Below are 72,089 nucleotides of genomic sequence, written 5' to 3' on the forward strand. Positions count from 1 at the left end.
CACCCCGTCAAAAATCCCTTTAACGAAATGTTAACTCTGGTCCCAGTGCTTGGCTTGACTTCTACGTAACAGCAATATTCTACAGCGGAAGCAATTAATACCTGAGAATAAAACACGCAAAACGGATCAACAACAATGTTGAGTGAATCTACAGGTTTTAGGTAAACAATACAGTATGTTTAAGAAATACATTTCGAAAACGGTTATTAGTGGAAGACTACCAAGGTTCAATGTTAAAAGTTAGACAACTCCGTGTCCCATTTCAAAAGTTTGTTGACACTACCATGTCAAGTTTCAATCATTTGTAGACAATACCATGTCAAGTTTCAAATATTCGTAGACAATACCATGTCAAGTTTTATCTCATTTGTTCGTAAACCACAGTTTTAAATAACGTTGTATAGTATCTGAAAAAAACAGTTATCAGAAATATAGTTTAGTTTCCTTGACCACGAGATTTTACAAGTACAACTCCAAGTTGCGAAACGTTTGCATAATCTATGAGCACCTGAATACTAGCAATGACCCAAGTATAGAATCCACTATACCTGCCTTTACCTCATAAAAATGTTATACACTTGTACGAATGTATTATGTTCAAAATAAATGCACCACCGTTTTTATAGCGGGTGAGGTTGTCAACCTAACGGATCCGTCCATCTAAATTGTGCCTACACCGATGGTATTTAAAGTATTCAAGCTAGAGGCTTTGTGTACAAACTCAATATGCATATATAGTACTCGTGTCAATACAAAAGCATTTGTAAAAATTGTAAGTAACAATAGCGTGTATTCTCATCCCTGAAAACATGTAAAAAGCGGGACTGTAGACTCACCTTTGAATAAAGCTCAGATTGAAAAGTGGACAATTTACTTGTACGGTTTATAGCCGACTAATGCAACCTAAGTATATGTATTTAGATTGGTCAATAAATATGTATTAAACAAGTGTGGTTTCATAGTATAAGTTGTCTTATTGCTCGAATCAACGCGTTTCAAAGTAGAAGTCAACATACAGTCAACTAATTCATGCAAGTCAAACAAAGTCAACCGAAGTCAAACCAGAAGTCAAACCTGGTCAAAGTAGTCAACTAAAGTCAACATCAGTAGGTTCATGTCAAATGTTGGTCAACATGTCAAACCTAAGTCAAACAACACATTTTAGATCATAATTTCACAATTTCAGTTTATCGTTGTGCACAAAGTTCATGTACATGTAGCAAACTTAGCATATTATCTCATGGTACAAAATTCAAGTAAACATGGCAAACTCTAGATCATAATTATACTCAAAATAGATTCCAAAAAGTCCGGCCAGGGTCTCATACGATAATTAAAAGTCAGGAATCAGAAGGGGTACATTTGGGGTTCACCAAGTCAGTTTCTGACCGCGCACTGTTTTGGTTTTAGCTATAACCGGAGTTAGGAACATGCAATCGATACAATACCAGTGGCCATAGTTCACAAACAAGTTAAACTAACACATATCTAAGATCGAGAAATTTTGGTTTAGCCAATTTGTACAGTTTATTCATGAAAGTTGAAGTGTTGAACATTCAGTTTTTCAGCTCAAATCAGAATTTACATAAAGTATGGCCCTATTGTGCCCAATACATAAGGTTTCATAGATTGACATAAACTAACAATAAGTCACATATCATGTTAAAATTCATATTCCAGAAGCTTACATGCTCATTCAATAAACACAATCAACAGAGTATAAAACAGAGAGCAATTTACAGATTCGATTCTAGTTTCGCTAGTCACATTCGCACGCGATTACCCGAAGATCTAGATACAATTAGCCTATGATATCTACATGAAAGATGAAGTAATTTTTGTGTACATTTCAAATATGCAAAGCTTTAAATCCATAAGTTAACACATTTTATCATACAAGTCTGTTTTCATGCAAGTGCTGTATAAATCCACTTTTTCACTAAATCAAGCATATCTCAAGTTATACATAAGCAAACAACATTATATCCTAGTGTAACCTGAGTGTTTTTAAATTATCTATCCAATGGTATTAATTTCACAATCCAATTCGTGGTCTATCAAACCCATAATTTCCGATCAATCACAAAAACACAACGTTAATTTCAATTGGTCATAACTTGATCATCCGGAAATGAAATCAAGTGATTCCAAAGCCTAAAGTTAATAGTTTTTCGAAAGTTAATCATCTAAACATGTTATAAGATCAGATCAAAAGTCAACTCTTATCAGATCCTAGAGAATAAAATTCATTTTTCATGTAAACAACATCAATTGATCAAATTAAAGACACCAATCAACAATAACGCGTATACACTTGAGCAATTGACAACATAAACTATGAAACATCAATAAAATCAGATTTTTAATAATTTGGGTTTGAGAGATTTTACCACTAATCAAGCAATTACTTGTATCTACGCGTAGAGGAGAACGAGAGCAACACGAATCCGCAAGTAATTTAACGATCAAGCAATTGTGTGATGTTTAATTTGGGATTGAAGATGGTGATGATATGATGAAGATGGGGCTGAATGAGAGGAAAAAAAAGAATGGGACATGTTATTTTGTTATTTAGGATTTAAGAGAATATAGTTAGTGTCCTAAACAACCAAAAGTCAACAAACATGTGCCTAAACTAATAGTCAACATGCATTGGCTACTCATGGGATCAAGGATGATGAGGTATGAGGTCATGGCTATGTGGCCTCGGGCTCGGGTCTCGGGCTCGTTTTGTGTAAAAGCTCGTTCGCGCGTGGTTCATTTCGAGTGTCGTTAACCGTACCGAATCTCCGGAACATTAACTAGTCGTTGAAACAAAATCACCGTGTTTAATTCATTAAGTAAATAATAAATTAAATTTCTTTCGTAAGTTCAATAATTATTAACAATAATTATTCTATCGTTTTTCTGAGTTCTGTTAACTTAAAAAGTTTTCTAGGCGATTAACTTTAATCGTGTCGTTTCTAGTTTAATTTGTCAACCGAATTAAGTTCACTAATTAATATAACATATTAATTCAAGTAATCCACTAAGGATCAAGTACGCATTTAATTACTTTAAATACTTAAAAGTTTCACGTAGCCACTGTTAACTATTCTGGAAAAAAAATTTGGCGTATGAAAATTGTATGATTTAACTAACGATCGTCAAGTATTTAACGGAAGTTTTAACGAAAAAACTCTGGTTGTTACAGGATCTAACTTAAGAACACTAGATCTAGACTTTCTATTCTAGGATCTTTAAGATCTAACTAAGATCTAAGTTCTACAATTTAAGATCTTGTTTATTTAGTTTACTTTCAAGTTTGTAGCTTAATATTACTTTTATAATCATGTATGTGTCGGATCTAAGGTCTTGATGTAACTTTGGTTCATCAAACTACATACAACTCTTAAGTAAGTTGTGCTACATATCTTTGACTTATACTAGTGTTATGATGGTCAAACCTTGGTTAAGATGATGCAAACCCATCAACGAGTTGTACACTTGAAGTTATACGCATCAAGGATGAGAACCGTGATGAGCATCAAGCACCAAGAACCCACTGGAACACCTTTACTTACTGTTTCTGGAACTGATCAGACTACCTGGGCTACTGAAAAGTTTATTTTCAGTTAGTTTGGTTCGAGTAGATAATTTTCCATTTAGACCTCATCTTAATTCGAGTTACGGTTTAGGATCTATGGCCTCCCGAAAGTCACTACACCCTATTAATGTTGTGCTGAAATTTCTGACCTGCTCGCACTTAAACCGTCACCACAGTCAAACAAAGACGATTTTGGTTCTAGAAATTGGTCAGCCTCTAGGGACTCGTATACGGAGCCATGGCCACTGGTCTCACCTCATTTCAGTTTGTATAGAGGTCGTGGCGACTGAACGAAGTCAGCCTTTGTTTCAAACTCTAGTCTTGACTTAAAACTTACTTTACAATTTTTGTTTAATGATGAATGATGATGATACTTAAGACCTAATTTACATACTTTTAAACCTTTGGGAATGATTTACTGACTTAGTAACTTTTGACTTAGGTTGAGGACCTTTCGGACCAACCACTTGCTTACTATTCCCGCGTATCGACTTTTACTACTTTCCACTGTGAGTTATAGCATCCCTTTTTACTTTAACTATTTTGGGACTTAGAATACATGCGCATTTTACATTTTACATACTAGGCATGAGTACTTAAACTTATTATATGTGTGGGTTATACAACGGCATAAACTTTCCCCTTAGATCGGTAACGTTTAGTCATTGGTCTTTGAACCGGTGAACGCGAATCTTATATATGGATCCATAGGGTTTGACATCCCCACTCGGGCTAGTAGCGCTAGCATTTAACGGGTGTTTAATACTTCATAAACATACGCACTCGCCAAGTGTACTTTTAGGGGGTTATAAACGTTAAGTTAGTTACCAAGTGCCCACGGTTGAACATATACTTTTCATACTGTTTTGAAACGCTGTTGAATCACTGAAATCTCGTGGCCTACCTTACATTACTGTTATACTTAAACTATAGCTCACCAACCTTTGTGTTGATGTTTTTAAGCATGTTTTTCTCAGGTGCTTAAGGTTTGCTTGCTTCCGCTGTACTAGTCATGCTTTGTAGACACCCGCTGCGCTTATTAGAGATATCACCGCATGAAACATTTATTTTGCATTCAAACTATATTACTTTTGAAACGATGTATTTGTAACGACCTATGGGTCACGTACTATTATTGTTTGATATTCGTAGAAGCACACTTTTGGTTGTTAAACATTTGACGTTGGTTAAAACGTCACTTCATTTTATGACTGCAAACTTATTTTGAAACCGCATATAGTGTTTAACCTTGTAATGATCCTGTTGTTGATGGTCCGTACATGTTGACTTAGTACAGGGCGTCACAGCAAAGGTCATCTTCGAATTTAGCTACATTTTCTGTCCCGTCTATGTGGACAAAGGTGGTCCCCATCAAGATCAACATTTTCATTTAGAGGCTTAACCTTAATAGGCTTCATACTCTACAAAAATTGAAAGCTAGAGGTATTTTTTTGGAAAGGGAATGATGCGCTCTTTGTGTTGTCTCGAAGGAAACACGTGATCATCTCTTCATTCGTTATGATAAAAGCTATTGGAATTTGGCTTGGAATTTCTTTTCTCATTTTTGATTCGGTTAATGAACTTTGGGTTTTGATCGATTGTTTCCCTACCAATGGAAACAAGCTCTTCATCTAAAAAATTGTCGCTTTCTAGACTCTATGAAACATTTTGCGGCTTAGGACGGCATTATCTTCAAGGACCATAACGTTCGGAAGTTCCTATGTTTTCGATTACTTAGTACTGTAAGAGGATAGAACCTCGTGAATATTACTGTATTATTGAGGAGCATTTATAGAGTACATAGTGAAACATAATGGTAAAACTCTAATGGACAGGGCCCACAATGCAATCGGGTCAGGCCAATATTAATAGTCTAACACTCCCCCGCAGTCCGAACGGCGAAATCGCGAAATTTCGGACTGAAAGAAAACGCTAAATAAATAAAACATAAAAAATAACTTTTATTCGGCGACATAGTTGCATATTGCTTGATGACTTCACCTTTTCCATAGTGTTTGTTTTTATTTTTATGTCGTGGCTTGCTGTGCCTAAGGATCAAGTACCACTTTGGTATAACACATTTGCCGACGATAACAATATTCTTTAACGCCACAAACAATAATTTTAACCATATGCTCTTTTTTGGGGGTTCGGAACATACCAAGCTAGGCGACTCATCGCCACGCCGATTAAAACCATTAGGTTTTTAGGTTACATCCATGGAAGGCGAGATATGATTCATGATTGCCTACGGTTTTTGAAATACACATGATACTACGTTGGGACTTAATCACTTTACTCAATAAATAAAAAAATGATATTAACCCTTATATACTAAAACTCATGGCCAAATGTGTAGTTTTAGTTTTGAGTTTGCGTTCACACTACAATCGGTCCCTCAACTTCGGCTCAATTTACACAACAATCCCTCAGGTTTACACTTTCTCAGGGGTAGAAAGTATAAACATATAAATTTATTAAAATGAAATAAAGTAATTCCCCCGAATTTATAACGGGCCCTATCTTCTCGCTCGGTGCGAGTTAAAATTTTCCGAGTCCACCGTTCAACTCAAAAAAGTCTCATGAACCCAACGGGACTAACTATACGCGAAACAGACACTTTTTAAAAAACACTTAACACAACGACAGCCCGTATCTTTCTGTTCGCCTCAAGTTAAATTTTTCCGACAGCACCGTTGTACTCGAAAAAATTTTATGAACAAAACGAAACTAACTACGCTCGAGACAGACACTTTTTAAAAAATGCTTAAGACAACGACATCTAAAACGGCGCTTAAGACATGAGCCGTTTTCCCCTCTGTAAATAAACAACGCTACGTTAAATATGAATACACAGGCCGAAAGCCCGCCGCATAGCGCGGGCCGGATCCGGACTAGTTAGAACACAAAAGGGTGCTGACATTAAAACTTAGAAATCAATTGCAAAAATCTTAATTTTTTTTTTGGCAAAAATAATGCGTACAATATAAACAAAACCCTTTCTTCGAAAAAAAGAAAAGGTTAACAATGTTAGCCTATAGATTTATTATAGTCCATATGTTTTAGCTATTGGGTTCAATGCGTACAATGAGATGGCATAAATAGCCGAATAACCTAGCAAGTACAAGTGGGCTGAGCCCAATAGCTAAAACATATGGACTATAATAAATCTATAGGCTAACAAACAAGAATACAAAAAAAGCGACAAAGCTCGGTAACAGTAATTGTTAGGCATCAATTTAGTAGATGTAATTTGTAAATGAGATAGGGAGTATATATACTAGTATCACCTAGCCTAAGTTCAAGGCAAAGTGGCTAAGCCTCATAACACCCACACCATTTCACCTTGAAACACACACAAACACTCTCATCGTGACAAATATGACAAAGATGTCTCCGCAACAACGCACAATCTACACCAAATCACAATATTGAAAGGGTTATACTTAAGAATCCAAAATTGATTACTTATAATCCTGTTAGGGTAGAATTGAAGCTTAATCAAGTCAAAACGAAATTTGGTACTTCACCTAGTTAAGACGAAGACAAGGCTGGATTTGAGATCCACTTATGAAACGGTATCGATTTAATCCGTTTATAAGAAAAAGCACAAATATAAGATAAACAAAAGAAAGTTGAGATGAAGAATAAGACAAAATAAATATTATTCAAACTTGTTGTCGGTCGTCAGCAACTTGTTAGATAAAACTACGACGGCGGCAACTTTTACAAGAAAAGAAGGAAATAGATAGGTTATTTTGGTGTTTTAGGTTTGACGGGGCGGTACGTGGAGGTAGGATCGGACCCTCTCCGATACCATGTAAGAGGATAGAACCCCGTGAATATTATGTAAGATCGTATAGCCCAAACACAATGTCCTGTAATATAAGCCCAAGAGTCCATCCTTTTCTAAAACCAATTGGTATTAGAGGGACTTCCCCTTAGACTTATATACATACATTTGTTTTTGTCTCCCTCCTATGTGGGATAGGTTTGCACCCCAACAATCCTCCCCTCAAACCGAAGACCACATCACCGAGCCTCCCCTTCAACGATACTCCCGCCATCTTATATCACCGGTCTCTTTTCTTTCACTTTTCTTTCACTACCGGGACACGCCTCTTATACCGCAGATCTCTTTTTTTCACTTTTCTTTCACCATCGGGACACGCCGCACTTCCACGCCTTGGGAAGGAAGACTTTCGATATAAGTCACCATGGCTCCATTATCGTTGGCAAACTGAGGGGTGTGCCATGTCGCACCGAAGACCAGATCGGGCTATAGCCTAGCTCTGATGCCATTTGTAAGATCGCATAGCCCAAACACAATGTCCTGCAATATAAGCCCAAGAGTCCATCCTTTTCTAAAACCAATTGGTATTAGAGGGACTTCCCCTTAGACTTATATACATACATTTGTTTTTGTCTCCCTCCTATGTGGGATAGGTTTGCACCCCAACAATCCTCCCCTCAAACCGAAGACCACATCACCGAGCCTCCCCTTCAACGATACTCCCGCCATCTTATATCACCGGTCTCTTTTTCTTTCACTACCGGGACACGCCTCTTATACCGCCGATCTCTTTCTTTCACTTTTCTTTCACCATCGGGACACGCCGCACTTCCACGCCTTGGGAAGGAAGACTTTCGATATAAGGCACCATGGCTCCATTATCGTTGGCAAACTTGAGGGGTGTGCCATGTCGCACCGTGTGCTTAGGGGTGCGCCACCACTGCGTTGTTCACCACATCGGGCTATAGCCTAGCTCTGATACCATTTGTAAGATCGTATAGCCCAAACACAATGTCCTGCAATATAAGCCCAAGAGTCCATCCTTTTCTAAAACCAATTGGTATTAGAGGGACTTCCCCTTAGACTTATATACATACATTTGTTTTTGTCTCCCTCCTATGTGGGATAGGTTTGCACCCCAACATATTACTCTATTATTGAGGAGTATTTATAGAGTACATAGTGAAACCTAATGGTAAAACTCTAATGGACCGAGCCCACAATGCAATCGGGTCAGGCCAATATTAATAGTCTAACATGTACTTTATGCTTTTAATTGGCTACTTTCGAGTACCACTAGTCATCTCTTATTTGGACTCTGTGGCCCCCTTTGTACTATTTGTAATCTTTCCCTAGCTCCTACGTTTTTAAATAAAATTTTGGCGTTTCAAAAAAAAAAAATCATTTTTGTTTAAAAATGGAATACTTTGTTTGCTAATACTTGAACATTTCAACATGTATTTGGTACAGATTCAATCTTCTCTTGCTGGCTTCCCTGATGTCGTCAATGGATATTGAAGGTACATTATGCTAAGACGAAAATATATTCACTGTATGATGCATATGGTTTCCGCACATGGTACAATTATTTCAAACACGCTTATTGTTAAATAAATTTATTACTTCCAACATAGGTATCAGAAGCAACGTCTTGCTACCTGAATTGGACAAATAAAGATACCATGTACATTAACGTTTAAAAATTCGTGCAATCATAATTTCCTATACTTGCTTGAAAAGCTTTTACAAGCACAATTATGCCCACAAGAAATAACTTCTCAGAAGCCATAAATGTAAATGGATTTTTTGAATAATGTTAAGAATAATGAATCTGCACGTTTGCCAGAGGTCACTAATCATATTAATTCCATCGACTCTTTGATTGACGCTAGAATAGCTTCGGATCAGGATGTGCAGAACAGAAATGTGTTGTTTCTTGAAGCTGAGAACTTGTCGTCTTTGGATTCTTTAGATGCGATGCAAAAAGCTAAAATACAGTGGGATGTGGAGGGGGACGAAAATTCTAGTTTCTTTCATTCATCTCTCAAACTCAAGCGTCAACAGCAAGCAATTCATGGGATTTTGGTTGATGGAGTATGGGTTACAGACCCTTCTTTGATCAAAATTCTATGACTTTTACAAAGTGAAATTTCAAAAAGTTGAAACTGGTGCTTCGTTTAATGAAATCAGCCCGAGTTACGTATTGTCAAATGAAGAGAGCTTACCGCTGGAACGCAACATAGATGATGTGGAGATTAAGAATGCTGTTTGGGCGTGTGGAAGCTCAAAGGCTCCGGGACCGGATGATTTTTCTTTTGCATTTATTAAGCATTTTTGGGATATTCTTCATGTGGATATTTGTAGGGATGTTAAATATTTTTTCAAAACATTTAATCTACCTGCAGGTGCGAGTTCAGCTTTTTTCTCTTTAATTCCGAAGGTGCCTAACCCGGTTCGTATAACAGACTTCCGGCCTATCTCGTTATTTGGTGTACTTTACAAGATTATTTCGAAAGTTCTAACGAACCGGTTATCCAATGTGATTGATAGACTCATTAGCCCGATTCAGTCTGCTTTCATTACGGGTCGCCAGATTTTGGATGGTCCATTAATGTTAAGTGAGATTATATCGTGGATTAAGAGGAGTAAACGGAAGATGCTTTTGTTTAAAGTTGATTTTGAAAAGGCTTACGACTCGCTTAATTGGGACTATTTACTATTCATGCTTAAGTCAATGGGATTTGGTCACGTGTGGTGTGGATGGATTTTGGGATGTCTGAAATCGGCTAGAACTTCAGTTTTAGTTAACGGTAGTCCTACACGTGAGTTCGAGATACAAAAGGGGTTTACGGTAGGGAGATCCACTTAGTCCTTTCTTATTTATTATCGTTATGGAGGGGCTCAATCTAGCAATGCAGAGTGCGGTGGAGTCTCAACTGATCCGCGGAATTATGGTGGGGAATAACAACTTACGGTTGTCACACTTGATATATGCGGATGATGTAGTGATTTTTTCCGAGTGGAGCCGAGAGGATCTTCAGTATATCCTTTGCGTCCTTAAAGTATTTTTTCTGGTGTCCGGGTTGAAAATTAACATCTCGAAATCTCATCTATTTGGTATCGGTGTGGATGATAATCAAGTAACATCCTTCGCAGCTGGAACTGGGTGTCAGGTGGGGTTATTTCCGACTAAGTATCTCGGTGTTCCGATTGGCACGAATATGAATCATGTTGGTAATTGGTCCAGGTTGATTGATAAATTTTCTTCGAGGTTGTCATCATGGAAGGCGAACTTAATTTCATGTGGAGGTAGATTGACTTTATTGAAGTCGGTTATGGGAAGTCTTGGAATTTATTTGATGTCAATCTATAAATGCCCGGGATATGTTCTTAATGTCAAATATATTGAATGTTTGATAGTAGTGGGTGAGTCAAACACCACATGTGAAAATAAGAATGTTTGGTGGTACTGTTCTTTTGGTAGGCAATATATCATTTCATACGTATGAATGTGATGGCAGACTCCTTCACCAATCTCATTCTATTACTATAAATAGATGTTCCAGATAGCTCATTAATCATCCCATATTCATTCTTCAATCTTGTATTCTAATAGATAAATAGAGAGTTGTGAGTATTAATCTCCTAATTACAAGAGATATAAAGTTTGATACTTATCCTTGTAATTAGAGAGAATTGTAATTCCTATTATTCTTATTAGTGAAACTTTTTCTTTCCTTGCCAGTGATTTTTACCCTATTGGGGTTTTTCACGTTAAATCTCGGTGTCCTATTATTGTCGTTATTTCAATTATTACTAGCGGTTTGCTATAATTCGGTGTCACCTTTTCTTAACAAGTGGTATCAAGAGCTAAGGTTCTAATATCTAGTGTGTATTAATCTACTTATCGTATGCTCTGTGGTTGCCACGGGAGTGGATCGTCCACATCAGAAAATAAGTAAGATTAATTTCACTCGATAAAAGTTCCCGGGTACTATTTCTCAGAAAAATAGTATTGTCGAAAAGAAGATTGTGATTATAGCAATGTCTACGAAATTCGAAATTGAAAAGTTCAACGGGAGTAACTTCTCGTTATGGAAACTAAAGATGAAAGCTATCCTGAGAAAGGATAAGTGTTTGGCGGCCATCAGTGGACATTCAGCCGAAGTCACTGATGAAAAATGGGAAGAGATGGACGGCCAGGCTATCGCAAATCTTCATCTGGCACTAGCAGATGGCGTTTTGTCTAGCATAGAAGAAAAGAAGACGGCGAAAGAGATTTGGGATCACCTCATAAAATTGTACGAGACCAAATCACTCCACAACAAGATATTCCTTAAGAGAAAACTTTATGCGCTACGCATGAATGAATCTACTTCAGTTAAGGAGCACATTAATTCTTTGAATACTCTATTTTCTCAACTCGCTTCATTAAGTTGCAATATAGAGCCAAAAGAACGTGCTGAACTTTTACTTCATAGTCTACCTGATTCGTATGATCAACTCATTATTAACTTAACCAATAATGTTCTCTCGGAGTATCTAGTCTATGATGAAGTTGCGGCTGCTATTCTAGAAGAAGAAAATCGACGCAATAACAAGGAGGACAAACAGGCCGGTTCACCACAAGTGGAGGCCTTATTGGTGTCAGGAGGGAGATCAACAGAACGTGGCCCAAGTGGGAGTCACAATCATGGTAAACCGAAGTCTAAAAAGAAGAAGACCTATACATGCTACAATTGTGGCAAGAAAGGTCACCTGAAGAAGGATTGTAGGAGTTTAAATAACTCAAATCCTCAAGGAAATATTGCAAGCACTTCAGATGATGGGACTGCTTTGGTTAGTGAGGCAGTGGTAGCAAATGAAGGCAGAAAGACATTTTTTGATGTCTGGTTATTTGACTCAGGAGCTACTTTTCACATGACCTCTAGAAGAGAATGGTTCAAACAATATGAACGTATCTCAGGAGGATCCGTATACAGTTGCAATGATCATGAACTAAAGATCATTGGAATTGGAGATATCATTCTGAAGATGCACGATGGTACAGTTCGTACTATTCAAGGTGTACGACACGTGGAGGGTTTGAAGAAGAACTTATTGTCTTTAGGACAATTGGATGATCTTGGTAGTAAGATGGTGATACATGAGAAGATCATGATAATCAAGAAAGGCGCGGTTGTACTTATGAAAGGAGAAAAGGTGGGTGCTAATTTATATATTCTGAAAGGCGAGACGGTACAGGAATCGGAAGCATCTGTTGTGACAACCCAGAAATTTTCAACCAAATTTAAACTTTATCTTTATATTATTCCAACACGATAAGCAAAGTTTGTTAAGTTAAATCTCAAGAATTTTAAATTGTGTTCATGCATTCATTATAACCTCGACCAAATTCCAACGATTCACGAACCGTTATATATAAATAAATATGTATATATATGTATATATATTATAACTTGAGAATATTAATAAAGTATTAAACGTATAATACTTTACATGAACGTATTTGTTTCAATATGTTTATCGATGGAATTAGAAGATAATATCAAATGATTAATTTATCAGATACATTGTGATATGATTACGGGTCTATTTTATGAGGTCCACTGTGATTTAAGAAATCTATTCTTTTTTACAACATTCGGAAAATGGTAAAGTGATTTATAAGTAAGAACGTGAAGTGTAACTAACTTAAATATTGGATATCGACAAGTAAGTAACTCGACATTTTTCATTAAGATGATTTCATACGTTTATTTAACCTTTGAACTTTATCCCATGCTTCACCAACAGACTGTAATTTAAAAACTCGAAACCTATTATGAATATATATGATTCTACTTTTCTAAAACGTTTTATGATATAACGATTTCCATTATTTTAACCTTTAAACAAAATGATTCTTAAAAATATATTTGGTTTTGGAAAACAAAATTATTATATTTATTTGATTTAGTTTCAAACGTACAAAAAAGTTTTCAGTTTAAAAAGAACTTTATTATTAAAACGTATATAACTTTTAAAAATATCTATAACCACTTTTGAAAACTCATTACTTAACCAGTATGATAAAGATAACGATATTTATATTTTATTTTATTAAATATATATAATGATTTAAATTAATATTATATATATTTATACGCGTATTATACGTACATAGTTTTATACTTTTACTATACTTAAACTTTACCTTTACTTTATTTTTTACTTTACTTTGACTTTAATAATTCACTTTAATAATTCATACTTTAATATTTACTTTAATAATTCATACTTTAATAATTCACTTTAATAATTCATACTTTAATAATTCACTTTAATAATTCATACTTTAATAATTCACTTTAATAATTCAAAAATCTATTATAAATAGAATTCAATATGTTTCATTATTTCATAGAAACTTGAAAATATTTTTCTCTAAACTCTCTCAATCGATTTACATATATATATTTACTCCGTATTATTTCAAGATATTATTAGTATACATAAAATATTACGTCGGAGTGCGGTCCGGGTGATTTCGAAATTGTTTTTCGAGTGGGATTGGATTAAGGAAATTATGGGTTATAGCTATGGAGGTGATTGGGTATGGTTCATGGGTATGCTCATGAGGTCAATATAGTGTTTATCATCTCCGTTGCGTCTACGTACCTTTCCTGCAATATTGAATCTCAATATTGATACGTGAGTACTCATAATTTAACTTTTACATACTAATAGTGTATCCCTGACTAGTGCTCGAGTATATAGGATTATGCATGTTTGTACTTTTGATATTGCCTTTAGTTAGATTATGTTGAATCCTGAATTAGTTATATATGCGACTGAGATAAGGTATAAGATATGCATGTCGTTGGAAAGCTAGCGAAAAATTAAGAACTTTTTATTTAGATATCGAATGATTTCGATGAACGGATTTGAAGTTATAGTCCATCGAATTTTTGTATTATTATTAAAAATGATTATTATTATCGTCGTTATTATCGTCGTTCTAGTTTTATCTTATTATTATTATTATTATTATTATCTTTATCAATAAAAGGATTTATCATTAAAAATTGTTTTTTTTTATTATTATTACTATCGTTATTATCATTAAAGTTATAATTAGTATTATTATTATTATTATTATCTAATTATTATTATTATTATCTAATTATTATTATTATTATTATTATTATTATTATTATTATTATTATTATTATTATTATTATTATCATTATTATTATTATCATTATTAATATATATATCATTATTTAAAAATAGTTATTGTTATTATTATTATTATTATTATTATATTATCATTATCGTTAATAATGTCATAGTAATTATCATTATTAGTATTATTGTAATTAAAACTAATATTAGTAACACCTAATTATTTTGATTACTATTATTATCATTATTATGAGCACGATATAAAAGACGATTAAAAGCTATTAAACGAAACGATTAGGAAATAATGAGTAAGAGTATCATGATGAACTTAAAATATTATAAGATATTGATTTAGATAAAATTATCGTTCTTATTATTTTTATCATTACTATTATTATTAAAAGTATCGTTAGTATCAAAACTATCATTTTAACAAAAATTATCATTTTAATAGAAATGTTATTGTTACTATAAAATATCATTTTTATTATCATTTTAAATAGAATTATTATTTTAAAGATAATATTAAAAATTATCGTAAATATTAAAGTTATCATAATTAGAATTATCGTTTTATCATAATATCACCTTAGTAATTATAAATATTGATATTTTTATAATAATAATTATTATTACAAAATAATATAACTTTTACTTACTAACATTATAGATATTATTTTATCAAATAAATATGTAATACAAACATATTTTACTACGTGTAATAAATTACTTTAATAATACCTATCATATTATCTTTATGATATTAAATGAACCCTATAAATTTTATTACTTAATATATATAAAAGTATATTTTATTATATAAATTTTAATATAAAATTTTATTTATTAATAAATGAATTATATTATTTACTCTAATAAATCTTTTAAAAATATTTAAAAATATAAAACGACGATATTTAAAATATATTATAATCATGTATAAATTTTGGAAATCATTTTGAGTTAAATTGACTTTTGTTGACTTTTGCATATTAGTCTCGAGCATTAGGATTGTGGTACACTATGACCTGACCTAATTGTTAGACAAATATTGACCAACATATAATTATATATAATTAATTTAGGTTCGTGAATCCGAGGCCAACCTTGCACTAGTTCAATGACGTTATATGTATTTTCACTACGAAATACAGTATGGTGAGTTTCATTTGATCCTTTTTACTCATTACATTTTTGGGCTGAGAATACATGCAAATGCTTTAATAATTGTTTTGCAATAATTATATGCGTGAGTTTCATTTGCTCCCTTTTTAAATGTTTTTGTAATATATATTTTTGGGACTGAGAATGCATGCGCTGTTTTTTTATAACTGTTTTACGAAATAGACACAAGTAATTGAAACTACATTATATGGTTGAATTATCGAAATCGAATATGCCCCTTTTTATTAAGTCTGGTAATCTAAGAATTAGGGAACAGACACCCTAATTGATGCGAACTCTAAAGATAGATCTATTGGGCCCAACAAGCCCCATCCAAAGTACCGGATGCTTTAGTACTTCGAAATTTATATCATGTCCGAAGGAGGATCCCGGAATGATGGGGATATTCTTATATGCATATTGTGAATGTCGGTTACCAGGTGTTCAATCCATATGAATGATTTTTGTCTCTATGCATGGGACGTATATTTATGAGAACTGGAAATGAAATTCTTGTGGTCTATTAAAATGATGAAAATGAATGATTATGATAAACTAATGAACTCACCAACCTTTTGGTTGACACTTTAAAGCATGTTTATTCTCAGGTATTAAAGAAATCTTCCGCTGTGCATTTGCTCATTTTAAATATATTAATTGGAGTCTTTCATGGCATATTTCGAAGAACGTTGTATTCAAGTCATTGAGTTCATTAAAGATAATTATTATTAAGTCAATTTATAGTTGAATAGTGGATATTATGAAATGGTATACATGAATGTCAATTTTTGATGTAAAGAAAGTTTGTCTTTTAAAAACAAATGCAATGTTTGTAAAATGTATCATATAGAGGTCAAATACCTCGCGATGTAATCAACTATTGTGAATCGTTTATAATGTATATGAACGGGTCCTTTCAGTTGGTATCAGAGCGGTGGTCTTAGCGAACCAGGTCTGCATTAGTGTGTCTAACTGATAAGTCGTTAGGATGCATTAGTGAGTCTGGACTTCGACCGTGTCTGCATGTCAAAAGTTTTGCTTATCATTTCTAGTCGGAAATCATCTACTTATCATCCATAGGAAATTACCTGCTTATCATTATTAGTCTAGACACGTCTTGCTACATTAATTGCATGAGTAGTGTATAGACAAAATTCATATCTTAGCGTATCTGCTAAATCATATCTTATCGTATCTGTTACTTTAAACTTTGCCTGACATATCCCGCAAATTCCTCCGTAATCTATGAAATCTTTTGATCTCTATATATAGATATCCTAGGTAAATAGAATACCACCCGATAGCCGAAAAATCATTTTATATCGAAAAATCCTTTATCCAATCGTACGAAATGGAATTTGTCATCAGTTCAAGTCACTCGGATTCCGAAATAGAATCTCACTCAAGCTCCGAAAGCAGTGTGATCGGAATGGATCAACCAATCAGTCATCACCTATTCTGGATGAATTGGGGATGGGTTCGTAGCCTCCTCAATCATTGGAAACAAGAAGAAGGCGATCCTTTCCATCCACCACATTGCCCTCTTGGCGAAGAACCTGAAGCACTTACCGGCGAACCTGTTCGAGACACCATTTTCTCTCTCATTTCCAGGGTATCTCGTCACGATTATATACTACATCAAATTCTAGATTTTATTTATCCGCTCGTTCTGACCGACAATCATCCTGGAATAATAGAAGAAGTCAACGAACTTCACGCTCGGGTAGTGGCTTTGGAGAATATGGTTCAGAGATTACAAACACCAGCAGCAGCATCAGCAACATAACCAGTACCACCATCATCAACGCCAACAGTACCATTACCACCTCCAACCACAACCGCATTGTAAACCTCAACTTAACAATCTGTCCCACGAGTATCAACGTCATACGTACCATAGATACCAAGGAGTACCAACAACAATAACTGACGAAGTATTAATTCATAACTTCATTGGAGAAACATTCCGCGGCGATTATATAATCTCTAAAGTCTTAGAGATTATCTAATCTAGCCCTAACCATAAATCAGTTAAGCGAACCAAAATGATAGAAGGAAGAGTAGAAACCCTGACAAAAATGGCGTGTGATTAACAAGTTAAACTTGTTTTACCAATAGCATCAACAGTACCGTCAGCATCACCAGCATCGTCAGTACAGTCAACATCAGAATCAACAACACCTATAACATCACAAACTCCGTCAGTTCAAGAATCACTGTTTACATCATTACGAATCAATAACGTGTATATTGTATCAACAAGTTATGAAGAATTAACTCATTCCCTCTGAAGAAATTATATATATATTTTATATATATATATATATATTTTGAAATAAAAAAATAAATCTTTCCGTGTTAAAGCTATTGTGTGTGAATCTTAACTACTCGGTTAATTCATATTACAAATATGCAATAATGTACGTCCCTCACCCGCGACTTAACCATCGTTAACTACAATCTCTGTCTCAATTCAACAAATTCCAATTCCTAATAAATCAAGTATATATTTGATTTTACACTTCATCATTGATGTAACCAAAACTTTTCAGATAACATCATTCGTACTTTGCGAAGTTCACAAGAATTTAACAAAAACCAGCATCACATCTCAACAAATAACGAAGTATTGATTCATAATTTCAATATTATTGAAGAAATACTTATGTAACCTCTAAAGCCTTAAAGGAATTATTCAATTCTAGTTCCAACCGTAAATCGAATGAGTTTAATTTAGTATTAACTCATTAAAATCTATGTTACATCTGAGAAGAATATATACATATATATTTTCATAAAGACTGTAATAAAATTCTTATGTACAAAATATTAATTGTGAAATTTTTTTTAACGGGTAGGTAATACTCGAGAGATATATATAAATTCACAATTAATATGTTACATTCTTCGAATCAGATTAAGCAAATTATCAATTATACTTCCTACTTTCACAATAATATACATTCTTTCATAGAAATCAAAACAACCATACTCATTCAAACCCAATTACATATTCTGATTTTAAAATCTCAGAATTCAATTTGAGATATAACCGGTACCATCACTTTTAGATTCCTACATCTTTCAAAGCTATACTTTGACTTCAAAAGTGTGTTAGAACATCAAATGTATACAAACGATTACAATATGTGTTCAAACCCTTCGAAAATCTCTGAAGACACTTCAAATAATGAGCAATCGAGATGATGATCCAACCACATATTACCCACAGTTATGTACTTAAAAAGCTCTCGAAACCAAAGTCATAATTCAACACATATCTGTGTCAGATCTTTTGGCATTTATTAGCAAAAATAACCTTGCAATTCCTTTGCAAAGTAGCAAATTATATCACAGCTCCAGCAAGACAACTTCGATTTTTTCATTCGGAGTAGCCTTATCATAATTTTGATATATGTGATTACCTTTTTGTTACCGGAGAACCTTTCATATTCCACCACATTAGCAATAAACTTACCAACAACTTCACTGATCTTGGGCATTCCGAAGAATCATTATATTTATCGAAACCTCATCATTTACTCATCTGCCTCTTGTAACGAGAATTGCCATATGAATCATTGGGAATTAGAAATAAGTATTTTGAAATCTCACAGCATGTTGACGCCAACAGTTATACATAACGTCTATTTCCAAGGCTTACATACTTCGAATGTGAAGTTTCTGAAAAACACTCTGAACCGCGAACTAGTTCTCGAAATGCTGATGAAGTAACAAAAACTGTAAATGACCTTAGCAGTAAAAATTTTGATGATAAATATTAGTGTATTAGCAAAGCTCAGAAATAGAGAAGTTTTGGAACTGGAAAACGGATTGAGCAAAGTATGAAGGAGGCTGTGGACAAATCACAAAGACTGAACTTGCCTTCAAAGAATCCAAATGATTCAGTGTCTGTTGAAGTCATTAACGAATACCTTTCTCCTGACACTAAACCCTTACAGACAACATACTTCATCATCCTCTGATATAAGAAATTCTAAGATATCATCGTATCTTTCATTATAAATATCCTCCATATTTCTGAAGATATTTCCATAACTATTCTTATCTGGAATCATTTATCTCTTTGCGCTATCTGTATTACATCAAAAAGGAAACTGTTTAGTTCCTATACTCTGTAAACCTTTGAGTTTAAAATATGAATATTTTTGAAGTAGTGTTGGAAACTGAAGCATGAGTTAGTATAATATAATGACACTTGATCAACGTGATTATATTATAGTAATTCATGCTGAGTTTCTAAATGGAACGTGATGATTCACATATCATAACATCATCATTTGCCATGTTATACGACTCTTGTATTCTATTTAACCTCTAAAATATCAAGAAAATATTTCTTGATGATTCGGCTTTTTCTGAGGTATTCTGGTAATTTGACAAGTCAAGATCGTGCCATTACAATTTTCTTCCTAGAACATTAACAATGTTCATTCCAAAATTCACATCTGCAAATTCTGGACCATTACAAGCGGTGCTTAATCGCAAGAAGAAGAAACGAAAGGACAAAACTCCGAAATAGAAATTGGGGTATAAATTGCAGCAAATAAAAGAGAGCATTAACTGTGGATGACAATGATTATAGAAGATAGAAACAGAGACTTTGAAATATAAGGGAAGATATAAAGCCCAACGACAAACCAAAAGTTATAAACCATATATATCGATGCATATAGCAATATAAAGACACGGGAGAACTAGAAACACTATAAACCCAAGAGTATAGTAGAAGTAAATAGATTCTTCCGGCGGTAGATGAAAAAGAAGAATGACCGATATGAAAGTTAGAAGTATATCGAGAATCAGAACTGGATGGAGCATATTGATGAATACTTTAAAATATGAGTTGAGGGGGAAAGAATAGAATGTGATGAAACATGACTAGGAACTTAGAAAGCAACAGATTTAACTCACACAATGACGGAATAAGTGAAACAAACCCTCTAGTGAATAGGTTAAGCTTTTTGGGATTAATTTAGTCATACCACAACTAAATCAATTGTGATTAGATCAACACTTAGAGCTATTATTCACCACCTGGGTGATTTGGGTTGAGAGAGAATCGGAGGAGCTCACCAGATCTGAGTGTGTGTAACAAATGAGAGGCTTAACCTAAAATGAAGAACATAAGACTTTATATACCCCTGCTATTGACTCACCCGCACGATTCATCCATCACACATATGAATTGGCTTCATCAGCTGTACGGGTGATCACTCACTCGTGTCTTCTCATTTAGGTTGTAATTGTGACTTAGCTCAGCATCAACCGTGCGTATGAGCCTGTCAGCTGTACGAGTGAGGCTTCACTCGGACGTCTGACTAAGTCTAACATAGTCAAACATCCAAATCTCGTTCCTGCAGTTCCTGTAACCACATACAAACACGGATAGGATAATAACGAACGATCATGGTGGCCTGTAAACTGTTGTACCTGCAATGGACGTGGGTAGATGTCTAGGGACTTGCATAAAATGCATCAACAGAAGGTATGAGTTGTAAGAAAACGAAGGAGGTGAATTTATAAGAAAATTTCTGACAGAACAATTAAAATGGACGATCGCATTTAAAGCGGATCCTAATTCCCTTTGTTACCGGAGAATCAAATCTTATTACAAAGATTTTCTTCAAATCCCTTGAAATCTGGAAATCAATCATATCTACATCAAATGATAAGATGAATCTACACTTACTCATTTCACTCTTCTATGTTAGCTTCATTCGTACTCTTCATATAAATGGATTGTTTATCCAAATTATTCGCTGATGATAAAACTCTAATTTTCAGCCTGTATGCATCATGAAAACATACTTATTATCATTCACGACCTTTCCACTCAAATTTCGGGACGAAATTTCTTTAACGGGTAGGTACTGTGACAACCCGGAAATTTTCAACCAAATTTAAACTTTATCTTTATATTATTCCAACACGATAAGCAAAGTTTGTTAAGTTAAATCTCAAGAATTTTAAATTGTGTTCATGCATTCATTATAACCTCGACCAAATTCCAACGATTCACGAACCGTTATATATAAATAAATATGTATATATATGTATATATATTATAACTTGAGAATATTAATAAAGTATTAAACGTATAATACTTTACATGAACGTATTTGTTTCAATATGTTTATCGATGGAATTAGAAGATAATATCAAATGATTAATTTATCAGATATATTGTGATATGATTACGGGTCTATTTTATGAGGTCCACTGTGATTTAAGAAATCTATTCTTTTTTACAACATTCGGAAAATGGTAAAGTGATTTATAAGTAAGAACGTGAAGTGTAACTAACTTAGATGTTGGATATCGACAAGTAAGTAACTCGACATTTTTCATTAAGATGATTTCATACGTTTATTTAACCTTTGAACTTTATCTCATGCTTCACCAACAGACTGTAATTTAAAAACTTGAAACCTATTATGAATATATATGATTCTACTTTTCTAAAACGTTTTATGATATAACGATTTCCATTATTTTAACCTTTAAACAAAATGATTCTTAAAAATATATTTGGTTTTGGAAAACAAAATTATTATATTTATTTGATTTAGTTTCAAACGTACAAAAACGTTTTCAGTTTAAAAAGAACTTTATTATTAAAACGTATATAACTTTTATAAATATCTAGAACCACTTTTGACAACTCATTACTTAACCAGTATGATAAAGATAACGATATTTATATTTTATTTTATTAAATATATATAACGATTTAAGTTAATATTATATATATTTATATGCGTATTATACGTACATAGTTTTATACTTTTACTATACTTAAACTTTACATTTACTTTATTTTTTACTTTACTTTGACTTTAATAATCCACTTTAATAATTCATACTTTAATAATTCACTTTAATAATTCATACTTTAATAATTCACTTTAATAATTCATACTTTAATAATTCACTTTAATAATTCATACTTTAATAATTCACTTTAATAATTCATACTTTAATAATTCACTTTAATAATTCATACTTTAATAATTCACTTTAATAATTCAAAAATCTATTATAAATAGAATTCAATAGGTTTCATTATTTCATAGAAACTTGAAAATATTTTTCACTAAACTCTCTCAATCGATTTACATATATATATTTACTCCGTATTATTTCAAGATATTATTAGTATACATAAAATATTACGTCGGAGTGCGGTCCGGATGATTTCGAAATTGTTTTTCGAGTGGGATTGGATTAAGGAAATTATGGGTTATAGCTATGGAGGTGATTGGGTATGGTTCATGAGTATGCTCATGAGGTCAATATAGTGTTTATCATCTCCGTTGCGTCTACGTACCTTTCCTGCAATATTGAATCTCAATATTGATACGTGAGTACTCATAATTTAACTTTTACATACTAATAGTGTATCCCTGACTAGTGCTCGAGTATATAGGATTATGCATGTTTGTACTTTTGATATTGCCTTTAGTTAGATTATGTTGAATCCTGAATTAGTTATATATGCGACTGAGATAAGGTATAAGATATGCATGTCGTTGGAAAGCTAGCGAAAAATTAAGAACTTTTTATTTAGATATCGAATGATTTCGATGAACGGATTTGAAGTTATAGTCCATCGAATTTTTATATTATTATTAAAAATGATTATTATTATCGTCGTTATTATCGTCGTTCTAGTTTTATCTTATTATTATTATTATTATTATTATTATTATTATTATTATTATTATCTTTATCAATAAAAGGATTTATCATTAAAAATTGTTTTTTTTATTATTATTACTATCGTTATTATCATTAAAGTTATAATTAGTATTATTATTATTATTATTATCTAATTATTATTATTATTATCTAATTATTATTATTATTATTTGTCATAACCCGTCCTTAACCATAAGAACGTGTTAGATAACGTATGATTTCATTGCGAGGTATTGACCTCTATATGCGACATTTTTAAAAGAACAACTGCATATATTTTACATTACAAACCATAATTCTTATTTTGATACAAGCTTTAGACAAAATAAAGATGATTATCGTTTAGCGATAATCTTAGACTTACAAACTTTACATGTGATGATAACAATACGATTTCTAGCATATTTTACATTACAAATCCTCCGATATGCAGTTTTATTTTTGACACAAATATGCATACTCAAGATCTTGTTTAAATTCAACATGTTGCAGCGGAAGCTTCTAATTATCACCTGAGAATAGACATGTTTAAAACGTCAACATAAAGTTGGTGAGATATAGGTTTAATGCCGGCAGCGATATAAATATAGACCACAAGATTTCATATATAAACATTTTAATAAAAATATTCTAAGTGGTTGAGCACTTGGTAACCATACTTAACATTTAATCACGTCGCATATTCCCTTTATTATGAAATCTTACTACACCGTACCAAGTGTAGTCACAAAACGAAGTACTGTGCAACCGTTGAATACTGGTCGTCCAGTCCGGTTGGGGTTGTCAGGCCCGATAGATCTATCAACAGGATTCTCGTTTACAATACCGCTGTAAATAACAGTTACCAAGCTACAGGGAAGTATGCCAGTGGTACAACTCAACGTAGAATATATTTTTCAGTTACTTGTGTCCATAACGTAAAACATAAAATACATGTATTCTCATCCCGAAATACTTAGAGTTTAAAAGTGGGACTATATACTCACTTTCGTCTTGAAGATATGTAATTTCGACTTGGTCTCCGATTGATATCACGAACCTATCCATATATAGTTTATCAATATATTTCTATTTTAAACAATCGTCACATATATATACTTTTTATACTTTTAATAGTTTTAATAATTTCTTAGTCCGTAGTTAGCAGTCCGATGTTAGTAATTCAATTTTAATGGTTCATTTTTAGGTGTTTAATAAACCCCCAATGAAATAAATAAAAACCCCCATCGTATATGTATTGGTCGAGATTAATCTTGACCCATGGTACCGGTGTTGTCAAATGACGTGTTGCGTACATAAAGTACCGGTGTTGTCAAATGACGTGTTGCGTACAATCATGGGATCTTATGATTAATCTTCTCGTATTGTTTACGGGTGATCCTGAACCATATAAAATTAAATTATGAGTACATATATATAAAATATCATGTTATTTTAAAAAGATGTGATTTATTTAATTTTCTCCAATTATTTTCGTAGCCAAACTAGTCTTAGATATCCGATCTCGTTTTGGTCATAGTTTCTTCGTTACAACTCCGTTTTCGTTGATTCAACTTGCCACTTCCTTGGATCGAGTCCCTCTTTAAGACTATGAACTGTAAATACCTTAGTTTGTATTCGAAATTACAGGTCATAGGTCAAACTTTAGTGAAACTTATGAAGTTAATCATTTTCCATCATGTAAACAACCTTAAATGATTATTTTTCTAAAAAATACTTATACTTTGAGTTAAATTATGAAATTTTTATGTGTTATCGTATTCATAGTAAAAATCATTTTTCCAGAAAATAAACCTCCAATTCAATGTTTAAGATGGTTTTTAATTATCCAACCCAAAACAGCCCCCGGTTGCACTCCGACGTCGTAAAAACAGTTTTTAAGGTGTTCTTTGAAAAACCAAGTTATACCTTGTTAAATTAGCATATTTTTAAGTTATATTACAGGTCTTGAAGTATTTTAAAAGTTAAGTTATAAGGATCTATTTAGTTTGCAAACAAGTTTGAAAACATTCAAACTATGTTCTTGTTGTTAAAATTTTATACCACAAAATAAGATAGCTATATATATATGAATCGAATAAGGTTATGAACATAGTTACTACCTCAAGTTCCTTGGACAAGGTTGCTGTAAAAGAGGAGTAAAAAGCTAGAACCAAAAGGGTGATGGAATTGAATGAAAGATTGGAAGTAAGTTTGTGTTCTTGGAAGGATTTCTTGAAGTGTTTTTGTAAGGTTTTCTTATGAGGTTTAAGTGTTGTTTTTGAAGCTAAATGATGGGGAAAATGCTTAGAGATGATCAAGTATGAAGTTAAGAGTATTTTGAGAGAGAAATGGAAGTGTAAGTATGAGAAAATGGGGTGAAGAAATGGTGTGCATGCATAAAAACGTTTTTAGGTTATAAAGGAAAAAAAAATACCTAACTTTGTTTTCTTGCTAAATAATTCATGCTACTTGACAAATGGTTGGTTCCACATGTTTCTTAATCATTTAAGGCTGCTAAGGAGCAGATTTTTATTGGTATATACCAATAGTAAATACATCTAGAAGCTGCGTATGATACGGGTACATATACCCTAGGTATACGTATAGAAATCTTTGAGAAAACGGAACGAGGATTCAAATATAGCTATCTTTTGTAAATATACTTATATTGTTTTATGTATTTAAGTCTTTAAAAGTGATTAAATACATTACTTATACGATATATGTATAAACATTATAGGTCATAAGTATTTAAGTCAAATAACGTTACGTATGGTTATCGTTTTGAAAACTTAAGTTAGTAGTTTCAAAATATACTTATAACTTATTGTTATTAATACAAAATGAGATATTAAAACATTCTTAGATCATGTTAAATATGTATATATACATATATATACACAAACGTATAATTATCATATATTGTATAGTTCGTGATATCATCGGTCAAACTAGACGGTCAAACGTTGTGTAAAACTCTTTTCGAAAACATAAGTCTCAACAATTTGGATTGCTTATCATGTTGGTAAGGTTTAATTTATATAAATATTAATCTTATAAGTATAGAACGATCGAAAAAGTGCGGGTCATTACAGTACCTACCCGTTAAATAAATTTCGTCCCGAAATTTTAAAATTGTACCTATTTTGCGTCATCGGAAAACAAGTGTGGATATTTTTGTTTCATTTGATCCTCTCGTTCCCAAGTAAACTCGGGACCCCTTCGAGCATTCCAACGAACCTTAACGATCGGTATGTTGCTCTGCTTGAGCCGTTTAACTTCACGATCCATGATTTCGATTGGTTCTTCGATGAATTGTAGTTTCTCGTCGACATGGATTTCTTCAAGAGGAATGGTGAGATCTTCCTTTGCAAGACACTTCTTAAGGTTTGAGACGTGAAATGTATTATGTACTCCGGCGAGTTGTTGTGGTAACTCGAGTCGATAAGCTACCGGTCCAATGCGTTCGATAATCTTGAACGGGCCTACATATCTTGGGTTCAGTTTACCCCTTTTTCCGAAGCGTATTACACCTTTCCACGGTGACACCTTTAACATAACCATGTCACCGATCTGAAACTCTAATGGTTTCCTTCGAACATCGGCGTAGCTCTTTTGGCGACTACGGGCTGTTTTCAATCTCTCCTTGATTTGTACTATCTTCTCAGTCGTTTCGTGTATGATCTCGGGACCAGTTAATTGTCGATCTCCTACTTCATTCCAGCAAATAGGAGATCTACACTTCCTTCCGTACAATGCTTCGAATGGCGCAGCTTTAATGCTCGCATGATAACTATTATTATACGAGAATTCTGCTAATGGTAGATATTTATCCCATCCGTTTCCAAAATCGATCACACATGCCCTGAGCATGTCTTCAAGAGTTTGAATCGTTCTTTCACTCTGCCCGTCGGTTTGCGGATGATACGCGGTACTCATATCCAAACGAGTTCCTAGGGCCTCCTGTAGTGATTGCCAGAACTTTGATGTAAATCTACTATCACGATCGGATATAATGGAAATAGGTATTCCATGCCTTGAAACAACTTCCTTTATATACAATCGTAATAGTTTCTCCATTCTATCCGTTTCCTTTATAGGCAAGAAATGTGCAGACTTGGTGAGACGATCAACAATCACCCAAATGGTGTCGTATCCCCAGGCAGTCTTTGGTAACTTCGTGATGAAATCCATGGTAATACCATCCCATTTCCATTCTGGGATTTCTGGTTGTTGAAGTAACCCTGACGGCTTCTGGTGTTCTGCTTTGACCTTGGAACAAGTTAAACACTCCCCAACATATGTTGCAACGTCTGTCTTTAAGTTAGGCCACCAATAATGCGTCTTAAGATCTTGATACATCTTTCCGACTCCAGGATGTATTGAGTATCTTGTCTTATGTGCCTCGTTCAATATCAACTTCCTTAATCCACCCAACTTCGGTACCCAAATACGGTTTGCAAAATATCGAATTCCATCTTCCCGTATAACGAGTTGCTTCTCATACTTCTTCATTATTTCATTTCCTATATTTTCTTTAGTAAGTGCTTCTCGTTGAACTTCTTTGATTTGTGAGTTGAGATTCATGCGAATTTTTATGTTCATCGCTCGTACTCGAATTGGTTCTCGTTCCTTTCTGCTTAGAGCGTCGGCCACCACGTTCGCTTTCCCGGGATGATAACGAATTTCACAATCATAGTCATTTATTAACTCAACCCACCTACGTTGCCTCATGTTCAGCTGTTTTTGATCGAAAATATGTTGAAGGCTTTTATGATCAGTAAACACAGTGCATTTAACCCCATACAAGTAGTGTCTCCATATCTTCAATGCAAACACGACTGCTCCCAGTTCTAGATCATGCGTCGTATAATTCCGCTCGTGAATCTTTAATTGTCGGGATGCGTATGCAATAACTTTCTTCCGTTGCATAAGAACGCAACCAAAACCTTGTCGCGAAGCGTCACAATATATTTCAAAATCATCGTTCCCTTTTGGTAACGATAAAATAGGCGCCGTAGTTAACTTCTTCTTTAGTAATTGAAATGCACTCTCCTGCTTAGAAGTCCATTCATATTTCTTCCCTATTTGCGTTAACGCTGTCAACGGCTTAGCTATTCGGGAAAAATCTTGAATAAACCTTCTATAATAACCGGCTAAACCCAAAAATTGGCATATCTGCGTTGGTGTCTTAGGAGTCTCCCATTTTTCAATGGCTTCAATTTTTGCTGGATCAACCTGAATTCCTTTGCTACTAACAACGTGGCCAAGAAATTGCACTTCTTTCAACCAGAAAGCACATTTAGAAAATTTAGCATATAGCTGTTCTTTTCTCAACAACTCTAATATCAACCTTAAATGCTGCTCATGCTCTTGCTCACTCTTGGAATAGATAAGAATATCATCAATGAAAACGATAACAAACTTATCTAAATATGGACTACAAACTCGATTCATGAGGTCCATGAATACAGCTGGCGCATTTGTCAACCCAAACGGCATGACCAAAAATTCGTAATGACCATAACGTGTCCGAAAAGCAGTTTTCGGAATGTCCTCTTCTTTGACACGTAATTGATGATAGCCCGACCTTAGGTCAATTTTTGAGTACACACATGATCCTTGGAGTTGATCAAATAAGTCGTCAATTCTCGGTAGTGGATACCGATTCTTGATAGTTAACTTATTTAATTCACGATAATCTATACACATCCTAAAAGATCCATCTTTATTTTTAACAAATAGAATCGGAGCTCCCCACGGTGAAGTACTTGGTCGTATGAATCCATGATCCAGTAATTCTTTTAACTGACTCTGAAGTTCTTTTAACTCGGACGGTGCAAGTCTATATGGAGCACGAGCCACTGGTGCAGCTCCTGGTACTAAATCTATTTGAAATTCTACAGATCTAAATGGAGGTAATCCCGGCAACTCTTCCGGAAAGACTTCAGGAAAATCTCTTGCCACAGGCACGTCATTGATGCTCTTCACTTTTTCCTTCGTTTCGACTTTATTAACATGTGCTAAGATAGCATAGCACCCTTTCTTCAAGCACTTTTGAGCTTTCAAATAACTAATGAGTTTTAGCTTTGAGTTACCCTTCTCTCCATAAATCATTACTGGCGTTTTATCCTTACGAGGAATGCGAATTGCCTTCTTGGCACACACAACTTCAGCTCCTATTTTGGACATCCAGTCCATGCCGACTATTACATCAAAACTTCCTAATTCTACGGGTATTAAGTCAATTTTAAACGTTTCTCCGGCTAAATTTATTTTACAATCACGGCAAATTTTATCGGCTTTAATTAGTTTACCATTAGCTAACTCAATCATGTACTTAGCATCTAGAGGTAATGATGAACAATTCAATTTAGCGTGAAAGTCTCTACACACGTAACTTCTATCAGCACCAGTATCAAATATAATAGATGCGGATAAGTTATTAATGGTAAACGTACCCGTAACAAGCTCTGGGTCTTCACACGCCTCTCTAGCATTAATAACAAATGCTCTCCCTCGTGCAGGTCCGATATTTTTCTCTGGATTCGGGCACTGGCTCTTATAGTGACCTTGTTTTCCACACCCATAACAAGTAATGGTAGCCAAAGCAGTTCTATTTGCATTGGTGGCAGGAGTCTTGGTACCATTTGTATTTGTAACGAGAGCCCTACAATCTTCAGCAAGATGACCCTTTCGATTACATTTGTTGCATACTACATTACAGTAGCCAGAGTGATGTTTGTGGCATCGGTTGCATAAAGGATTTTGTCCTTTATAACCAAAGCTTAAACCACTACCCGTACCTTGCGTGTTTTCTTGTTTCTTAAAAGATTGTTGTTGTTTACCTCGATCATAATTTCCATTCCACTTTCTTTTGTTACCTGATACCTTCACATCAGTATTGGATACTTTCTTATCCATGATGACCTGATCCATTAGCTCGTTTGCCATAGTTATAGCTTCATGAATTGTCTTAGGTTTCGATGCTGTAACATTTGCCTTGACCTTTTTGGGCAAACCATCTTTGTACATTTCAATCTTCCGTTCTTCGGTTGGGACCAATTCAGGACATAGCAAAACTAATTCCATGAATCGCTGATTGTAGTTGGTGATTTAAGTACCAATAACCTTCAGACTTCGTAACTCATCTTCCAACTTCCTAACCTCGTTCCTTGGACAATATTCGTTGATTAACAATGTTTTGAATTCTTCCCACGGAGTATCATAAGCTACATCTCCTCCTACAGCCTTCACATAATTTTTCCACCACGTGAGTGCACTATCTTGTAAAGTGCACGATGCATACTTGGTCATGTCCTTTTCAACACAACCACTGATTTTAAACACAGTCTCCATCTTTTCTATCCACCGGGTTAAACCGATCGGTCCTTCTGTTCCACTGAATGATGAGGGCTTGCAAGCTTGAAAAGTTTTGTAAGTGCACCCCACACGAGGATTTGGGTTAACTGCAGCACCTCTTGCAGCCTCGACCCATAACATTCTGTCGTTCACTCGCTGATTGATGAGTTCCTGGATTTCTTGTTCCGTCATTCGGTTTAATCGCGCCATATTCTTCTATAAGAATGAAAAGAAAATAATTATTCACATGGAATATTATAGATGTAGTGTATATTTACAGTACATTATAGCTTATTAATAATATGAACCAGGTATTATTATAAAAGCCTTTTCTTCTTATTAGCGTTTTATAATTATATCTAGGGTAGTACCTACCCGTTAATGTCCATACTTAATAGCTTAGTACAGAATCAATTACTACCATCTAAATAATACTTAACCATGGAAAATTATTGCATTTCACACTTCACTATTTTTACATATGCTTATCTTACATCGAACATTAAGCAAACCACACTGATAATATTATACAAAACATTATATGATCCCATGGTTTAATACGGCAGCGCATCGTTTGGTCTATTTTCTAGGACGTTTAGGTTCAGAGAATCGCTTAACGCTTATCCTGGCTGTCTGCCTATATTTTGGCTGTGGGACTGAGGAACTGGATGCCGGGATAGAATGAATAGGAATAGCGGGAATAGGGGTGGTAGTGTCTAGTGGAGTTGGTGCCACATCATCCTTATTAAACTCAGGATTTGAATTTTCTAATTCATTAGCCTTTCGTTTCTTTCCTAGTTCGAACTCTTCTTTTGTAATTTCCTGTATTTCTTCCTCGGGTTCACTTTCCTCCTCGGGTTCACTTTCCTCCTCGGGTTCACTTTCCTCCTCGGGTTCACTTTCCGGGTTCTCTATATTCGGTTCATCCGGAATTTGTGAGTCTTCCCCAAAGATATTATTTTCGTCATTGGATAGGTTAATGACTGGAACACCATCTGAAGATTCTGGTTCGGAGTCGCTGAATGTGATAACAAGTTTTGAGCCCGACATCTATCACACAACAACTAACCCATTAGTACTACATAATATTTACATATAAATTTTAACCAACAATGATAAGCAATGGTTTTTAAATCAGACCCGGTCAAAGTCCAGACTTTCTAATGTATCCAAACGACTTATCAGTTAGACACACTAATGCAAACCTGGTTCGCTAAGACCACCGCTCTGATACCACATGTCATAACCCGTCCTTAACCCTAAGAACGAGTTAGATAACGTATGATTTCATTGCGAGGTATTGACCTCTATATGAGACATTTTTAAAAGAAAACTGCATATATTTTACATTACAAACCACAAATCTTATTTTTGATACAAGCTTTAGACGATAGAAAGATGATTATCGTTTAGCGATAATCTTCGACTTACAAACTTTACAAATAATGATAACAACACGATTTCTAGTATATTTTACAACACAAATCCTCGGGTATGCAGTTTTATTTTTGACACAAATATGCGTACGCAAGATCCTGCTCAAATTCAACATAATGCAGCGGAAACTTCTAATTATCACCTGAGAATAAACATGTTTAAAATGTCAACATAAAGTTGGTGAGATATAGGTTTAGTGCCGGCAGCAATATATATATAGACTACAAGATTTCATATATAAACAGTTTAATAAAAATATTCTAAGTGGTTGAGCACTTGGTAACCATACTTAACATTTAATCACGTCGCATATTCCCTTTATTATGAAATCTTACTACACCGTACCAAGTGTAGTCACGAAACGAAGTACTGTGCAACCGTTGAATACTGGTCGTCCAGTCCGGTTGGGGTTGTCAGGCCCGATAGATCTATCAACAGGATTCGCGTTTACAATACCGCTGTAAATATTAGTTACCAAGCTACAGGGAAGTATGCCAGTGGTACAACTCAACGTAGAATATATTTTTCAGTTACTTGTGTCCATAACGTAAAACATAAAATACATGTATTCTCATCCCGAAATATTTAGAGTTTAAAAGTGGGACTATATACTCACTTTCGTCTTGAAGATATGTAATTTCGACTTGGTCTCCGATTGATATCACGAACCTATCCATATATAGTTTATCAATATATTTCTATTTTAAACAATCGTCACATATATATAATTTTTATACTTTTAATAGTTTTAATAATTTCTTAGTCCGTAGTTAGCAGTCCGATGTTAGTAATTCAATTTTAATGGTTCATTTTTAGGTGTTTAATAAACCCCCAATGAAATAAATAAAAACCCCCATCGTATCTAGGGTATTACCTACCCGTTAATGTCCATACTTAATAGCTTAGTACAGAATCAATTACTACCATCTAAATAATACTTAACCATGGAAAATTATTGCATTTCACACTTCACTATTTTACATATGCTTATCTTACATCGAACATTAAGCAAACCACACTAATAATATTATACAAAACATTATATGATCCCATGGTTTAATACGGCAGCGTATCGTTTGGTCTATTTTCTAGGACGTTTAGGTTCAAAGAATCGCTTAACGCTTATCCTGGCTGTCTGCCTATATTTTGGCTGTGGGACTGAAGAACTGGATGCAGGGATAGAACGAATAGGAATAGCGGGAATAGGGGTGGTAGTGTCTAGTGGAGTTGGTGCCACATCATTCTCACTAAACTCGGGATTTGAATTTTCTAATTCATTAGCCTTTCGTTTCTTTCCTAGTTCGAACTCGTCTTTTGTAATTTCCTGTATTTCTTCCTCGGGTTCACTTTCCTCCTCGGGTTCACTTTCCGGGTTCTCTATAGTCGTTTCATCCGGAATTTGTGAGTCTTCCCCAAAGATATTATTTTCGTCATCGGATAGGTTAATGACTGGAACACCATCTGAAGATTCGGGTTCGGAGTCGCTGAATGTGATAACAAGTTTTGAGCCCGACATCTATCACACAACAACTAACCCATTAGTACTACATAATATTTACATATAAATTTTAACCAACAATGATAAGCAATGGTTTTTAAATCAGACCCGGTCAAAGTCCAGACTTACTAATGTATCCTAACGAATTCTCGGTTAGACACACTAATGTAAACCTGGTTCGCTAAGACCACCGCTCTGATACCACATGTCATAACCCGTCCTTAACCATAAGAACGTGTTAGATAACGTATGATTTCATTGCGAGGTATTGACCTCTATATGCGACATTTTTAAAAGAACAACTGCATATATTTTACATTACAAACCATAATTCTTATTTTGATACAAGCTTTAGACAAAATAAAGATGATTATCGTTTAGCGATAATCTTAGACTTACAAACTTTACATGTGATGATAACAATACGATTTCTAGCATATTTTACATTACAAATCCTCCGATATGCAGTTTTATTTTTGACACAAATATGCATACTCAAGATCTTGTTTAAATTCAACATGTTGCAGCGGAAGCTTCTAATTATCACCTGAGAATAGACATGTTTAAAACGTCAACATAAAGTTGGTGAGATATAGGTTTAATGCCGGCAGCGATATAAATATAGACCACAAGATTTCATATATAAACATTTTAATAAAAATATTCTAAGTGGTTGAGCACTTGGTAACCATACTTAACATTTAATCACGTCGCATATTCCCTTTATTATGAAATCTTACTACACCGTACCAAGTGTAGTCACAAAACGAAGTACTGTGCAACCGTTGAATACTGGTCGTCCAGTCCGGTTAGGGTTGTCAGGCCCGATAGATCTATCAACAGGATTCGCGTTTACAATACCGCTGTAAATAACAGTTACCAAGCTACAGGGAAGTATGCCAGTGGTACAACTCAACGTAGAATATATTTTTCAGTTACTTGTGTCCATAACGTAAAACATAAAATACATGTATTCTCATCCCGAAATACTTAGAGTTTAAAAGTGGGACTATATACTCACTTTCGTCTTGAAGATATGTAATTTCGACTTGGTCTCCGATTGATATCACGAACCTATCCATATATAGTTTATCAATATATTTCTATTTTAAACAATCGTCACATATATATACGTTTTATACTTTTAATAGTTTTAATAATTTCTTAGTCCGTAGTTAGCAGTCCGATGTTAGTAATTCAATTTTAATGGTTCATTTTTAGGTGTTTAATAAACCCCCAATGAAATAAATAAAAACCCCCATCGTATATGTATTGGTTGAGATTAATCTTGACCCATGGTACCGGTGTTGTCAAATGACGTGTTGCGTACATAAAGTACCGGTGTTGTCAAATGACGTGTTGCGTACAATCATGGGATCTTATGATTAATCTTCTCGTATTGTTTACGGGTGATCCTGAACCATATAAAATTAAATTATGAGTACATATATATAAAATATCATGTTATTTTAAAAAGATGTGATTTATTTAATTTTCTCCAATTATTTTCGTAGCCAAACTAGTCTTAGATATCCGATCTCGTTTTGGTCATAGTTTCTTCGTTACAACTCCGTTTTCGTTGATTCAACTTGCCACTTCCTTGGACCGAGTCCCTCTTTAAGACTATGAACTGTAAATACCTTAGTTTGTATTCGAAATTACAGGTCATAGGTCAAACTTTAGTGAAACTTATGAAGTTAATCATTTTCCATCATGTAAACAACCTTAAATGATTATTTTTCTAAAAAATACTTATACTTTGAGTTAAATTATGAAATTTTTATGTGTTATCGTATTCATAGTAAAAATCATTTTTCCAGAAAATAAACCTCCAATTCAATGTTTAAGATGGTTTTTAATTATCCAACCCAAAACAGCCCCCGGTTGCACTCCGACGTCGTAAAAACAGTTTTTAAGGTGTTCTTTGAAAAACCAAGTTATACCTTGTTAAATTAGCATATTTTTAAGTTATATTACAGGTCTTGAAGTATTTTAAAAGTTAAGTTATAAGGATCTATTTAGTTTGCAAACAAGTTTGAAAACATTCAAACTATGTTCTTGTTGTTAAAATTTTATACCACAAAATAAGATAGCTATATATATATGAATCGAATAAGGTTATGAACATAGTTACTACCTCAAGTTCCTTGGACAAGGTTGCTGTAAAAGAGGAGTAAAAAGCTAGAACCAAAAGGGTGATGGAATTGAATGAAAGATTGGAAGTAAGTTTGTGTTCTTGGAAGGATTTCTTGAAGTGTTTTTGTAAGGTTTTCTTATGAGGTTTAAGTGTTGTTTTTGAAGCTAAATGATGGGGAAAATGCTTAGAGATGATCAAGTATGAAGTTAAGAGTATTTTGAGAGAGAAATGGAAGTGTAAGTATGAGAAAATGGGGTGAAGAAATGGTGTGCATGCATAAAAACGTTTTTAGGTTATAAAGGAAAAAAAAATACCTAACTTTGTTTTCTTGCTAAATAATTCATGCTACTTGACAAATGGTTGGTTCCACATGTTTCTTAATCATTTAAGGCTGCTAAGGAGCAGATTTTTATTGGTATATACCAATAGTAAATACATCTAGAAGCTGCGTATGATACGGGTACATATACCCTAGGTATACGTATAGAAATCTTTGAGAAAACGGAACGAGGATTCAAATATAGCTATCTTTTGTAAATATACTTATATTGTTTTATGTATTTAAGTCTTTAAAAGTGATTAAATACATTACTTATACGATATATGTATAAACATTATAGGTCATAAGTATTTAAGTCAAATAACGTTACGTATGGTTATCGTTTTGAAAACTTAAGTTAGTAGTTTCAAAATATACTTATAACTTATTGTTATTAATACAAAATGAGATATTAAAACATTCTTAGATCATGTTAAATATGTATATATACATATATATACACAAACGTATAATTATCATATATTGTATAGTTCGTGATATCATCGGTCAAACTAGACGGTCAAACGTTGTGTAAAACTCTTTTCGAAAACATAAGTCTCAACAATTTGGATTGCTTATCATGTTGGTAAGGTTTAATTTATATAAATATTAATCTTATAAGTATAGAACGATCGAAAAAGTGCGGGTCATTACATTATTATTATTATTATTATTATTATTATTATTATCATTATTATTATCATTATTAATATATATATCATTATTTAAAAATAGTTATTGTTATTATTATTATTATTATTATTATTATTATATTATCATTATCGTTAATAATGTCATAGTAATTATCATTATTAGTATTATTGTAATTAAAACTAATATTAGTAACACCTAATTATTTTGATTACTATTATTATCATTATTATGAGCACGATATAAAAGACGATTAAAAGCTATTAAACGAAACGATTAGGAAATAATGAGTAAGAGTATCATGATGAACTTAAAATATTATAAGATATTGATTTAGATAAAATTATCGTTCTTATTATTTTTATCATTACTATTATTATTAAAAGTATCGTTAGTATCAAAACTATCATTTTAACAAAAATTATCATTTTAACAAAAATTATCATTTTAATAGAAATGTCATTGTTACTATAAAATATCATTTTTATTATCATTTTAAATAGAATTATTATTTTAAAGATAATATTAAAAATTATCGTAAATATTAAAGTTATCATAATTAGAATTATCGTTTTATCATAATATCACCTTAGTAATTATAAATATTGATATTTTTATAATAATAATTATTATTACAAAATAATACAACTTTTACTTACTAACATTATAGATATTATTTTATCGAATAAATATGTAATACAAACATATTTTACTACGTGTAATAAATTACTTTAATAATACCTATCATATTATCTTTATGATATTAAATGAACCCTATAAATTTTATTACTTAATATATATAAAAGTATATTTTATTATATAAATTTTAATATAAAATTTTATTTATTAATAAATGAATTATATTATTTACTCTAATAAATCTTTTAAAAATATTTAAAAATATAAAACGACGATATTTAAAATATATTATAATCATGTATAAATTTTGGAAATCATTTTGAGTCAAATTGACTTTTGTTGACTTTTGCATATTAGTCTCGAGCATTAGGATTGTGGTACACTATGACCTGACCTAATTGTTAGACAAATATTGACCAACATATAATTATATATAATTAATTTAGGTTCGTGAATCCGAGGCCAACCTTGCACTAGTTCAATGACGTTATATGTATTTTCACTACGAAATACAGTATGGTGAGTTTCATTTGATCCTTTTTACTCATTACATTTTTGGGCTGAGAATACATGCAAATGCTTTAATAACTGTTTTGCAATAATTATATGCGTGAGTTTCATTTGCTCCCTTTTTAAATGCTTTTGTAATATATATTTTTGGGACTGAGAATGCATGCGCTGTTTTTTTATAACTGTTTTACGAAATAGACACAAGTAATTGAAACTACATTATATGGTTGAATTATCGAAATCGAATATGCCCCTTTTTATTAAGTCTGGTAATCTAAGAATTAGGGAACAGACACCCTAATTGACGCGAACTCTAAAGATAGATCTATTGGGCCCAACAAGCCCCATCCAAAGTACCGAATGCTTTAGTACTTCGAAATTTATATCATGTCCGAAGGAGGATCCCGAAATGATGGGGATATTCTTATATGCATATTGTGAATGTCGGTTACCAGGTGTTCAATCCATATGAATGATTTTTGTCTCTATGCATGGGACGTATATTTATGAGAACTGGAAATGAAATTCTTATGGTCTATTAAAATGATAAAAATGAATGATTATGATAAACTAATGAACTCACCAACCTTTTGGTTGACACTTTAAAGCATGTTTATTCTCAGGTATTAAAGAAATCTTCCGCTGTGCATTTGCTCATTTTAAAGATATTAATTGGAGTCTTTCATGGCATATTTCGAAGAACGTTGCATTCAAGTCATTGAGTTCATTAAATATAATTATTATTAAGTCAATTTATAGTTGAATAGTGGATATTATGAAATGGTATACATGCCTGTCAATTTTCGATGTAAAGAAAGTTTGTCTTTTAAAAACAAATGCAATGTTTGTAAAATGTATCATATAGAGGTCAAATACCTCGCGATGTAATCAACTATTGTGAATCGTTTATAAATGTCATAACCCGTCCTTAACCCTAAGAACGAGTTAGATAACGTATGATTTCATTGCGAGGTATTGACCTCTATATGAGACATTTTTAAAAGAAAACTGCATATATTTTACATTACAAACCACAAATCTTATTTTTGATACAAGCTTTAGACGATAGAAAGATGATTATCGTTTAGCGATAATCTTCGACTTACAAACTTTACAAATAATGATAACAACACGATTTCTAGTATATTTTACAACACAAATCCTCGGGTATGCAGTTTTATTTTTGACACAAATATGCGTACGCAAGATCCTGCTCAAATTCAACATAATGCAGCGGAAACTTCTAATTATCACCTGAGAATAAACATGTTTAAAACGTCAACATAAAGTTGGTGAGATATAGGTTTAGTGCCGGCAGCAATATATATATAGACTACAAGATTTCATATATAAACAGTTTAATAAAAATATTCTAAGTGGTTGAGCACTTGGTAACCATACTTAACATTTAATCACGTCGCATATTCCCTTTATTATGAAATCTTACTACACCGTACCAAGTGTAGTCACGAAACGAAGTACTGTACAACCGTTGAATACTGGTCGTCCAGTCCGGTTGGGGTTGTCAGGCCCGATAGATCTATCAACAGGATTCGCGTTTACAATACCGCTGTAAATATTAGTTACCAAGCTACAGGGAAGTATGCCAGTGGTACAACTCAACGTAGAATATATTTTTCAGTTACTTGTGTCCATAACGTAAAATATAAAATACATGTATTCTCATCCCGAAATATTTAGAGTTTAAAAGTGGGACTATATACTCACTTTCGTCTTGAAGATATGTAATTTCGACTTGGTCTCCGATTGATATCACGAACCTATCCATATATAGTTTATCAATATATTTCTATTTTAAACAATCGTCACATATATATAATTTTTATACTTTTAATAGTTTTAATAATTTCTTAGTCCGTAGTTAGCAGTCCGATGTTAGTAATTCAATTTTAATGGTTCATTTTTAGGTGTTTAATAAACCCCCAATGAAATAAATAAAAACCCCCATCGTATATGTATTGGTCGAGATTAATCTTGACCCATGGTACCGGTGTTGTCAAATGACGTGTTGCGTACATAAAGTACCGGTGTTGTCAAATGACGTGTTGCGTACAATCATGGGATCTTATGATTAATCTTCTCGTATTGTTTACGGGTGATCCTGAACCATATAAAATTAAATTATGAGTACATATATATAAAATATCATGTTATTTTAAAAAGATGTGATTTATTTAATTTTCTCCAATTATTTTCGTAGCCAAACTAGTCTTAGATATCCGATCTCGTTTTGGTCATAGTTTCTTCGTTACAACTCCGTTTTCGTTGATTCAACTTGCCACTTCCTTGGATCGAGTCCCTCTTTAAGACTATGAACTGTAAATACCTTAGTTTGTATTCGAAATCACAGGTCATAGGTCAAACTTTAGTGAAACTTATGAAGTTAATCATTTTCCATCATGTAAACAACCTTAAATGATTATTTTTCTAAAAATACTTATACTTTGAGTTAAATCATGAAATTTTTATGTGTTATCATATTCATAGTAAAAATAATTTTTCCATAAAATAAACCTCTAATTCAAAGTTTAAGATGGTTTTTAATTATCCAACCCAAAACAGCCCCCGGTTGCACTCCGACGTCGTAAAAACAGTTTTTAAGGTGTTCTTTGAAAAACCAAGTTATACCTTGTTAAATTAGCATATTTTTAAGTTATATTACAGGTCTTGAAGTATTTTAAAAGTTAAGTTAGAAGGATCTATTTAGTTTGCGAACAAGTTTGAAATCATTCAAACTATGTTCTAGTTTATAAACTCTTATATATATAGCTATAAATATATGAATTGAAAAAGAGTTGAAGTAGAGTTTTTACCTCAAGTTTAAAATGTAAAGTTGCTGGAAAGAAGTAGTAAAATAAAAGTTGAGAGAGTTCTTGCAAGTGTGTGTGAAAATTGGAAGTAAAATTTGGAAAATGAATGTGTAAAAAATGAGTTAGAAATGGTGCTTATTTATAGGCTTGAAAATTTGGTTTTTAGTGAAAATATCTAAGATAAGTTAAAATTTATTATGTCATGAATGACATATTATTCCAATAATTGAAGATTTCTATTGGTATATACCAATAGTAAATACTTCTAGAAGCTGCGTATGATACGAGTACATATACTCTAGATATACGTATAGAAATTTTGTGAAAAATGGAATGAGGATTCAAATATAGCTATCTTTTGTGAATACACTTATATGGTTTTATGTATTTAAGTTCTTAAAAGTGATTAAATTCATTACTTATACGATATATGTATAAACATTATAGGTCATAAGTATTTAAGTCAAATAACGTTGCGTATGGTTATCGTTTTGAAAACTTAAGTTAGTAGTTTCAAAATATACATATAACTTATTGTTATTAATACAAAATGAGATATTAAAACATTCTTAGATCATGTTAAATATGTATATATACATATATATACACAAACGTATAATTATCATATGTTATATAGTTCGTGATATCATCGGTCAAACTAGACGGTCAAACGTTGTGTAAAACTCTTTTCAAAAACATAAATCTCAACAATTTGGATTGCTTATCATGTTGGTAAGGTTTAATTTATGTAAATATTAATCTTACAAGTATAGAATGATCGAAAAAGTGCGGGTCATTACAGTACCTACCCGTTAAATAAATTTCATCCCGAAATTTTAAAATTGTACCTATTTTGTGTCATCGGGAAACAAGTGTGGATACTTTTGTTTCATTTGATCCTCTCGTTCCCAAGTAAACTCGGGACCCCTTCGAGCATTCCAACGAACCTTAACGATCGGTATGTTGCTCTGCTTGAGCCGTTTAACTTCACGATCCATGATTTCGATTGGTTCTTCGATGAATTGTAGTTTCTCGTCGACATGGATTTCTTCAAGAGGAATGGTGAGGTCTTCCTTTGCAAGACACTTCTTAAGGTTTGAGACGTGAAAGGTATTATGTACTCCGGCGAGTTGTTGCGGTAACTCGAGTCGATAAGCTACCGGTCCAATGCGTTCGATGATCTTGAACGGGCCTACATACCTTGGGTTTAGTTTACCCCTTTTTCCAAAACGTATTACACCTTTCCAAGGTGACACCTTTAACATAACCATGTCACCGATCTGAAACTCTAATGGTTTCCTTCGAACATCGGCGTAGCTCTTTTGGCGACTACGGGCTATTTTCAATCTCTCCTTGATTTGTACTATCTTCTCAGTCGTTTCGTGTATGATCTCGGGACCAGTTAATTGTCGATCTCCTACTTCATTCCAACAAATAGGAGATCTACACTTCCTTCCGTACAATGCTTCGAATGGCGCAGCTTTAATGCTCGCATGATAACTATTATTATACGAGAATTCTGCTAATGGTAGATATTTATCCCATCCGTTTCCAAAATCGATCAAACATGCCCTTAGCATGTCTTCAAGAGTCTGAATCGTTCTTTCACTCTGCCCGTCGGTTTGCGGATGATACGCGGTACTCATATCCAAACGAGTTCCTAGGGCCTCCTGTAGTGATTGCCAGAACTTTGATGTAAATCTACTATCACGATCGGATATAATGGAAATAGGTATTCCATGCCTTGAAACAACTTCCTTTATATACAATCGTAATAGTTTCTCCATTCTATCCGTTTCCTTTATAGGCAAGAAGTGTGCAGACTTGGTGAGACGATCAACAATCACCCAAATGGTGTCGTATCCCCAGGCAGTCTTTGGTAACTTCGTGATGAAATCCATGGTAATACCATCCCATTTCCATTCTGGGATTTCTGGTTGTTGAAGTAACCCTGACGGCTTCTGGTGTTCAGCTTTGACTTTGGAACAAGTTAAACATTCCCCAACATATGTTGCAACGTCTGTCTTTAAATTAGGCCACCAATAATGTGTCTTAAGATCTTGGTACATCTTTCCAACTCCAGGATGTATCGAGTATCTTGTCTTATGTGCCTCATTTAATATCAACTTCCTTAATCCACCCAACTTCGGTACCCAAATACGATTTGCAAAATATCGAATTCCATCTTCCCGCATAACGAGTTGCTTCTCATACTTCTTCATTATTTCATTTCCTATATTTTCTTTAGTAAGTGCTTCTCGTTGAACTTCTTTGATTTGTGAGTTGAGATTCATGCGAATTTTTATGTTCATCGCTCGTACTCGAATTGGTTCTCGTTCCTTTCTGCTTAAAGCATCGGCCACCACGTTCGCCTTCCCGGGATGATAACGAATTTCACAATCATAGTCGTTTATTAACTCGACCCACCTACGTTGTCTCATGTTCAGCTGTTTCTGATCAAAAATATGTTGAAGGCTTTTATGATCAGTAAACACAGTGCATTTAACCCCATACAAGTAGTGTCTCCATATCTTTAATGCAAACACGACTGCTCCCAGTTCTAGATCATGCGTCGTATAATTCCGCTCGTGAATCTTCAATTGTCGGGATGCGTATGCAATAACTTTCTTTCGTTGCATAAGAACGCAACCAAAACCTTGTCGCGAAGCGTCACAATATATTTCAAAATCATCGTTCCCTTCTGGTAACGATAAAATAGGCGCCGTAGTTAACTTCTTCTTTAGTAATTGAAATGCACTCTCCTGCTCAGAAGTCCATTCATATTTCTTCCCTTTTTGCGTTAACGCTGTCAACGGCTTAGCTATTCGGGAAAAATCTTGAATAAACCTTCTATAATAACCGGCTAAACCCAAAAATTGACGTATCTGCGTTGGTGTCTTAGGAGTCTCCCATTTTTCAATGGCTTCAATTTTTGCTGGATCAACCTGAATTCCTTTGCTACTAACAACGTGGCCAAGAAATTGCACTTCTTTCAACCAGAAAGCACATTTAGAAAATTTAGCATATAGCTGTTCTTTTCTCAACAACTCTAATATCAACCTTAAATGCTGCTCATGCTCTTGCTCACTCTTGGAATAGATAAGAATATCATCAATGAAAACGATAACAAACTTATCTAAATATGGACTACAAACTCGATTCATGAGGTCCATGAATACAGCTGGCGCATTTGTCAACCCAAACGGCATGACCAAAAATTCGTAATGACCATAACGTGTCCGAAAAGCAGTTTTCGGAATGTCCTCTTCTTTGACACGTAATTGATGATAGCCCGACCTTAAGTCAATTTTTGAGTACACACATGATCCTTGGAGTTGATCAAATAAGTCGTCAATTCTCGGTAGTGGATACCGATTCTTGATAGTTAACTTATTTAATTCACGATAATCTATACACATCCTAAAAGATCCATCTTTCTTTTTAACAAATAGAATCGGAGCTCCCCACGGTGAAGTACTTGGTCGTATGAATCCATGATTCAGTAATTCTTTTAACTGACTCTGAAGTTCTTTTAACTCGGACGGTGCAAGTCTATATAGAGCACGAGCCACTGGTGCAGCTCCTGGTACTAAATCTATTTGAAATTCTACAGATCTAAATGGAGGTAATCCCGGCAACTTTTCCGGAAAGACTTCAGGAAAATCTCTTGCCACAGGCACGTCATTGATGCTCTTCACTTTTTCCTTTGTTTCGACTTTATTAACATGTGCTAAGATAGCATAGAACCCTTTCTTCAAGCACTTTTGAGCTTTCAAATAACTAATGAGTTTTAGCTTTGAGTTACCCTTCTCTCCATAAATCATTACTGGCGTTTTATCCTTACGAGGAATGCGAATTGCCTTCTTGGCGCACACAACTTCAGCTCCTATTTTGGACATCCAGTCCATGCCGACTATTACATCAAAACTTCCTAATTCTACGGGTATCAAGTCAATTTTAAACATTTCTCCGGCTAAATTTATTTTACAATCACGGCAAATTTTATCGGCTTTAATTAGTTTACCATTAGCTAACTCAATCATGTACTTAGCATCGAGAGGTAATGATGAACAATTCAATTTAGCGTGAAAGTCTCTACACACGTAACTTCTATCAGCACCAGTATCAAATATAATAGATGCGGATAAGTTATTAATGGTAAACGTACCCATAACAAGCTCCGGGTCTTCACATGCCTCTTTAGCATTAATAACAAATGCTCTTCCACGTGCAGGTCCGATATTCTTCTCTGGATTCGGGCACTGGCTCTTATAGTGGCCTTGTTTTCCACACCCAAAACAAGTAATGGTAGCCAAAGCAGTTCTATTTGCGTTGGTGGCAGGAGTCTTGGCACCATTTGTATTCGTAACGAGAGCCCTACAATCTTCAGCAAGATGACCCTGTCGATTACATTTGTTGCATACCACACTACAGTAACCAAAGTGATGTTTGTGACATCGGTTGCATAAAGGATTTTGTCCTTTATAACCAAAGCTTAAACCACTACCCGTACCTTGCGTGTTTTCTTGTTTCTTAAAAGATTGTTGTTGGTTACCTCGATCATAATTTCCATTCCACTTTCTTTTGTTACCTGATACCTTCACATCAGTATTGGATACTTTCTTATCCATGATGACCTGATCCATTAGCTCGTTTGCCATGGTTATAGCTTCATGAATTGTCTTAGGTTTCGATGCTGTAACATTTGCTTTGACCTTTTTGGGCAAACCATCTTTGTACATTTCAATCTTCCGTTCTTCGGTTGGAACCAATTCAGGACATAGCAAAACTAATTCCATGAATCGCTGATTGTAGTTGGTGATTTCAGTACCAATAACCTTCAGACTTCGTAACTCATCTTCCAACTTCCTAACCTCGTTCCTTGGACAATATTCATTGATTAACATTGTTTTGAATTCTTCCCACGGAGTATCATAAGCTACATCTCCTCCTACAGCCTTCACATAATTTTTCCACCACGTGAGTGCACTATCTTGTAAAGTGCACGATGCGTATTTGGTCATGTCCTTTTCAACACAACCACTGATTTTGAACACAGTTTCCATCTTTTCTATCCACCGGGTTAAACCGATCGGTCCTTCTGTTCCACTGAATGATGAGGGCTTGCAAGCTTGAAAAGTTTTGTAAGTGCACCCCACACGAGGATTTGGGTTAACTGCAGCACCTCTTGCAGCCTCGACCCATAACATTCTGTCGTTCACTCGCTGATTGATGAGTTCCTGGATTTCTTGTTCCGTCATTCGGTTCAATCGCGCCATATTCTTCTATAAGAATGAAAAGAAAATAATTATTCACATGGAATATTATAGATGTAGTGTATATTTACAGTACATTATAGCTTATTAATAATATGAACCAGGTATTATTATAAAAGCCTTTTCTTCTTATTAGCGTTTTATAATTATATCTAGGGTAGTACCTACCCGTTAATGTCCATACTTAATAGCTTAGTACAGAATCAATTACTACCATCTAAATAATACTTAACCATGGAAAATTATTGCATTTCACACTTCACTATTTTTACATATGCTTATCTTACATCGAACATTAAGCAAACCACACTGATAATATTATACAAAACATTATATGATCCCATGGTTTAATACGGCAGCGCATCGTTTGGTCTATTTTCTAGGACGTTTAGGTTCAGAGAATCGCTTAACGCTTATCCTGGCTGTCTGCCTATATTTTGGCTGTGGGACTGAGGAACTGGATGCCGGGATAGAATGAATAGGAATAGCGGGAATAGGGGTGGTAGTGTCTAGTGGAGTTGGTGCCACATCATCCTTATTAAACTCAGGATTTGAATTTTCTAATTCATTAGCCTTTCGTTTCTTTCCTAGTTCGAACTCTTCTTTTGTAATTTCCTGTATTTCTTCCTCGGGTTCACTTTCCTCCTCGGGTTCACTTTCCTCCTCGGGTTCACTTTCCTCCTCGGGTTCACTTTCCGGGTTCTCTATATTCGGTTCATCCGGAATTTGTGAGTCTTCCCCAAAGATATTATTTTCGTCATTGGATAGGTTAATGACTGGAACACCATCTGAAGATTCTGGTTCGGAGTCGCTGAATGTGATAACAAGTTTTGAGCCCGACATCTATCACACAACAACTAACCCATTAGTACTACATAATATTTACATATAAATTTTAACCAACAATGATAAGCAATGGTTTTTAAATCAGACCCGGTCAAAGTCCAGACTTACTAATGTATCCAAACGACTTATCAGTTAGACACACTAATGCAAACCTGGTTCGCTAAGACCACCGCTCTGATACCACATGTCATAACCCGTCCTTAACCCTAAGAACGAGTTAGATAACGTATGATTTCATTGCGAGGTATTGACCTCTATATGAGACATTTTTAAAAGAAAACTGCATATATTTTACATTACAAACCACAAATCTTATTTTTGATACAAGCTTTAGACGATAGAAAGATGATTATCGTTTAGCGATAATCTTCGACTTACAAACTTTACAAATAATGATAACAACACGATTTCTAGTATATTTTACAACACAAATCCTCGGGTATGCAGTTTTATTTTTGACACAAATATGCGTACGCAAGATCCTGCTCAAATTCAACATAATGCAGCGGAAACTTCTAATTATCACCTGAGAATAAACATGTTTAAAACGTCAACATAAAGTTGGTGAGATATAGGTTTAGTGCCGGCAGCAATATATATATAGACTACAAGATTTCATATATAAACAGTTTAATAAAAATATTCTAAGTGGTTGAGCACTTGGTAACCATACTTAACATTTAATCACGTCGCATATTCCCTTTATTATGAAATCTTACTACACCGTACCAAGTGTAGTCACGAAACGAAGTACTGTGCAACCGTTGAATACTGGTCGTCCAGTCCGGTTGGGGTTGTCAGGCCCGATAGATCTATCAACAGGATTCGCGTTTACAATACCGCTGTAAATATTAGTTACCAAGCTACAGGGAAGTATGCCAGTGGTACAACTCAACGTAGAATATATTTTTCAGTTACTTGTGTCCATAACGTAAAACATAAAATACATGTATTCTCATCCCGAAATATTTAGAGTTTAAAAGTGGGACTATATACTCACTTTCGTCTTGAAGATATGTAATTTCGACTTGGTCTCCGATTGATATCACGAACCTATCCATATATAGTTTATCAATATATTTCTATTTTAAACAATCGTCACATATATATAATTTTTATACTTTTAATAGTTTTAATAATTTCTTAGTCCGTAGTTAGCAGTCCGATGTTAGTAATTCAATTTTAATGGTTCATTTTTAGGTGTTTAATAAACCCCCAATGAAATAAATAAAAACCCCCATCGTATATGTATTGGTCGAGATTAATCTTGACCCATGGTACCGGTGTTGTCAAATGACGTGTTGCGTACATAAAGTACCGGTGTTGTCAAATGACGTGTTGCGTACAATCATGGGATCTTATGATTAATCTTCTCGTATTGTTTACGGGTGATCCTGAACCATATAAAATTAAATTATGAGTACATATATATAAAATATCATGTTATTTTAAAAAGATGTGATTTATTTAATTTTCTCCAATTATTTTCGTAGCCAAACTAGTCTTAGATATCCGATCTCGTTTTGGTCATAGTTTCTTCGTTACAACTCCGTTTTCGTTGATTCAACTTGCCACTTCCTTGGATCGAGTCCCTCTTTAAGACTATGAACTGTAAATACCTTAGTTTGTATTCGAAATCACAGGTCATAGGTCAAACTTTAGTGAAACTTATGAAGTTAATCATTTTCCATCATGTAAACAACCTTAAATGATTATTTTTCTAAAAATACTTATACTTTGAGTTAAATCATGAAATTTTTATGTGTTATCATATTCATAGTAAAAATAATTTTTCCAGAAAATAAACCTCTAATTCAAAGTTTAAGATGGTTTTTAATTATCCAACCCAAAACAGCCCCCGGTTGCACTCCGACGTCGTAAAAACAGTTTTTAAGGTGTTCTTTGAAAAACCAAGTTATACCTTGTTAAATTAGCATATTTTTAAGTTATATTACAGGTCTTGAAGTATTTTAAAAGTTAAGTTAGAAGGATCTATTTAGTTTGCGAACAAGTTTGAAATCATTCAAACTATGTTCTAGTTTATAAACTCTTATATATATAGCTATAAATATATGAATTGAAAAAGAGTTGAAGTAGAGTTTTTACCTCAAGTTTAAAATGTAAAGTTGCTGGAAAGAAGTAGTAAAATAAAAGTTGAGAGAGTTCTTGCAAGTGTGTGTGAAAATTGGAAGTAAAATTTGGAAAATGAATGTGTAAAAAATGAGTTAGAAATGGTGCTTATTTATAGGCTTGAAAATTTGGTTTTTAGTGAAAATATCTAAGATAAGTTAAAATTTATTATGTCATGAATGACATATTATTCCAATAATTGAAGATTTCTATTGGTATATACCAATAGTAAATACTTCTAGAAGCTGCGTATGATACGAGTACATATACTCTAGATATACGTATAGAAATTTTGTGAAAAATGGAATGAGGATTCAAATATAGCTATCTTTTGTGAATACACTTATATGGTTTTATGTATTTAAGTTCTTAAAAGTGATTAAATTCATTACTTATACGATATATGTATAAACATTATAGGTCATAAGTATTTAAGTCAAATAACGTTGCGTATGGTTATCGTTTTGAAAACTTAAGTTAGTAGTTTCAAAATATACATATAACTTATTGTTATTAATACAAAATGCGATATTAAAACATTCTTAGATCATGTTAAATATGTATATATACATATATATACACAAACGTATAATTATCATATGTTATATAGTTCGTGATATCATCGGTCAAACTAGACGGTCAAACGTTGTGTAAAACTCTTTTCAAAAACATAAATCTCAACAATTTGGATTGCTTATCATGTTGGTAAGGTTTAATTTATGTAAATATTAATCTTACAAGTATAGAATGATCGAAAAAGTGCGGGTCATTACAATAATGTATATGAACGGGTCCTTTCATCTGTTGCTTCGAATATTTCAAGTGATAAAGTTGCTATGACATGGCATCAAAAGCTTGGACACATGTTTGAGCAAGGTATGAAGATTCTTGTTGAAAGAAATCTTATTCCTGGTCTTACAAAGGTATCGCTACCTTTCTGTGAGCATTGTGTAATCAGCAAGTAGCATCGCCTGAAGTTTAACACATCAAATTCTAGAAGTAAATTGATTCTAGAATTGGTTCACTCTGATGTGTGGCAAGCACCAGTTCAATCCCTAGGAGGAGCAAAATATTTTGTATCGTTTATTGATGATTACACTAGGAGATGTTGGGTGTACCCAATCAAGAGGAAGGCAGATGTGTTTGAAGTTTTCAAAGTTTACAAAGCGCGTGTTGAACTTGAATCTGGTAAAAAGATCAAGTGTTTAAGGACGGATAATGGAGGAGAATACACTGGTGAAGAATTTGATAAGTTCTGCAAACAAGAAGGTATCAAAAGGCAGTTCACGACGGCATACACTCCTCAGCAAAATGGAGTGGCAGAGCGGATGAACAGAACCTTATTAGATAGAACAAGGGCGATGTTGGCAACTGCAAGCTTGGAAAAATCATTCTGGGCAGAAGCAGTAAGTACTGCCTGTTACGTGATAAATCGGTCACCATCAACTGCAATTGAGTTGAAATCACCGATGGAGATGTGGACTGGAAAACTAGTTGATTATTCTGACCTTCATGTATTTGGAAGTCCTGTGTACGCAATGTACAATTCTCAAGAAACGACAAAGTTGGATCCAAAGTCCAGAAAGTGTTTGTTCATGGGATATGCTGATGGAGTTAAGGGGTATCGCTTGTGGGACCCCACTGCCCACAAAGTAGTCATCAGCAGAGATGTTGCCTTACAGAAGACAAAGATCTTGAAGATGTTAGCACTTCAAAAGAAACTATACCGATACAGGTGGGTAGCGAATTTCATAAAGATTCTTCTGAAGCAGTACCAGAGCATGATGAAAATCAAGTAGTCGTTGATGAAGCTCCAGCGACTTGTATTTCTAATCGGGAAAGGAAACGTCCAGGGTGGCACTCAGATTACATTATGGAAAGCAATGTTGCATATTGTCTTCTAACAGAGGAAGGAGAGCCAACAACTCTTCGCGAGGCACTAAATCATTCAGATGCATCTCAGTGGATGACAACTATGCAGGAAGAAATTGAAACTCTTCATAAAAATAAAACATGGGAACTTGTGCCATTGCCGAAAGGTAGAAAACCTATTGAAAATAAATGGGTGTATAAGATCAAGCGAAATGGCGATGATCACGTGGAGCGGTATCGTGCAAGACTGATGGTTAAAGGATATGCTCAGAAAGAAGGTACGGACTTTAATGAAATATTTTCTCATGTGGTTCGACTTACAACAATTCGAGTAGTTCTAGCGATGTGTGCTACATTTGATTTGCATCTAGAGCAGCTAGATGTGAAAACTGCATTTCTTCATAGAAATCTTGAAGAAGAAATTTATATGCTTCAACCAGAAGGTTTTGAACTACAAGGAAAAAAGAACTTGGTTTGCAGGTTAAAGAAATCTCTGTATGGTCTCAAACAGGCGCCGAGATGTTGGTACAAGAGATTTGATTCTTTCATAATGAGCCTTGAATATAACAGACTTTATGCAGACCCTTGTGCATATTTCAAGAGGTTTGGGGACAATGATTTTGTCATTTTGCTGTTATATGTAGACGACATGTTGGTTGCAGGCCCCAACAAAGATCGTATTAATAAGCTGAAGGCTCAATTGGCTAGGGAGTTTGAAATGAAAGACTTGGGTGCCGCAAACAAGATTCTAGGGATGCAAATTCACCGAGACAGAGATAATAGGAAGATTTGGCTTTCTCAAAAGAATTATTTGAAGAAAGTCTTGCATCGCTTCAATATGCAAGATAGTAAGCCAATCTCTACCCCACTTTCTACTAATCTCAAGTTATCCTCCGTTATGTGTCCTAGCAGTGAATACGAGAGGAAGGAGATGTTTCGCGTACCGTATGCATCAGCAGTGGGAAGTTTAATGTTCGCAATGATATGGACAAGACCAGACATTGCACATGCAGTGGGAGTAGTTAGTCGGTACATGGCGAATCCTGGTAAAGAGCATTGGAATGCGGTAAAGAGGATCCTTAAATACATCAAGGGAACCTTAGATGTTGCATTATGTTATGGGGAACCGAAATTTATTGTCAAAGGGTATGTTGATTCAGATTATGCAGGTGATATCTATAAAAGTAAATCTACCACTGCATATGTTTTCACACTTTGTGGTGGAATAGTAAGCTGGGTTTCAAAACTGCAGTCAGTTGTGGCGACGTCAACAACAGAGGCAGAATATGTAGCAGCTACTCAAACTACTAAAGAGGCAGTATGGTTGAAGATGTTGTTGGAGGAACTCGGACACAAACAAAAGAATATCACTCTATTTTGTGACAACAGAGTGCCTTGCATCTTGCAAGGAATCCAGCATTTCATTCAAAGACAAAGCATATACGAGTTCAGTATCACTTCGTTCGTGAGAAAGTGGAAGAAGGAACCGTGGATATGCATAAAATTCATACTGATAAAAATGTGGCTGATTTTCTAACAAAGTCAATCAATCATGACAAGTTTATTTGGTGCCGTTCCTCATGCGGACTAGCGGAAACGTAAGCAACATCATTGGCAAGTAAGGATTATCGTGTGAAGACTGATTGAGCTTCAATCGAATCTTCAAGTGGGAGATTGTCAAATATATTGAATGTTTGGTAGTAGTGGGTGAGTCAAACACCACATGTGAAAATAAGAATGTTTGGTGGTACTATTCTTTTGGTAGGCAATATATCATTTCATACGTATGAATGTGATGGCAGACTCCTTCACCAATCTCATTCTATTACTATAAATAGATGTACCAGATAGCTCATTCATCATCCCATATTCATTCTTCAATCTTGTATTCTAATAGATAAATAAAGAGTTGTGAGTATTAATCTCCTAATTACAAGAGATATAAAGTTTGATACTTATCCTTTTAATTAGAGAGAAGTGTAATTCCTATTATTCTTATTAGTGAAACGTTTTCTTTCCTTGCCCGTGGTTTTTACCCTATTGGGATTTTCCACGTTAAATCTCGGTGTCCTATTATTGTCATTATTTCAATTATTACTAGCGGTTTGCTATAATTCGGTGTCACCTTTTCTCAACACTTAAGTCTCTTGAAGCAATGCGTTCTCGATTTTTTTGGGGAAGTACAACTTCTAAAAGAAAGATGGCTTGGGTGAAGTGAGACATTATTTTAGCTCCATTTAGTCAAGGGGGTTTGAATGTTGGAAGTCTAAAAGCTTTTAACCTTGCATTGCTACATAAATGGAAATGGCGGTTCATTCATTGTTCACGTGACTTATGGGTGCGGGTCATCAAATCTATTCATGGTGAAGTGTTCGAGCGAGCAGTTGGTAACAGCCCCTGGGCTAATATTGTATCAGCTTGTAACAATACTTTTGGAGTAGGTTTGTTACCTTCTGATGTCATCAAAATTCAGGTGGGAAGTGGTGAATTTGTACGGTTTTGGCATGACATTTGGACGGGCTCTAGATCGTTAGCTTCTCGGTTCAATCGACTCTTTCACCTTGACGTTTATAAAGATGACATGGTGGCTGCAAAACGAATGAATAATGGGTGGAATTGGGTTTGGTCGAGGGAGCAAATCGGTAGCAGGAATTTTGAATTACTCGATATGATGCGGCAAGAAATTGAGCAGATCCAGTTCCACGATCGGGAGGATACATGGATTTGGGGCCTGTCTCCGGAGGGTACGTTTTCGGTTAAATCTGCACAAGATTGCATTGATTTTAACCTGCTTCCATCGAACCAGTCCACGACCACTTGGTATAAGTTTCTTCCACGAAAAGTCAATATTTTTTTGTGGAGGTTCAAGCTTGATAAACTACCTTTGAGATGGAATTTAAGTTCGGTTGGGTTAGAGATTAATTCGGTTACGTGCCCGGTATGTAATGAAGTTATTGAGCATCGTGATCATTTGTTCTTTGGTTGTTCATTGGCTTCGGATCTATGGTCAAAGGTTAGAAGGTGGATGGGATGCGATATGCCTATTTTTTCATCTTGGTCGGCTTTTGTTACTTTGTTCGAGACTCATCAATCCTCGGTCAGTTGCAAGACACGTATCATCTCCATCGTTACCACACTTCTTTGGGTGTTAAGGCGATTTAGAAACGGCATCGTATTTAATGACATAGTTCTTAGAAAATGTATGCTTTTTGATGTAATTCAATTGTATTCTTTTAATTGGCTAAAACATAGAGGTCATCAAATTTTCAATTGGAATTTGTGGCGTCTACAGCCTTTGTAATTTCTCTTCTAGCATCTTGCTAGGGAGCGTTTTAGTTTAATATATTATGGCCGTTCAAAAGAAAAAAAAAGATTTTTTGAATTATTGGCGCATCAGCGTGGATACGTAACGCTCATGGGAGTTCATTATTGAATATTCGATGACATTTTATGTACCTATAATGATCTAACTTTTTGGGTTTTTAGTAGTAGTAGTAGTAGTATATAAATTGTTTGTTGTGGTTCAGTTACTTTGCTTATGGAAGGTTTTGTCTTTTTAGTAGGAGTATTTGATTTGGTCACTTTGAATTATATGCCTTTTGTTTGTTCTAAAGGACATCTTAATAAAACCATTAGACTAATCATATATCAACATATATCATATACTTAGAATTATTAAATACAGTTCGTATTAGTATAAACCTTGACATTTCGTTTGCAATAAGTTATGATGCAATGTGATAATTATATATTATATGACCTTGGTCTGGTGTATATAGACCTAGATACCAGGTTTTCTAACAAATGAATACCAAATATGATACACAGCCACACAGGTATATTAAGTTTTTCTAAGGTCCAATACAGTTTATGTTGATATATACGTAATATACGGAGTATAAAATATAAGAGATCCATCAGCCCATGAGGTGCCATGTCAGTTATTATTAGACTAGTTTATTACAAAAGAGGTGCCATGTCAGTTATTATTTCAGACCATTACGCTCAATAGTATCCAAATTTGCAGATAATAATAGGCAGGGTAGTGGTGTTAAACTAACATTTGAGTTTGTTTCCAATCATGTTAGGGAGGTTTAATAATAATAACAGAGTACTTATAAAGGAACACGTCAATCAAGTTGGCCATTTCCTCATTTCGATCTGTAAGAAAGACCTAGATAACATGTTTTCTAACTAGGTAGAATTAAGGTTATCAAAAATTCAAAATCCCCAGTACTTGGATACCTTAGACACCATTACATTAGTTTACTCCCAATACAACCAACCATTTGGCAACAAATACCAAAAATTACCAGAGAATCCTATCTTAAAACCAACCATAACCAATTATGAACAGCGAAACCTAGTACATTTCCCACAAAGATAATGACCCGTCATTGCCTGAAACCTTTTTTTTTTGCTTCTTGTTAGACACATCCATAACCCATTGGCATCACTATCAACGCGCCTTACATCTTTGGATGTTCTCCCACGCAATGACACACAATTCTTCACAAAACTTACCACTGCAAGGGCAAGATTTAATCCCACATCCCGTCCACTTGCAACTGCACCCGAGATGGAATAAGAACCAATAGCATCAACATCCATCACTCCCACTGGCCTCTCGATATCTAGGGGTTGAAAATGTCGTCCATTTGTACATTCCTTTTACTACTATGGGTAAACAAACCGGCTTCGTCAAGAGCAGTTTGAATTGATTCGAACTGTTTAGAGAACACCACCGAAAGAAGAACTTCATCCTTCGAGGCACCAATAACCGAAGCTAATTAGTTACCAGCGCCAGCCACTTTTAGAAGAGTATCGTCCTAAACTCCTAACTATTAGAGTAGTTTATTACTCAAAATATGTGCCATGTCAGTTATTATATCAGACTAATACGCTCAAAAGTATCCAAATTTGCAGATAATAATCCCGCTAATAGGCAGATTAGTAGTTAAACTAACATATGAGTTTTTCAAATCATGTTAGGGAGGTTTAATAATAATAATAGATAATTTTGAGGTTTGTCCTCAGGCGTGGTATTTGGATGATGGCACTATTATTGGGGACACTTTGGTGGTGGGGAAGGTTTTGCATTTGATTATGGGGGATGGGCCTCGTTTTGGGCTTCATCTCAACGTTGAAAAAACAGAAATTTTCTGGCCTACGGAGGACCCTCGCAGCAGGCAAGTAGGTGTCTTTCCTCCTAATATTGCTCGACCTTTAAATGGTGTTAAGTTGCTTGGGGCCCCCGCAAGTTCCGATCTTAGTTTTAGTAGTGAACTGGTGATGCAAAGGGTGACCAAGTCCATTGCGCTTATGGATAAGGTTGCTAAGCTTGATGATCCTCAGTGTGAGTTGTTGTTGCTTAGGGCATGTACGGGAGTTTCTAAACTCTACTTTACCTTGCGTACTTGTCCTCCTAGTATATTTGAGGCGGCTCAACGCGCTTTCGATGGAGCCCTTCGATCTTCCTTGGAGCGTATTGTTACTGCTTCAGGGCCTGGGTTTGGTGATTGGCAGTGGCGGCTTGCCACCTTGCCATTTGCATTTGGAGGGCTTGGTGTTTATTCTGCGGGAGATGTTCGTCATTATGCTTTTCTGGCTTCTCGATTACAGTCTGCTGGGTTGCAGACCAAGCTCCTACGTCATGCGGGTATTGTTGGTCTTGGTTGTGCTTTTGAAGATGCATTGGGTCTGTTTAATAAAACGGTTGGGTTTGATAGTTTAGGTAATCAGAGTGAGGTCGCTGCCCCCATACTCATGAAGAAATTGGCAGATGTTTATTTCACAAAGGTTACCGCTTCTGCAGAATCCACTTTTTCATTATCTCCCCGACAATCGGCCTTATGGAAATCGCAGCAGGGTGATCACACCTCTGCTTGGCTAAGGGCAGTCCCTATTTTGGGGTTGGGTCAGACGATGAACGCAAAGACTTACCGATGTGTGTTGTGCTACCGGTTGGGTGTTCCATTGTTCTCTATCTCGACGGCATGCTCTGCCTGTTCAAGGGTTTTTACTGGGGATATTTTCGGGGATCACGCGGTGTCTTGTGCTGGTATGGTGGTATTAAGCATCGACATAATGTTGTTCGGGATTCCCTTGTTGATGTTTGTTATCGATCTGGGATTTCAGCGAGAAAGGAGGTTGACATTGGGTTGTCTGGAGGGAACGACAGGGCCCTCAGACCTGCAGATGTGTTACTTTATTCCTGGGATTGTGGTCGCGATGTTTGTGTTGACTTGACAGGGTCTTCTCCTTTGACACAGTCTGGGCTTTCTGACTTTGTCCCTGGACGTGCTGTGGTTGATGCGGCTCGTCGGAAGCGGGTCAAGTACGAATCTAGCTGTCAGGCGATTGGTTATGGTTTCATTCCTTTCTCATTTTCTTCCCTTGGGGAATTAGAAAAGGATGCTGTTTCTTTGCTAAAGCGGGTTCAGAAGAGTTCGATGGCGCAAGATATTAGTGCCGGTGCTGCTGCTCATATTTTTACTAGGATAGGTTTTGCTATTGCTAGAGGTGTGGGGGCCCAGATTGTCTCTAGACTTCCCACTAATTTTTTGTAAGTTTTAATAATAATAATAATTATTATTATTATTATTATTATTATTATTATTATTATTATTATTATTATTATATTATTATTATTATTATATTATTATTATAAACTTAAAAGTTTTAAAACTTACAAAAAATTAGTGGGAAGCTAGAGACAATCTGGGCCCCCACACCTCTAGCAATAGCAAAACCTATCCTAGTAAAAATATGAGCAGCAGCACCGTCACCAATATCTTGCGCCATCGAACTCTTTTGAACCCGCTTTAGCAAAGAAACAGTCTCCTTCTCTAATTCCCCAAGGGAAGAAAATGAGAAAGGAATGAAACCATAACCAATCGCCAGACAACTAGATTCGTACTTGACCCGCTTCCGACGAGCCGCATCAATCACAGCACGTCCAGGGACAAAGTCAGAAAGCCCAGACTGTGTCAAAGGAGAAGATCCAGTCAAGTCAACACAAACATCGCGACCACAATCCCAGGAATAAAGTAACACATCTGCAAGTCTGAGGGCTCTGTCGTTCCCTCCAGACAACCCAATGTCAACCTCCTTTCTCGCTGAAATCCCAGATCGATAACAAACATCAACAAGGGAATCCCGGACAATATTATGTCGATGCTTAATACCCACCATACCAGCACAAGACACCGCGTGATCCCCGAAAATATCCCCAGTAAAAACCCTTGAACAGGCAGAGCATGCCGTCGAGATAGAGAACAAAGGAACACCTAACCGGTAGCACAACACACATCGGTAAGTCTTTGCGTTCATCGTCTGACCCAACCCCAAAATAGGGACTGCCCTTAGCCAAGCAGAGGTGTGATCACTCTGCTGTGATTTCCATAAGGCCGATTGTCGGGGAGATAACGAAAAAGTGAATTCTGCAGAAGCGGTAACCTTTGTGAAATAAACATCTGCCAATTTCTTCATGAGTATTGGGGCAGCGACCTCACTCGGATTACCTAAAATATCAAACCCAACTGTTTTATTAAACAGACCCAATGCATCTTCAAAAGCACGACCAAGACCAACAATACTCGCATGACGTAGTAGCTTGGTCTGCAATCCAGCAGACTGTAATCGAGAAGCCAGAAAAGCATAATGACGAACATCTTCCGCAGAATAAACACCAAGCCCTCCAAATGCAAATGGCAAGGTGGCAAGCCGCCACTGCCAATCACCAAACCCAGACCCTGAAGCAGTAACAATACGCTCCAAGGAAGATCGAAGGGCTCCATCGAAAGCGCGTTGAGCCGCCTCAAATATACTAGGAGGACAAGTACGCAAGGAAAAGTAGAGTTTAGAAACTCCCGTACATGCCCTAAGCAACAACAACTTACACTGAGGATCATCAAGCTTAGCAACCTTATCCATAAGCGCAATGGACTTGGTCACCCTTTGCATCACCAGTTCACTACTAAAACCAGGATCGGAACTTGCGGGGGCCCCAAGCAACTTAACACCATTTAAAGGCCGAGCAATATTAGGAGGAAAGACACCTACTTGCCTGCTGCGAGGGTCCTCCGTAGGCCAGAAAATTTCTGTTTTTTCAACGTTGAGATGCAGCCCAAAACGAGGCCCATCCTCCATAATCAAATGCAAAACCTTCCCCACCACCAAAGTGTCCCCAATAATAGTACCATCATCCAAATACCACGCCTGAAGACAAACCTCAAAATTATTTCTGATTTTAGAAACCAAGGGTTGTAGGACCAAATAATAATAATAATAATAATAATAATAATAATAATAATAATAATAATAATAATAATAATAATAATAATAATTATTATTATTATTATTATTATTATTATTATTATTATTATTATTATTATATTATTATAAAGGAACACCAAACACGGCAATCAAGTTGGCCATTTCCTCATTTCGCTCTGTAAGGAAGACCTAGATAACATGTTTTCTAACCAGTGAAAGCAAGTAAATTTAAGGTTTACCGAAAATCCAAAATCCCCAGTACTTGGATATCATAGTCACCATTACATTAGTTTACTCCCAACACAACCAAACATTTGCAACAAATACCAATTATGAACAACAAAACCTAGTTTCCAAAAACCGTCAGGTGTTTAGTTTCCACGAGGGTTGTGTCTTGTGTTCCATTTCCATCACCAAACATGTGATGAAATGCAGATCCTAACTCACCAATCCATACCTCTGAAATACAGATCCTAGCTTTTCCATGAGTTTCTTCTCAGATGCCTATACAAGTATTGAATATTGATTGATAGTCAACCAAAGCCAAAGCTCATATGAAAAATATCATATCATCATTCATCATTCATCATTCATATACAATTAAACCAAAACATGTACTAACCCGGAGATTTCCTTTTATGGTTTCATTATCTTGATCCAATTCCAAAGCTACATGTATGAAAACCAGATTAAAATATATTTAAAAAAACTGTTTAACAAGTTCACATGGTGATAATTCTCATCAACTCAAAATGCCCCATAAATAAATTAAAAGAATAATTGAACATAATAAATCAGTCATCTTTTGATTGATGTTACAGTTTGTAAGATATGTACAAACCTTTCTTATAGCTTTTAATGGCGTCTACATAATATTCTTCAGCATGATAAGCAAAGCCAAGACGACTATAAGCCTTGCTGTAAGACGGGTCGATTGCAACTGCTTTAAAACAGTCGACTTTTGCTTCTGTATATTGTTTGGTCCGAGTGAAAGCAGCTGCTCTGTAAACGTAAAAACCCATTCGCAAAAAGTACTTTAGATGATGATGATAATGTACTTTTAGTTAGATAAAAAAAACTCTAATTGTTTGGGTGATAAATAAGTAGTTACCTGTTGCAATAATAAACAGCATTATCGTTAAAAAGTGCAATAGCAGCACTGTAATGCCCTATTGCATCTGTGTAAAACTTATTTCCCATACATTTGTTACCTGCATGCATGAAAACAAAGTTCCTAATTGAATGAAGTAGTATACTTTGATACTATTTACATTTCTACTTAACCATCTTTTTTAAGTAATAGTAATAGTAATAAATAAATATATTAAGATATACAAGTAAAAGCCATGATGATCACATTCGCAAATAATTACCTTTCAACTTGAAGGTATCAGCCATCTTTTGAAGATCAAACTCCCAAACACCAGAATTTTTCAGTTCCTTAAAGTACACAAGAACCGTAGAAACATAAGAACAAACTCCCAAACACCAGAATTTTTCAGTTCCTTAAAGTATTGAATTTTTAAAAATTTAGTTTCTTCAAGATTTAATTTAAATAGTTAAAGTTTAATGTTTTGACAAAACTGAGTATCTTCAAAGAATAATGTCATTAGGAGTAAATTTTCTTTGTATATCAGAATTAAACTATAACTAGTCTATCTTTTACTTAAAGAAATTATAAGATACCTTCAAAGTTCAAAACTAGCATGTAACACCAAAATATCATTAAGGCGAAAAATGAACCTATTTGAGTAACTGGTTCAACATTTTAAATTTAAGAGATAAGAATGTTAAGCTCAATAGGCAAAGCTTCTTAAAATTCAGGTTTTGACAAAAAAATATAAATACTACAAGTATAACATAATGGAGAAATAATTTGGAAAGTACGGCTTTTCAAAAGAATAATAATAATAATAATTTGGAAACTATGAAGTATTGTGTGTGAAATACGATAAAAACCTTACGAGTTGATGATAGCCATTTAAGCCACAATTCAAGATATGCGAAGAAACATATCTATGAAAATATACACTCAAAGAGTTCCTCCTAAGAACATTTGAATTAAATTAATATTAATAAATAAAAAACGTATTAATGTTTTCAATCAAGGATAAGACGATTCAAAATTGGCAAAAATTAAGTTTGTTGCACACACAAATATTAATGTGATTCAAATATAAAGTCTGATGTAATTTACATAATTTTTTTATGTAGTTAATAGTTAATAGCATACCTGTAAAGCACTTTCAAACATCCAAGCTGTCTGTAACTTCACCTCAAATTCATTCAGTGTAGTCGGGAAAAAGCAAGCCTTTTCTAGCGCATCACCAAATTGAGCAAGAAGTTCAACCTCACTCTCCGCTGTCATTCATGAAAGTTAATAACATATATAAAACTTAGTGACATAAGAGGATAACTAATACTAGTAATTACAAGAATCAAAACTTACTGATGGGATCCTGTGGTTCGTCTTCAAACTACATAACAAGTGTTACAAGTAAAACATAAGAAAAATATATTTGAATAGACACCATAACCCGAAATTGAAAAAAAAAAACATAAGAACAAGAAGACAGAAGATTACTACCAGAGATTTTATCTTCTCAGGAGACATAGAATTGAGTGAATCTGCTTGAAACTTCTCACGAACAAGTAAGATCATCAGAAAAAGCATATTGAATATAGAAAGGAAAAAAAAGTTGAAAAAAACATAGGTGCAAGGAGAGAACATTACTGCGAATGCATCAAGATCAAACTGAGGATGATTCCTGCTATTTTGGGAAGAAGAAGAAGAAGAAGAAGAGCCACTTTCATTGTTCTTGGATGATGATTGAACAACTTCGGGGTCCAAAAGTAGCAGAAAGAAGAAAGAAAATCAATCAGTACAAATTATCTTCATGTACCCATATATATATATATATATATATATATATATATATATATATATATATATATATATATATATATATATATATACCTTCATCAACAGAGAAATCATCAGCACCCTTCTCTTCACTCAAGGCTTTCTGTGATATACATACAATAAGAATAGGAATTAATTATGATACCAACACTTGTAAATGATAGAAATACACAAAGGATCACATTGGTTTGTATTTTAAATGAATAGCTGTACTAACCTGAATATTTCCTTTTATAGTTTCATTATTTGGATCCAATTCCAAGGCTACATGCATGAAAACCAGATTATAATATACATATATAAACTGATTAACAAGTTCACATGATGATAACTCTCATTAACTCAAAAATGCTCCATTAATTAATTAAAAGAACAATAATTGAACATAATAAAAAGAAAGTAATCTTTTGATTGATGTTACAGTTTGTAAGATAGATACAAACCTTTCTTATAGCCTTTTTCAATTGCGTCCATGTAATTTCCTTGAGCATGATAAGCAAAGCCAAGACGATTATAAGCCTTGCTATAAGATGGGTCAATTGCAACCGCTTTAAGAGAGTCAAAGATTGCTTCGGTATACTTTTCGTCCTTAGTGTATGCAGCTGCTCTGTAAACGTAAAAGTACCCATTCAAAAAACAAGCAATTTAGATGATGACGATGATGTACTTTTAGTTAGACCAAAAAAAAAAAAAAACTAATTGTTTGGGTAATAAACAAGTAGAGTTACCTGTTGCAATAATAAACAGCATTGTTGTCAAAAAGTGCAATAGCAGCAGTGTAATGCCCTATTGCATCCGTGTACCACTTTTTTTCCATACACGTATTACCTGCATGCAAGAAAATAAAGTACCCAAGTGAATGCATTAGTATACTATGATACTATTCACATTTCTACTTAGTCATCTTTTTTTTCAATTATAAATAATAAAAGGAAATCAGCTTCACAAGTAAGACATAATGATGACATAAGCAAATTATTACCTTTAAACTTGAAGGTATCAGCCATGTTTTGAAAGTTAAGCTCCGAAATTCCAGATTTTTTCAGAATCTTAAAGTACACACGAACAATAGAAATATAACAACAGTAAGTAACATCAATCTTTATGTATCATCAAGATAATCTAATTATATAGAATCCTTTCAGCCTTTCAGGACCCTCGTCATTACATATAAGCATCAGCTGTGAAATATTGAGTTATTGACACAATTCTGGAGAGTTTTTTTCCTTTTAAGTTTTTTCAAGATTAATGTGATTCAGATATATAAGTCTGATGTAATTATCACATAATTTTTTTTTTTGAAGTTAATACCGGGTAGTTATTAGCATACCTCTAAAGCACCTTCGAACATCCAAGCTGTCTGCATCTCTACCTCAACTTCATTCTGTGTAGTCTGGAAATAGCGACCCTTTTTTAGGGTTTCACGAAATTGAAAAAAAAGTTCCCCTGTCAATCATGAAAGATATAACATATAAAACTTACTGACACAGGAGGATTAATTATATTATATGCATATGGTGACATATATAAGAGGATAACAAATAATTACAAGGATCAAAACTTACTAACGGGATCATGTTCATCGGTGTCACCCTAAATAAGAAGTACACAACAAGTAAAACATCAGAAAAAACATATTAAATAGTCACCATAACCCGAAATATATATACAAACAAAAAATTGAAGAAAAAAACACCATAGGAAGAAAACAGAACATTAGTACCAGAGTTTGTGACGCCTCGGAAGTTTTGGAATTAACTGGATTATTAGAATCAATTGGATCATTAACAGTGGATGATGCATAAGATGACATAACATCGGACAGAACATATTTATATGCTTCATCATCACTAACAGATCTAGGTTCAGCTGAAAAACAGATTATGAAGGAGTTGTTACCGTACAATTATACGCTTAAATTGCATTTACATAATCGTAATAAAAATGTATGTCTAAGTGCTCCTAAAACCCCTAATTTCACCACTTTCCCTAATTTCACTACTTAACATGAAGTGCCCTACAAAGTAAAATTGAACAAAATTTGAACATATTAGTCAATTTAACATCCATAATTGTGAACATACACCTAAACTGAAAACATGCATTAAACACCTACGCATCTGACAGTTATCTCTATATTTTCATTTATACAAACTCAAATAAAATGCGTATGTCTCAGTTGTCATAAAAAAAGAAAACCCTAATTTTACTAGTTCTTTTAAATGAACACTTATAGTGAAACAATTAGCGGCTATCATCAAACTAACAAAAAATATTAAACCTGCTAACGATTATTAAATATAATTGCAAACCCTAGAAGGTAATATTTAACCTAAAATTACATAAAAGATAATAGATCAGTATTGTAGATATAGATGAGAGTGAGAGCGAGCGAACCAGAGTCCAGATAATTGAAATAAGACCGGACGATGCGATGACAAAGAGGGGAATTAGCCTCCTTCAAATCCGCCATTTTTGTTCAACAAAATCAGTGCAAAATACAAACCCTAACGCGCCGTTTCCTTTTATCTTCGAAGTGAAGTAGTGAATCACCAGTAATTATCAATTCAATTAACAATTGACTTGGGGCCTTGGGCTAAGATTGTGCTATTGGGCTAAAATTGTATTATTGGGCTAAGATTGTGCTTTTGGGCTACGGTTTAGAGTAAGGTGTACCAGAGTTTTATTGGGCTAAGATTCGCAACTCTTTTATCTATTCTTTACGTTTTATTTATTTATATCTAAATTTAAATTTAAATAATAATAACTAGTCCGGACCGGCCCGCGTGTTGCGGCGGGGGCTTTCGGCCAACGTATTCATATTTAACGTAGCGTTGTGTATTTACAGAGCGGAACACGGCCTATGTGTTAAGCGCCGTTTTATGTCTTTGTGTTAAGCGTTTTTTAAAAAGTATCCGTTTCGAACGTAGTTATTTTTGTTTTGTTCAATAAATTTTTTCGAGTGTAACGGTGTTGTTGGAAAAATTTAACTCGGGGCGAACAGAAAGATACGGGTTGTCGTTGTGTTTAGCGTTATTTAAAAAGTGTCCGTTTCGAACGTGGTTAGTTTCGTTTTGTTCATAAAATTATTTCGAGTCTGACGCTGCAGTCGAAAAAATTTAACTCATGGCGAGCGGGAAGATACGGGTTGTCGTTGTGTTTAGCGTTTTTTTGAGAAGTGTCCGTTTCGCGTATAGTTAGTCCCGTTGGGTTCGTAAGATTTTTTCGAGTTGAACGGCGGTCTCGAAAAAATTTAACTCGCATCGAGCGAGAAGATAGGGCCCGTTATAAATTCGGGTGAAATTAGTTTCTTTCATTATGATAAAATTATATATTTACACTTTTTACCTCTGAAAAAAGTGTAAACTTTAGGGGCCGTTGTGTAAATATAGCCGAAGTTGAGGGACCGTTTGTAATGTGAACGTAAATTCAAAACGACAATCCGATATAACTGAAACGACGAAATCTTCCACCACTTTTAGTATATAAAGTATATATATATATATATATATATATATATATATATATATATATATATATATATATATATATATATATATATTAATATTAATATTAATAATAATAACCACTGAAAAGTTCGATGCATTGAGGCGCATGTATTTCGTATGTTTGTGTGATGGGCTCATTACGATTCGACATGTTCAAAATTAATAAGTCATATGCATGTATTGGTTAAATGGAATTTGTATATATACATAGTTTACATGCCTAATGTATATTTGCTAGTTTACCTACTAGCTACAATTTGTTTACATTGGTTTTACCATTATAAAAATCCTACGAATTTAAGAAACAAGTTAGCGTCATTAGTTTATGCAAAAGTAGTATTTAAGCCCAAAATGTAAATGGGCTTGGTATGAGGTATAAATACCAAGCACTTGTAAATTAAAGTTACTCATTTGCCAAACCTAGCCTCATAGAAGTCACGTACGTGTTTTTGTGGTCAATCCCCATTCCCCAAGTTCAAGAAAGTTCCAGAGTCAATCCATCTTAGTATTGATTCCATCAACAATACATTGTAAACATTAGATTTATATAATAGTACAAGTTTTCTTTATTAAAATATGTTTGTTTATTACTTTTTATCATCATCGTATACCTCCTTATTTCATCATCAAAACTGATTTAAAAAATGAATCGAAGCTTGTTGGACGGTAGTCCAATGTATTGACAATCATTTAAGTTATGCATGGTATTTGCATGACATACATGTGTGTGATACTATTTGGTAATAGTATATACCAACTTTGTGAAGAAAAAGTGAACCATTTCACATGCATATGAAGTCAAAGAATGAATAGGTGTGCTGCATTTTATAGGATTATTTTCATATGTGATTTTCACATTATGATGAAAATAATATATATACATGGACATGTAGTAGAGAGAAATCATCCAGGGAGGATCCAGAGAAAGGATCAAATATCCACAAAGGATCACATATCACAAATGAGAGAACATTGTTGATCGATAATATCAACGGAGAGTGTTTATTTGTGAAGGTATAATCACAAAGTAGATAGGGAGTTGATCGGTAATATCAACGGGAACCTTTCTTTGTGAGGTCGAGAGTTTTATTCTTGTAAGGAGTGTAAAAGAGTGTACGGAAAACTTAGATTTTATGCTAAAATCTAAGGGGCTTGGGTTTGGGTTTAACTCATAGTGTACTTTTTCTTGTGTCGGATTCTTTTATATTATAAGAATAAAGGAGACTCTTGGGGTGGACGTAGGCAGGGCTTGCCGAACCACGTTAAATCGTCGTGTTATCAGTTACTTTATTTGTTTTCTATTATTTCTCGCAAGTTTGTCTCAAACAAATTATATCCTCGCTTCCGCTGGTGTGGGTGCGCTAGGCAAATTGTCATAACAAGTGGTATCAGAGCGTATCCAGGTTTATCGGATAGTTTTTGTTTGGAGATGGCGAGGAACGGTGGTATGCAATTTGTAGTGACCCGAACTTTTCCATGTTTATATATATTAATTGAGATTGATATTTACATGATTAAATGTTTCCAACATGTTAAGCAATCAAACTTGTTAAGACTTGATTAATTGAAATATGATTCATATAGACAATTGACCACCCAAGTTGACCGGTGATTCACGAACGTTAAAACTTGTAAAAACTATATGATGACATATATATGGATATATATATAGTTAACATGATACTATGATAAGTAAACATATCATTAAGTATATTAACAATGAACTACATATGTAAAAACAAGACTACTAACTTAATGATTTTTAAACGAGACATATATGTAACGATTATCGTTGTAAAGACATTTAATGTATATATATCATATTAAGAGATATTCATACATGATAATATCATGATAATATAATAATTTAAAATCTCATTTGATATTATAAACATTGGGTTAACAACATTTAACAAGATCGTTAACCTAAAGGTTTCAAAACAACACTTACATGTAACGACTAACGATGACTTAACGACTCAGTTAAAATGTATATACATGTAGTGTTTTAATATGTATTTATACACTTTTGAAAGACTTCAATACACTTATCAAAATACTTCTACTTAACAAAAATGCTTACAATTACATCCTCGTTCAGTTTCACCAACAATTCTACTCGTATGCACCCGTATTCGTACTCGTACAATACACAGCTTTTAGATGTATGTACTATTGGTATATACACTCCAATGATCAGCTCTTAGCAGCCCATGTGAGTCACCTAACACATGTGGGAACCATCATTTGGCAACTAGCATGAAATATCTCATAAAATTACAAAAATATGAGTAATCATTCATGACTTATTTACATGGAAACAAAATTACATATCCTTTATATCTAATCCATACACCAACGACCAAAAACACCTACAAACACTTTCATTCTTCAATTTTCTTCATCTAATTGATCTCTCTCAAGTTCTATCTTCAAGTTCTAAGTGTTCTTCATATATTCTACAAGTTCTAGTTACATAAAATCAAGAATACTTTCAAGTTTGCTAGCTCACTTCCAATCTTGTAAGGTGATCATCCAACCTCAAGAAACCTTTGTTTCTTACAGTAGGTTATCATTCTAATACAAGGTAATAATCATATTCAAACTTTGGTTCAATTTCTATAACTATAACAATCTTATTTCAAGTGATGATCTTACTTGAACTTGTTTTCGTGTCATGATTCTGCTTCAAGAACTTCGAGCCATCCAAAGATCCGTTGAAGCTAGATCCATTTTTCACTTTTCCAGTAGGTTTATCCAAGGAACTTAAGGTAGTAATGATGTTCATAACATCATTCAATTCATACATATAAAGCTATCTTATTCGAAGGTTTAAACTTGTAATCACTAGAACATAGTTTAGTTAATTCTAAACTTGTTCGCAAACAAAAGTTAATCCTTCTAACTTGACTTTTAAAATCAACTAAACACATGTTCTATATCTATATGATATGCTAACTTAATGATTTAAAACCGGGAGACACGAAAAACACCGTAAAACCGGATTTACGCCGTCGTAGTAACACCGCGGGCTGTTTTGGGTTAGTTAATTAAAAACAATGATAAACTTTGATTTAAAAGTTGTTATTCTGAGAAAATGATTTTTATTATGAACATGAAACTATATCCAAAAATTATGGTTAAACTCAAAGTGGAAGTATGTTTTCTAAAATGGTCATCTAGACGTCGTTCTTTCGACTGAAATGACTACCTTTACAAAAACGACTTGTAACTTATTTTTCCGACTATAAACCTATACTTTTTCTGTTTAGATTCATAAAATAGAGTTCAATATGAAACCATAGCAATTTGATTCACTCAAAACGGATTTAAAATGAAGAAGTTATGGGTAAAATAAGATTGGATAATTTTTCTCATTTTAGCTACGTGAAAATTTGTAACAAATCTATTCTAACCATAACTTAATCAACTTGTATTGTATATTATGTAATCTTGAGATACCATAGACACGTATACAATGTTTCGACCTATCATGTCGACACATCTATATATATTTCGGAACAACCATAGACACTCTATATGTGAATGTTGGAGTTAGCTATACAGGGTTGAGGTTGATTCTAAAATATATATAGTTCGAGTTGTGATCAATACTGAGATACGTATACACTGGGTCGTGGATTGATTCAAGATAATATTTATCGATTTATTTCTGTACATCTAACTGTGGACAACTAGTTGTAGGTTACTAACGAGGACAGCTGACTTAATAAACTTAAAACATCAAAATATATTAAAAGTGTTGTAAATATATTTTGAACATACTTTGATATATATGTATATATTGTTATAGGTTCGTGAATCAACCAGTGGCCAAGTCTTACTTCCCGACGAAGTAAAAATCTGTGAAAGTGAGTTATAGTCCCACTTTTAAAATCTAATATTTTTGGGATGAGAATACATGCAGGTTTTATAAATGATTTACAAAATAGACACGAGTACGTGAAACTACATTCTATGGTTGAATTATCGAAATTGAATATGCCCCTTTTTATTAAGTCTGGTAATCTAAGAATTAGGGAACAGACACCCTAATTGGCGCGAATCCTAAAGATAGATCTATCGGGCCCAACAAGCCCCATCCAAAGTACCGGATGCTTTAGTACTTCGAAATTTATATCATATCCGAAGGGTGTCCCGGAATGATGGGGATATTCTTATATATGCATCTTGTTAATGTCGGTTACCAGGTGTTCACCATATGAATGATTTTTATCTCTATGTATGGGATGTGTATTGAAATATGAAATCTTGTGGTCTATTATTATGATTTGATATATATAGGTTAAACCTATAACTCACCAACATTTTTGTTGACGTTTTAAGCATGTTTATTCTCAGGTGATTATTAAGAGCTTCCGCTGTCGCATACTTAAATAAGGACGAGATTTGGAGTCCATGCTTGTATGATATTGTGTAAAAACTGCATTCAAGAAACTTATTTTGTTGTAACATATTTGTATTGTAAACCATTATGTAATGGTCGTGTGTAAACGGGATATTTTAGATTATCATTATTTGATAATCTACGTAAAGCTTTTTAAACCTTTATTGATGAAATAAAGGTTATGGTTTGTTTTAAAATGAATGCAGTCTTTGAAAAACGTCTCATATAGAGGTCAAAACCTCGCAACGAAATCAATTAATATGGAACGTTTTTAATCAATAAGAACGGGACATTTCACAATTTAAGGTGGAGCCATTTGAGATGGCGGATGACGATTGGTATATTATTGAACACATAGATGTGTTTAATGGTCTGGTTAATCAACTTGAATAAGTTGAGGTTTAAAGGAGGAAGAAGATAAGACCCTTATTCTTCTTGCCTCTCTTCCCAGTTCGCAGGATAAGAGACGAAGATCCGATGACCGTTTTGAGCATGGGTTTGCTATGGTTGGTCATGGAAGGGGAAGGTTTGCCGAGAAGAGATCTAGTGATAACAGTAGGTCTAGATCAGGAGACGGCGTGAAGGGTATACAGTGCTTCAAATGTCATAAGTGGGGTCACTACAGGAAGTATTTCCACTCTGCAGGAATGGTGAAGGTAAATCTGGGGGTTCATCGGCTGCGGTAGCAGTTAATGTACCGGTGGGAGATGTTTTCACAGTCTCCAAAAGTTCTACTTCTGCTCAAGATGAGGTCCTGATGACGGGAGAGAAGTATAAAGGTTTATATCATCTGGTGGCAAGTACAAGATGTACTCATGTCTCGAAGGTTTTGAAAGTGTGCATGCGGAAAACAGGTCGGGAACATGTTGGGACATGTTTGATCGAGGTAGACGATAGTGAGAAGGAAAATCCTACTGTGGTGGAAGAGGTGATTCGAGACTCCTCTCCGGTGTCAACTAGGTAAGTTGACAGGGTTAGCTGCACATGGTTATTGGCCGTGTTATTTGAATCGGGGTTCAGGACCAAGGTGATTCAAGGTATGTGTAGCGGGGATAAGTAGGCCAATGGTGAAAATACTTGGTGTTAGTATTTTCGATGACGAAGAAGATAAATGTTTGTCAAGGTGGAGATTGTTGGACGGTAGTCCAATGTATTGACAATCATTTAAGTTATGCATGGTATTTGCATGACATACATGTGTGTGATACTATTTGGTAATAGTATATACCAACTTTGTGAAGAAAAAGTGAACCATTTCACATGCATATGAAGTCAAAGAATGAATAGGTGTGCTGCATTTGTAGGATTCTTTTCATACGTGGTTTTCACATTATGATGAAAATAATATATATACATGGACATGCAGTAGAGAGAAATATCAAATATCCACAAAGGATCACATATCACAAATGAGAGAACATTGTTGATCGATAATATCAACGGAGAGTGTTTATTTGTGAAGGTATAATCACAAAGTAGATAGGGAGTTGATCGGTAATATCAACGGGAACCTTTCTTTGTGAGGTCGAGAGTTTTATTTTTGTAAGGAGTGTAAAAGAGTGTACGGAAAACTTAGATTTTATGCTAAAATCTAAGGGGCTTGGGTTTGGGTTTAACTCATAGTGTACTTTTTCTTGTGCCGGATTCTTTTATATTATAAGAATAAAGGAGACTCTTGGAGTGGACGTAGGCATGTAACACCGGCCATTTTTTTTTTTTTTTTTAACACACAGCGGAAGACTTTATTTACAAACACAATATAAGTCACGTCATTACATTAATCCGTGTAATTACGTTTAAGTTTACACAATGGTGTTACGTTATTACAAAACATTATTTATACAAAAGTCCACATCAGAGTTGGGTTGTCAAACATGTCTTCTGCAATAGCACCCTTCCTGACTAGCAGTACCTAAACCTGCAAGGGGAGAATATGTGGGGGATTAGCGCACCGCTAAGTGAATGGAATCTATCTAACAGATATAGCTTAAGTCACACACAAGCTATATACTAACAACAACACATGCTAACTATCTACTAGCATACAATA

The 72,089-nt window shown here is 34.3% G+C and overlaps 2 protein-coding genes across 2 annotated transcripts; one reads left to right on the forward strand and one right to left on the reverse strand.

The window, feature by feature from the left end:
* The first annotated feature begins 10,270 nt into the window (after nucleotides 1-10,270).
* LOC139848770 (uncharacterized) lies at nucleotides 10,271-54,223 on the forward strand. The gene is made up of 2 exons (XM_071838470.1): nucleotides 10,271-10,688; nucleotides 53,154-54,223. Exons 1-2 carry the CDS (start codon nucleotides 10,271-10,273, stop codon nucleotides 54,221-54,223), a joined length of 1,488 nt encoding a protein of 495 aa, XP_071694571.1.
* A 5,135-nt stretch (nucleotides 54,224-59,358) lies between these two features.
* Nucleotides 59,359-64,649, reverse strand: LOC139848114 (uncharacterized). The gene is made up of 18 exons (XM_071837846.1): nucleotides 64,520-64,649; nucleotides 63,846-63,991; nucleotides 63,688-63,715; nucleotides 63,453-63,568; nucleotides 63,105-63,171; nucleotides 62,851-62,950; nucleotides 62,566-62,729; nucleotides 62,340-62,386; nucleotides 62,177-62,225; nucleotides 61,934-62,037; nucleotides 61,787-61,837; nucleotides 61,649-61,676; nucleotides 61,433-61,560; nucleotides 60,573-60,639; nucleotides 60,311-60,410; nucleotides 60,041-60,201; nucleotides 59,822-59,868; nucleotides 59,359-59,703 (listed from the first exon to the last, which is right to left on the reverse strand). Exons 1-18 carry the CDS (start codon nucleotides 64,593-64,595, stop codon nucleotides 59,638-59,640), a joined length of 1,545 nt encoding a protein of 514 aa, XP_071693947.1. The 5' UTR covers nucleotides 64,596-64,649; the 3' UTR covers nucleotides 59,359-59,637.
* Between the last annotated feature and the right edge of the window lie 7,440 nt (nucleotides 64,650-72,089).

This window comes from Rutidosis leptorrhynchoides, chromosome 5 (genome assembly GCF_046630445.1).
Source record: "Rutidosis leptorrhynchoides isolate AG116_Rl617_1_P2 chromosome 5, CSIRO_AGI_Rlap_v1, whole genome shotgun sequence".
In the NCBI taxonomy this organism is placed as follows: Eukaryota; Viridiplantae; Streptophyta; class Magnoliopsida; order Asterales; family Asteraceae; genus Rutidosis; species Rutidosis leptorrhynchoides.

Coding starts and splice junctions, on each gene's coding strand:
- LOC139848770 (XM_071838470.1), top strand. CDS start 10,271: ATGGAGGGGCTCAATCTAGCAATGCAGAGTGCGGTGGAGTCTCAACTG. Junction 10,689..53,153: donor GAACTTAATTTCATGTGGAG/GTAGATTGACTT, acceptor ACATTATTTTAG/CTCCATTTAGTCAAGGGGGT.
- LOC139848114 (XM_071837846.1), bottom strand. CDS start 64,595: ATGGCGGATTTGAAGGAGGCTAATTCCCCTCTTTGTCATCGCATCGTC. Junction 62,951..63,104: donor TGATACCTTCAAGTTTAAAG/GTAATAATTTGC, acceptor TCTTGCATGCAG/GTAATACGTGTATGGAAAAA. Junction 60,202..60,310: donor GCTGTTTATTATTGCAACAG/GTAACTACTTAT, acceptor TTACGTTTACAG/AGCAGCTGCTTTCACTCGGA.